We start from the raw sequence: 72,089 nt of genomic DNA, 5'->3' as shown, positions 1-72,089 counted from the left end.
TAGTTATAGATACAAGTGCCCAAAGGAAGAGAATGAGACTAGGCAGCAAGTTTTCTTCAACAGTTAGTCTTAAAGAGGATTGTTTCCTGGCAGCACTTTTTTTCCTGAGGGACATACTATACCACAGGGTTCACCATAAGGGTAGTCACAAGTTTCAGAGTTTTTTTATACCTTCCAGTAAGTAGTTCTCCAAAACTATTGTACAATTGCAATGAGCACTGCTGTATTAATTAACAGCTATAAGTTGCCTTAAAATAATTCACATACATTTCTTAATCTGTTTAGTTTGTCTATGGAATTTCATGTAAGTATTTTAAAATATTACCTTTTTTTATATACTCACTTTTATTTGCATTTTATGAAATTTTTAAATGTACTTTCTTTTTTTTTTAAAGTAGTCAACAAAAATTTATTCAACTAGCCATCAGAATTACAGATTACAACAGCCAACAAGATAGATAATTTTTTGCCAAATTCACAGAAATTGAAGATCATTACCTTCAGTTCTGGCAAAGACGCAGAGAAATCCAGCGCTTTTTGTACATTGCTGAGGACACTGAAAAGTCATTTGGCAGTACCTGCCAAAACTTAGAACATACATAACCAGGAGAAGCCAGTGTACAGAAAGGAAAGTGTGTTATTTAATGAAAAATACTTTTGTCTGTAGGAGCAAAGAGGAAAAGCAATGTGAAGGTCACCAGAAGAATGGTGGAATACACTGCAGTATATCCGTATGATGGAATGTAATGCCCAAATCCAAGCAAGGCCTATCTATGTTAAAATAAATTGTTTTTATAGAGAATGATCCCGTTTCTTAGAAATTCCTATAACAATTTAGATGCATGTCTGTGTTTATAGAAGGCATGAAGGATACATCCCAAACTGTTGGTACTTTCTGATGGATGGGATTGAGCTTGTAGGAGAGGGGGGTAAGGAGTAAATTAACTTTTTAAGATACTTTTGTATGTTTTGAGGATCCACTTTTATTTGATCAATAAAATGAAAAAGTAAAGTAGGATTAGAATATAGAGTTCTTATTTTTCCAAGTGAAAAAATTGATACTAGCTACAATTGATAATTTAAGAAATAGTGGTAGAAGTAAAAACTACCTAAGAGTGATGGCAGCAACTCAGAAGAAACAGAAAACGGGGGTCTAGGGGTTAAGTGGAAGACTTTTAAGCAGAACGAGGCTGCATATTCTCCATGCTTGGGCTTATGAGCAGTATGCCCTACAGAAGGGCTTTAAATACCTTCATGACCATAGTAATCCATATTAAGAAAGCAAAGCCAGATACGTAAAACAGCCACCACACAAATAACAATTATGTATGTGATAAATTGAAAAGCACTTCTTATACTCCCCATCAGACCTTTAACACAACTTTTAGGTTATCCTCAAGTAGAAAAGTAGCCACATTCAAATAAGTTAAGGTATAAGTAGTTAAAAAGGACCACAAGCTTTATTAAAAGTAAGTAAAGGTAACATAATATATACAAATGGCACATGGTGCCAATTTTATTTGCAGATATTACAATACTCCAATGCATGTTTACAAGTTACACCTTTGCCACAGCCTTGGTTAAATCTTGAACTCCTGCAGAATTTAGCTGTGTCAGAGTGCTGATCTTAGCATGCTTAGAGATCGCATACTTGTTCTTGATAGTCATGTGCTTTGTAAGTCCACGATTCGCCATGACTATATTCTTAGCCAGGTGTTGCATAACATTTAGAAGGGATTCTTCAGTGTATGACAGATAATGCTGTAGAGTTGGTGTCCATTCACCGTTATCGAGAATTTTCAGCGCTAAGCAGAAAGCTCCTGCTGCAATCTGAGAAGGAGGAAAGTGCACCATATCGTAGTCCAACATAGATATATGTTCCATCAGGTATTCGGCCAAAGTATGTTGCTCAACATCAACTTCTCCAATCTTAGGTGCTCTCCGAAGGAAATGCAGGGGTAGAGGGCGGCCCAGACCAAAATTTAAAGATCTTAGAATCTTCATTTCCATCTGTCTGATTTGGTGTTTAGTGTGTTTTCAGTCACAAAGGCAAAGTCACCAATTTCTGGAGGGTACATTTCCTCATATTTGCTTGCAATAAACATGGCAGTGACACCAACCAGCTGCAGCATCTTCTTGGGCACACAGTTATTCTGCATGAACCGATCAATAATGGAAAGAGTCATGTACATGGTCTCCTGCAGTAACCTGAATTTCATCTGAACCTGTACTAGCCAGTCAATTAGGATGGCTCTCATGTTTCCAGTGACTTCACGACCCAGTAGGTGTTTTGGTTTGACTGCTTGTTCTTCCTCAAGTTGTCTCAGATAAGCATAAATATCTTTCACATATTCACTACAAAGGTTTGGATCAGCTCCATCTTCTGCACCTACATCGTTCCCTGCAAGAATTACATCAGAGAAAGCCTGACACAGATATTCTTCTGCAGAGGCACATCCAGATGTTTCCATTGGGCTTGGAGAGGGAGTATCAACCAAAATAGGCTCGGGAGAAAGTTTTTCTTCTTTAACCAGCTCAGGTTCTGGCTCTGGTTCCAGCATAGGTACAGGGACAGGCTCAGGTGCCTTCACCAGAGGCTTTGGTATTTTTTTAGCAATGACTTTTCCAGGAACCAAAGTTTTTGCTTCCTTTTTCAGAGGCAGTTTGGCCTGTGGTTGTTCACTGACTTTGTTACCAATATCTCCCAGAGCAGTTCTTGGCCTCAGGCCGGGCTTGGAGGCTGCAGTAGAGGACAGAGGCACCCACTTTGCCCCTGCCATACCGATCTTCGCCTTATTTTCAACATTTACTTTTGTGTTCCTGGTGACCCGGAGCGCCATGGGGAGAGGAGAGCGCGGGAGCCACTGACGAGCCAGAGCTGAGGCCTATGGGTCAACAGCCATTCCTCCGCAAGTACTAAATATGCTTTCTTATCCCAAAATTAGAAAAAAATATCTTACTATATCTTTACTACTTTATAGTTTATTTCCATATATAATCTCACAGAAATTTATTCTTGTATGTAATATAACATAGGAAATATATCTTGTTTCCAAACAGGTAGCCATTTCATGAATAACCAAACCTTTCCATATTGATTTGAAATGTCACCTTTATTACATAGTAAATTCTCATATACACATATTCTCTATGCTTTGCATTGATCTATTTGCCTATTCCTCCATCAGTACCACACTTTCCATTAATAAAGATTTATGGTGCAAGTCTCTCTACATTCTTCTTCTTTTTTTCTCATTATTTTCTCAGCTACTTCACACATTTAATCTTTGAGATGAAATTTAGAATCAGTATGTCAAGTTATAAAACAACCACAAACAAAAAAAGCAAACAAATCAAAAAGAGATTTTGGATGGATTTTCATTCAATTTATGTATTAATTTGGAAAGAATTGGCATCTTTACAGTACTGAGTCTTTTCCTTCAAGGACATGATATCCATTTCATTTACTCAGGTCTTCTTTTATTTTGTCATGGAATTTTTCGGCTGATTTGGTATTCAGCTCATGCATAGATGAGAAATAGAATAACATATCTGTATAAACTGATTCTAGAAAGAGTTTGTGTCAGGATGACCTAGAATGTTGGCAGTCTGTTTCTGTCTAAATGTCCAAACTATAACATCTGTACCTTTAAATGTTTATATAAACTTTAGTCACCCCCAAAGTATAATCCTTCTTCACTTGCTTTGTTTGTTCTTAGATTTAGTATTATTTTGCGTAATAATTTTTGTATACAGCAGTATTTTGGAATCTCTTAATTCAAGAGCATTCACTGATTTAATTAAACTCAAAAAGCATAATAGGTTACTTGAATCCAAGGTTTCTTTTCTATAACAGTGTTCTTGGAGTTTTCTTATTCACAAAGGTAATTTTTAAACTATTATCCCTCAAATCTCTTCTGTTTCAAATTTAGGATAGATATGATTCCCAAAATAAAGTTTAATGTTCAGTTCTGTTTCCTTTTAATAATTTATATTTTATTCTAATATTAAATTATTTACTGTATTTTATGATTACACCATCAATAGGTTTCTTGTGAAAATTTTGGAGAATATAAACAAGCTCTTACCTCAAAATAAATTTGCTAATAATAGCAAACTTGAGAAGCCATTCTTTACAGATTGGAGTATTTCTCTATCATTCTTATATACACATGAATAAGGAGTTATTTTTGTGCCTTTAATAGTTTTTTTCACCTAAAGGTATATTACAAACTTTTCTATGACACTATTTTTAGACATGATCTTTTAAATTGATACATAGTATTCTACCCTATATTGTCATCTTTTATTGAGCTAGTCCACTAGATGTGGCTATTAGGTTGTTTTCAATCTTGTTTCTCATAAACAATGCTGGATATGTTCAGATGTTTATTTCATTAGTATCACTTCCTAACATTGAAATTACCAAAAAGAGAATATGGTCATTTTGTGCTTTGGATGTATATTGCCAAACTGTTCGCTGGGAATTTGGTATCTGTTTACAGTTTCATGTATATATATTTGAACTCTCATTATGTCCCAGACTCTTTTGTAGCAATAGAAACATAACAGTCAATGAAACAAACACATCTAGGACATCTTGGACATCTTGGAGCCTGCATTCTAGGAAGGAGAAGGAAACAATCAGATAAATAAGATTCATATATACCCACATTATATAATTGCTATGGACTGAATTGTCTACTCTCCCCAAATTCAAAGTTTTAATTCTCAATGTCTGTATTTGGAAAAAGGGCTCTTTGGAAATAATTAAGGTTAAATAAAATCATTAGAAAGGGATCATGACAAAACATGAGAGACTCCTAACTCCGGGAAACAAACAAGGGGTAGTGGAAGGGTAGGTGAGCGGGGGGATGGGGTGACTGGGTGACGGACACTATGGGGGGCACTTGATCGGATGAATGCTGGGTGTATACTATATGTTGGCAAATTGAACTCCAATAAAAAATATACAAAAAAATTTTTAAAAAGCAAAAAAAAAAAAAAAAAAAGAAAGAAAAGAAAAGAAAGGGGTCATGATCTGACTGGATTGGTGGCCTGATAGGATGAAGAGAGAGTTATCTCTTTCTCCTTGTGTTCACACTGAGCAAAGTCCATGTGAGTGCACAGTGAGAAGGAAGCAGCTATCTGTCTGCAAGCCAGGAAGAGGAATCTTACCAGAACTTGACCATGTTGACATCCTGATCTCAGACTTCCAGCCTCCAGAACAAATTATCATACATTGGGTGTATTAAACACCTGACATTTTCTCACAATTGTGGAGACTAGAAGTCTGAGATCAAAGTGTCAGCATGGTCAGATTCTGGTGAAAGCCCTCTTATTGGCTTGTAGTCAGCCACCTTCCTCTGTGTTTGCATGTCCTTTCTTTAATGCATTTAATGCATGCACATAGAGTGAGCTCTTCTTTTTATAGAACCCATCATCAGGGCCTTATCCTCATGATGTCATCTAAACCTAATTATCTCTCAAAGGCTCCTCTTCAAACATAATGACATTGGGGTTTTGGAAAGAAAAATAAAAAAACAAATGTTTGTATATGTTATATTTGAGATGCTTATTTGACATTTAAGTAGGAATGTGGGTTGGATATATAAGTCTGGGAATTAGTGAAGAGGTAGAAGCTGGAAGTCTTCAGAATATAGAGCGCAAACTGTGACACTGAATGATCACTAATGGAGAGAATTAGGGTAGAAAGGGTAAAATATCCCAGTGATTGAGCTCTGGTCCACCTTTATATTTCTAGTATGGAGAATTGAGGAGGAACAGGCACGGAGTAGGAAAGAAAGGCCAGCGTGATGGTAGGAGTGAATCCAATGAATGAAAGATCTTGGAAGCAAGTGAAAAAAAAGTGTTCCAAAGAGAAATGGCCAAATGCTGCTTGATAGAGCAAATTCAATGACCATTTCATTTATTATTCATTGGAGGTTATCATTGATAACCCCTATAAGAGCAGTTTCAGTGAAGCAGTGGCAAATCCTATGTGAGGTGGATTCTAGAGAAAATGAGAAAACACATGTATAGACAATGCTTTCAGGAAGTATGGCTGTAAAAAAGCACTTGATAATTGGAGTCAGTATCTAAAGAGAAATATTTTTAAAAAGTGATGTTTTAACTTTTTTTCTCATGTGTTTGCACATTTTTTATTCCTTGAGATGGGAAGAAATATATCTGATAAGAATGATCCAATGGAGAAGGAAAATGGATGATGTAGAAGAAAAAGAAGTATTGTCCTCAAATAAATGAGAGAGATGAAGGGACGATTTATTGGCAAAGAGTATTCATCCATAAAAACAATGAGACAAGAAAGAGTATATGGGTTCTGATGAAATCAGGTGAATGATAATGCTTTTCTTAAATATTTGGCAACGTTGAGAATGATTTCTTTTAAAAAAATAGGTAAAAAACTCAAGTCATCCAGTTGGAGATAGGCCTTGAAGCTATAAAGCCAATGATCTTGAGATTTGCGCCAACATTTGGTCAAATAAAGAAGTAATCAGAAATTTGATGCCTTGCATTAAAAAATGAGAGAATGAAGCAAATTCACAGAAACAGCAAAAAATCCCCAACACTTTAAAAATTGACTGTTCAAACTCAGAAATTAATGACTTTGATACGACATTCTCAGCTCTTCATTGTACATTTAGCAATTAGGTTCCATAAGAGTCCTATGTATCCATCTAAACTTGAGCTAATTTGCCTAGAAGTCTATGCTTGATATCATATGGCCCAAAACTAAGTCATGTGGTATGTATTTGTGTGTGTGTGTGTGTGTGTGTACACATGCATGCCCAAATGTTGGTTGGTCTTTAAATTTTATTATGGAAACTTCTGCTTCTGACTATGACAAAATAGAGCACACCAGACCATCTTAATGACAGCAAATATAAAAACTAGAGTTAAAAAAAAATCTTCAGTTTGTTTGCAGACAGAGAGCAATCAAGACAGCCAGATCTTGATAGGTGCAATTTCTGCAGAGAAGGAAACATATTGAGATGACATCTACATTTCCTCTTGGAGCACTTGCTTATTCTAAATAATGGACATAAATGCCAAAAATAAAGATGTATCCTAGAGCCTGTGGCAATCTCTGAGGGCTATGTAGATAAAAATTAGAGCTCAAGCCTGCCAAAGCAATCATGATATGAAAAGTCAAAATCTTGGGTAAAAGAAAAGTATTAAAAAGTTAGCCTGATATCTTTCCTGCAATTTTACTTTGAGTCATTTGCAGATTTTTAAACTGCATATGCCCAGGGCAAGTTATTTGGAATCTAAACAGAGCATAGTTAATTAAAGGATAAAAAGTTAAGCAATGAGTGCAAGAGATTATTTGTCTGGAGAGACAAAAGTTGAGCTCTCAGGACTAAGTATAGGAGACCTGGTAAGCAATCCAGACTTTCAGTTGAGATTTCTTCTTTGGTATTGCCCTAACAATAAGAGAAATCCCCAAATATGTCAGTTTCCACAAAACAAGATATCTAGCTAGAACTAAGTCATGGTGATCCTCCATATTCTATGCATTTTCCAGAAGTAAATATATCAAAACCAAAGCCAAAGCACAAATTATAAAATCATCCATGGACAAAAGACCCATTACCTTCAAGGAACAATAATAAAATTAAAAGCCAACTTTTCATCTGAAACCATGGAAGCCAGACAGCACAATGACATCTTAAAGTGCTAAAAGAAAAGAACTGGCAAACTAGAATTATATGCTCACTGAAAATATACTTCAAAGATCAAGTGAAATAGACATTTTCAGAAAACAAAAAAAGAGAAAATTTGTAGTAATAGTCTCTCACTAAAAGAAATATTAAAACTATTTTTCAGGAAGAAGGAAGATGATTTTGAATTGTTGTAGATTGTAAAAGTGGCCAAAATGTTGCAGAACCTCCCATCAAGGTCTCAGTCGATTTTACCCCAAAGTGAATCTATTTGCTAGGTTGTTATAAATTGAATTATGTACTCTTCCAAGTTTATATATTAAAGCCTTAACCCCCAGTACCTCAGAATGTGACCTCATTTGGAGACAGTCTTTTTATAGGTTATCAAGCTAAAGTGAGGTCATTAGTATGGTCCCTAATCTAATATACCCTTGAATAAAAGGGAGATTTGGACACAGAGGTATGGAAAGACCATGTAAAGAGACACAGGGAGAAGATATTGACAAGCCAAAGAGATAGCCCTGGATAGTCTTCCCTCACAGCTCTCAGAAGGAACTAACACTGCCAACACCCTAATTTGGGGCTCCTACCCTCCAGGATTGTGAGAGAATAAACTTCCATTGTTTAAGCCATCCAGTCTGTGGTACTTGGTTACAAGCAGCCCTAACAAACTGATATACAGGTGCACTGCTTTTGGTCAATGGAAACTGACAGACACAGAGGCTAGAAAAAGGACATGAATTGCTCTCTTGCCATCTTTGAAACTCTGAAACCAGCATGTGAAAACTGGTGGGCCAGCCTAGTGGAGGATGGAATTCCACATGGAAAAAAGTCTCAGCTACAACTTTCCAACTGAGGCATATCCTGATAATTTCTGGACAGGAAACAGGCCATTCTCAATCACTCTGCAATCAGTTGACCTACCGACCACAGAAGCATAAGAATAACCTAGCTGTTAGCTAAGCCAGGTCACAATCAGACTGATACACAGAAACTTGAGCCTAATGAAATAATTGTTTTAAACCAACCACTAAAATATGAGGTTGTCTGTTTCATACCAAAAATCTAAGAAGTACACAGGAGTAAGAAAATTCAGGAAAAGGTGAAGATCTGTGGAAAAGGTAAATAAGTAAGTAAATAAAATTATTTTGATTGTCTAAAATAAATTAATAATGTCTTGTGGGCTTGAAAATATGTATCAAATAGGATAAAATGCAAAATGCCCTCAAAGTGTCAGGATTATAAATAAATGGTAAAGTGTTATTAGGTTTTGCCTTTATGAATTCTGTATTTGTTTGTGTTTTTAGGAAGATTTTCTCTGCAATGGCATAAATATTTGGCTGTTTTTGGTTTTTTATTTATGTGATTATGGGAAAATATATATATATCTAGATATTTTCTTCTAAGACATCTATTTTGTGTATCTGTTTTTATTTAAATATTCAATAATCTTTTTCAATTAGCTACAGCTTATTTTGAGGAGTGATATAGAATGCAGATGTTTTCAAATAGTTAACTAATTGTCCTAGTACTTTTAAAATATCATTCTTTTTAAATACACTTAAGATATCTATTAAGATATCTATCATATCTATGTATATATTAAATTTTATTTGTAGGGGTGATATCATTTAAAAACATTTCTTTTACTCCCCACAATAAGCCATATGTCCTACTAGTAATACTGCACAATTTCCACTGAATTTTCTAATGAACTTCAATTCTCACTGACATCATTTAGGAACAGACCCTCATCACTTCACATTTTATATTCTCTACCGGATCTTCCTATTAGCAAAAGGCTAAAATAAAATACTCTTCTCCTTCATATGCCATCTCTCAACTTAAAAACTTAACTCATTCTAGATCATTAATTAGGCCTACCCTTGAGGTGCTTGCATAAATTTTGCTTAGCTTACCTGTTGGAAGCAATTCCTCCTGGGTCTGTCATGTTTCTGTATGCCTGAACAGAGGATTGGCAGTTTTTGTTTCCAGACTATTGTTTCAAGGATATTTGTATAGCAAACAAACTTGAAAGATAGAGATGGTATCTCCTGGGGCAGAAATAGGTGTGTTTGTTGTTTGGGATAAAAAGGATAATATTCCCCTCTAGAATGAAATTTAGGCAGGTATTCTAGTAGCCCCCTTTAAAGATTAGAGTTTCCTAGGTTCAGGGTTTCTTAACAGTGACATAAACTCACTGCATCTACCTGGGCTGTTCACATTATATCAATGGGACTGGGAATAAGCAGAACCAAAGCAAACATGAAGTTCAAAATCCTGTTACATGAATAAAAAAAGTCTTTTTTCTCTGACTCAGGAATCTTGTGTCTTGCCAGGAGCCATAAAACTGTAGTAGGCTAACTTGTTAGCTTGCAAGTAGGGTATAATTCCAGGCTACTTCACTCAAGTAATAATACTCTTATCTGTGGAATTAGTTTCATAGTCTACTATTGGACTTCTAAAATGGTATGTTCAAAATCATTAGGTTCCAAGGTTGAAGGACACTACAAACATTTTCTTTTGCCATTTCTTTTTTATTGAGTTATAAGTGCCATATAACTGCAAATTTAAAGTGCACATGTTGATTTGATACATTTAGATATTTCAGTGTGTTTACACTGTAGAGTTAGTGAACCCTCTATTGTGTCACATAATTATCATTTATTTTTTGTTGTGACTACATTTAATGTATTTCCTTTAGCAACTTTGAAGTGCATAAACAGAGACAAATAGGCTCATAGCACCTTCCCTAAGTTCCCAAGCACAGTTTGGTATTTCAAACCAGGATAATTCAAACATGCAACAGCTGGTCTATTAAAATGATGCATTATTAAGATAATTGTTATGGATCTCTCTGGCCTTAGATATTACATTCATTGCTTATTTCAGCATTACCAATCTTCTGATCCTTTTGTTTTTTTTCCTCTCTGTTATTCTTTACATGATATTGTCTCATACATTTGAGATGATTTCTTAATATTCTCAAAGGCATAGCCTGAATTTACCCTCAAGTGCTTTAAAGTCTTGACTATTGATGGCATACATTCACCTTGCTCAGGTCCTGAGACTACACTTTAGCATTGACCACATGTGGTACAGTGTGCTCTATGTTCTTAGGCATTGCTATCTGTGAAAATAGTTTGTGTGCATATATGCATATATGTGTGTACATATATTTAAACCATGTATAGTTATAAATGCAGTTATAGTTATATAAAATCCTTAATATATTTAATGAAGACTTTTTACATGGACTTTGTCACTTAATTAATATACCACCAGTAGAAGATTTTATGCTCCCTTTTACAAAAAGGAAGGATTATAAGGCTTAAAATAATTGTTTTTTCAAAGGTATATAGTTATTCAATGATATAGTCTTGAATATAGGACCTCAAATTCCAAATGTCAGAGTTAAATGTAATCATGATTTATATTAATTACTTTGCACTAAGCATTATACTAATGGCTGAGGATACAAAGAGGAATAAATCAACCTCTTTGCCTTTAGGAGATATTGGAGAGTGTCTTCCTAATCTATATTTATCCATTTATATCAGCGACAAGTTTTCCTTCACAAATTCTCAACAGGCAGCCTTTTTATTAGAAGAAAATATCTGTATTACTTTCTCTGAATCATGTAGCATTTAAGAGTGAATATGAGTGAATAGTAACATATTTGTGAGCTGTGAGTGACCAGTCACCAATCTTGGCTTCGAATGTAGGTGTCTTATCAGCAAATTGTGTGGTCCTGACCAAAATCATAAAATTTCTGAGTATCTTTTATTCTTGGTGATAAATATGAATAACTACTAGAATAGTAGTTGATCCCTGCACAGGCAAAGATGGTCTCTGCCTCAAGGACTTGATTTTAGGTTAAACAGGTTATGTGGATTAAGGAGTGCACTTGTGATGAGCATCGGGTGCTGTATGAAAGTGTTTCATCTATATATTGTACACCCCAAACTAATATTACACTGTATGTTAACTAACTGGAAGTTAAATAAAGACTTGAAAAAAAATAGCACCTCCTGGTACACTTTTTCATTTTAAAGCCCCTTTCCCAGTTAACAGAAACTGCATTGTAAATATTTTACATGTCTATTTTCTGTTTTCTAGAATCTAGGTAGGCATCATGAGGGCTGGGACTTTGTCTAGCTCTATTGTTTTCTCATGCACAGAGAAGTGTTTGACAGATAGTAAACATTCAGTATAAATGTGTTGAATAAACAAATAAGTTGATATATGTAGAAACTAAATGAAGTGTATACAGGATGCTGAAACACTTTCATGGTATTTTATTCTAATTTTATTCTTCTCTCTCCTTCTCCTTTTATTACAGATGAAGAATTATTCACAGGTGGATAACATAGGTAAAAAGATTATAAATAATAATAGAATATTATGGAAGTATATCATTTTTAGTCTTCTGTAATTTCATTTAGTTTTCACAAATATTTCTTTTCTTCTCCTTCCCTTCCTTCTGCAAATTTACATTAAGTACTCACTGTTCTTTTGTGGTGAGCAACTTCTCATTGCTAGGGTTTCAGTATGCTGATGTGGTTTTTAATTAAATGAATTGGGAAGTTAGACAAGTCAATGATGCCAAGTAGGACCAGTAAACAATCCCAAATTTCTCCAGGAAAAGGATTTGATGCAATTTCAATAGCAGCATAATGGAGGTACAAGAAACAGAGGTTTCCCAATGGGAATAAAGAAGTTGGAACAGAGGTGGAAAGTATTTTGTATGTTCTAGAAACTGTAGTAAGAGATGATGGATTAAATGGTGAAGACCCAGGAATGAAAATGAGAATATTTTCCCACTCCACTATTAAGATGAAGGATGTACTATTGGCAACCTACAGTAATGGACCCCAGGATGGCCTGAGAACAAAGCACGTGATTGAGGACCTGGCAGACGTAAGAATCTGGTATTGGTTTTATGGAACTACACTTAGCCAAGGCTTTGGCAATTTGAGAAAGGAAAACGTCTGTACCCTGAACAACATGAGTCACAGAGGTAAACATAATATTTTTTTTAAAAAAAGAAATATTCATTTTCTGTGTGTAATATCTGATGTAATATTTTAAATTATCACCATCTCTTAAAATACTTCTATAATTTTTGATTTGTTTTGTTTGGAATTCTTGCTAGGGAGTATGTTAGTAATATCTCAGCAAAGAGCCTTAGGTATAAATTCTATTCCATTCTTTGTCTGGAACTAAGCAAATGTTAGCTAGTCACTCTCCCTTCATTACCAATTTAAGTTTGGAACTAGGTTTTGATTTAGAGGTCATTAAATTTGTTGGTGGTCACAGAACTTTTAAAGAACTGTTTAAGCAATACCTACTGGTTTTGGTCCAGGAAAATTCATACACACAGGCATAACTTTTGTCATATAATTTCAGAAGGACTAGAGACCTTTTAACACCTATCCATGAACCTAACGAAGACTCTAAAATGTTAGTTTCTTCTGTGGGAAAGGTGAAGTCCATGATGCTTTAGTTGTGATTAAGCAGTTACACCCCTATATGTCTTGTCAAGAGGTGATTTCTCCCTTTTGGTATCATCCTCTAGGTTTCCTGAATTTCCCAGGACATTGTCACTTACACTTTTTGTTTCGATGGTCAGTTACTTGCTCTATTCCTGGATTGTAATTTTTGTTCCTCTGGCAAGATGTCTAGACCCCTTTTAAGAGTTGGCACTAATAAGTATGTACTATTTTATTTTTGGAATCTGGATGGAGCCTCATACGAGGGAAAGCAGGATACCCCAAAATATTTAGGCTTTAGTAGATTATTATGAAATCTAGCAATTGTATACACATGTGTTAACAAGCTGTCTAATATGGTTGTGCAGGATGTTTAAAGTATAGAGTAAATCCCCATGTAGGACTATGTATTCTAGATTACTCTGAAATGTTTTCTGCTAAATCGTGCAACTCTATTTTGTCTGTTCAGCCAGATCTATGCATTTTTAAGCCAGTATTTTAAACCATAGACATAAGAATGAGAGAATGAACATTATATTTAATAAATTCTTTCTCATTGACTAAAACTCAATACTGTACATTTCACATAATATATTTGGTGTCATTAACTTTTACTTATAGTAATAACTTCAATAAACCAAAGACACTTCACTTAATTACAACAAATTTTTCCAGGTGGTTAAAAAAATAAAAATCAAAAACAATTAGCAAAATCCTGATTATTACATTTGTTTTTTATTTTTCCCTTAGCAACTAAGGTTAATCTTTAGCATATCATATATTTCATATTGGATCTGTTCATATTATTAACGTATTCCTTTTGATTTTTATGTCCTTTAAAGTGGCATTAAACATGAACCGTGAAGGTGCCTGGGTGGCTCAGTTGGTTGAGCATTTGACTGTTGATTTCAGCTCAGGTAATAATCTCAGCATTGTGAGAATGAGCCCAATGTCAGGGTTTGCACGCAGGTGGGAATCTGCTTGAGTTTCTCTCTCTCTCTCTCCCTTTCCTTTTGTCCCTCTCTGCTTGCTCATGTGTGTGTGTGTGCTCTCTTTCTCTATAAAAAAAACAAAAACAAAACAAAACATGAACCATGATTTGTATTTATGGTTAAAAAGCATCCCTGACCTTCATCTGTCACATTTACTGAATGAAAACATTTTAACATTTTAACTCAAAATGTTTACCTGCTTTTAATCCAAACTAATAATAGATTTATTTGGTATGTATGAAAGCTGCTTATCATAAGCAGTGGTAGTAAGTGTACAGGGAGATAGTACAGAGAATTGGATTTGAATCCTAATTTTGTCTCTCAAATAATGAGAACTCTTTGGGTGGTCACTTACATAAAACCCAACTGAAACTGACTCAAACAAGAATGTAAAAAATTAAAATGGAGGAGGTATTTATTAGTGTTCATATTTTAGCTACAACTCAATTTAGGAGTTCAAATGCTATATTTATATATATTTTCCTGTGGTAACTTACTTTTCATCATTGGTTCAATTTCTCTGGCTTTGTTTTCATTAGGCAATAGCTAATAGCTCCTGGATTCACTTTTGTGTTCACCGGGATTAGGAAGAACATATTTCTTTGGTAGATCAAATAAAATTTAGACTAATTCTTTTAGTGGTCACAAAGTCCTTTAGTTTTTGTTTGTCTAGGAAACTCTGAATGATAGCCAAAAGAGAGTGACACGATATATTCCATGAGCTGAATAGGAAAAATATGCAACCAAGAATATTTTATACAGGAAGGTTATCATTCAGAAAGGTAGAGATACAGAGTTTCCTAGATGAACAAAAACTAAAGGAGTTTGTAACCACTAAATCAGCTCTGCAAGAAGTATTAAGGGGGACTCCTTTGGTGGGGAAAAAAAGATCAAAAGTAATAAAGACTAGAAAGGAACAGAGAACATCACCAGAAACACCAGCTTTACAGTAAGACAATGGCACTAAATTCATACCTATCAATAATCACTCTGAATGTAAATGGACTAATACTCCAATCAAAGACATAGGGTGTCAGAATGGATGAAATGAACAAACACCCATCTATATGTTGCCTATAAGAGACTCATTTTAGACCTAAAGACACCTGCAAATTGAAAGTGAGCGGATGGAGAACCATCCATTATACTAATGGATGCCAAAAGAAAGCTGTAGTACTAATACTTATATCAGACAAACTAGATTTTAAACCAAAGACGACAATAAGAGATGAAGAACCAAAGACAGTAATAAGAGATGAAGAAGGGGATTATATCATAGTTAAAGGGTCAATCCATCAAGAAGATCTAACAATTGTAAATATTTATGCCCCTAACTTTGGAGTACCTAAATATATAAATCAAGGTAAAGAAACTCATTGATAATACAGTAATAGTAGAGGACTTTAACATTCTACTTACAGCAAGGACAGATTATCAAACCAGAAAATCAACAAGAAAACAGTGACTTTGAATGACACACTGCACCAGATGGACTTAACAGATATATTCAGAACATTTTGTCCTAAATCAACAGAATTTACATTCCTTTCAAGTGCACATGGAACATTCTCTGGAATAGATTGCATACTGGGTCACAAATCACCTCTTGACAAGTACAAAAAGATTGAGATGATACCATGCATCTTTTTAGACAATAACACTACGAAATTTGAAGTCAATCACAAGAAAAACATTGGAAAGACCATGAATACATGGAAATCAAAGAACATCCTACTAAAAAATGAATGGGCTAACCAGGAAATTAAAGAAGAAATAAAAAAATACATGGAAGCAAATGAAAATGAAAAAAAAAAAATCATAGTCCAAAACCTTTGGGATGCAGTAATGGCAGTCCTAAGACTGAAGTATATTGCAATACAAGCCTACCTCAAGAAACAAGAAAAGTCTCAAATACACAACCTAACTTTACACCTAAAGGAGCTACAAAAGGAACAGTAAATAAAGCCTAAAGCCAGCATAAGAAGGGAAATAACAAAGATTAAAGCAGAAATAATATAAAAACAAACAAGAACCAGTACAATAAATCATTGAGTTTTAAAACTGGTTTCCTGAAAGAATTAATGAAAGTGATAAACACCTAGCCAGACTTATCAAAAAGAAAAAAGGACCCAAATAAATAAAATCACAAATGAGAGAGGAGAGATCACAATCAACACCACAGAAATGCAAATAATTATAAGAGAATATTATGAAAAGTTATATGCCATTAAACTGGGCAATCTAGAAGAAATGGACAAATTCCTAGCAACATACAAACTCAATGTGTATAGCAGCATTATCAACAATAGCCAAACTATGGAAAGAGCCCAAGTGTCTAGTGAATGATTAATGGATAAAGAAGTGGCATATATATACAATTCAATATTAGTCAGCCATCAAAAAGAATGAAATCTTGCTATTTGCAACAACATGGTTAGAGCTTGAGTGTATTAGGCTAAGTGAACTAAATCGGTCAAAGAAGGGCCAATAACATATGAAATTCCATATGTGGAATTTAGGAAACAAAACAGATGAACATAGGGGAGAGGGAAAAAACGAAAGAGGGAAAAGACATAGGATACTCTTAACGATGAGAACAAACTGAGGGCTGATGGAGGTAGGCAGATGGGCTGAATGGGTAATGGGTATTAAGGAGTGTACTTATGATGAGCACTGGGTATTATACATAAATAATGAATCACTAAATTCTACTCCTTAAACCAGTATTACACTGTATGTTAACTAAATATAATTTAAATAAAAATTTGTAAGAAAAAAATTGAAATGCTCTAATTGGATATGCCCAATTACCCCCACCCCAAAACTGAGAGAGGTGGGAGTCAGCTCTATTTAAAGTTCATGGAACTGATGAATTGAACCTGGGAAGCCACAATCTCCAGAGGAAAATTGCTTTAATAGTACTCAAAAACAAAGCAAGAATGATGCAGGATTTTTTCTTTCTTTTTTTTTTTTTTTTTTTTTTTGCCAATGTATTCATGCTACAAACCATTTACTGTCTGTGACTTTGGGCAAGTTATTTAATTCTTTGAACTTCAATCTTTCTAACTATCCAATAGAAATAATACTACATATCTTTATGAATTTTTATGACTATTATATGAGATAGGTTTTATACATCCATATATATAGCACAATGATTAATATATAACAAATTCTCAATTAATATTACTTTCTCTTTTTATGTGTACTTTCCTAAACTGTCTGCTCTCTTATTTCAATGTCAAATGTATTGTGTGGTTATATTTTATCCAAAACATAAAAATCTCTTAGAATCTGGATTAAGCCTGTTAGAATATCCCTTTATCTCATCATCCTTTTTTCATTTTCCTTCCTTTCTTCATTCACTTTCTTTCCTTCCTTCCTTCCTTCCTTCCTTCCTTCCTTCCTTCCTTCCTTCCTTCCTTCCTTCCTTCCTTCCTTCCTTCCCTTTCTCCTCCATACTATCTCTGTAATAGCTATAATTATTACATTAATTTTTGAGAGCAAAGAGGATGAATTACAAGTGCTAATCACAAATATTGCATACTTAAAGCAGTCTGAATATCGAGTTTAGTGTTAGTTTTTGTGAGCAAGAACATTTAGAATCATCTCCCTAATTTGAACAACTATAATACCAATGTTTTCTAAATGAATAATTTCCTGTTTTAATATAATATTATTTGTACTTATCCTAGGTCAATTCATGGTAGTTTACATTATACTTAGCTTAAAATGTTCAGAGAAATGACCTAAATTAAATCAGTAATTCTTTCTGTGCCACTGCTATTAGGTTCAATTACTTGAGGACAGAGAATTAACATTATGGCTAACAATAGTTACTTATATAACATTACATCTTAATGAGGTTGAAGTGTTAACATTCGCCAGAGTTATGCCATGAAACTAGTACACATTAATTGAAAACTATGTTATAATCACACCTCAAATCAAATAGTCCAGACTCTGACAAGGGCATAATTCAAAAGTGAAGTCTCATCGCATCAACTGAGAACACTGCAAATGAACCTTGAAAGTTTTCACAGATTCATTAATTCTTTAACACAATTATGTGAAAATTAGTTTGAACTTCAAACAGCGATTTTTAACAAAACATTGTCCATACTATATGAGAGTTACTATGAAGGGAATGATAGATACAAACTATAAAAAGTAAAGATTTTTAAAAAAATATTTTATTTATTTATTCATTCATGAGAGAGAGAGAGAGAGAGAGAGAGAGAGGCAGACACAGGCAGAGGGAGAAGCAGGCTCCATGCAGAGAGCCCAATGTGGGACTTGACCCCAGGACTCCAGGATCAGGCCTGGGCCAAAGGCAGGCGCTAAACCGTTGAGCTACCCCGGCTGACCTAAAAAGTAAAGATTTTAAAAAGATAATCTTTGCTTACAACAGTTAAGCTCACTTAGTTTTAATTGCATAAAATAATGTAACTTGAATTTGAGCAAAATAGCTACCTATTGAGTTTAATTTTTTTCCTGGATATTTTGAATGTATATTTTAGCAACTTGTTTCTTCATATTATGCATATCTTCTAAGAGAATGCTTTAATACATTACAAAAACACAGTTTTTAAATAAAGTGCAATTCATTTGTTAAAGTATTGTAAAACTTGAAAACTCTGACTTTATAAAGTGCAGAAAGACTTGTTTTTATGTAGAAATATATCTTAATTCCAAATCAAATGCCATTTTGTTATACCTCTTTTACTTTATCTGCAGAAGAATGAACTATCACTCTTATTTTTAAAAAGATTTGCAATCTCCTGTATTTAGAACAGCAATTTCATGGCGATTCTGCTGTTATTTATTGATAGCATTAAAGGTGGGAGTGTGTGTTGAGGTATAGTTGGGGCTCCTTAGGACCTCCTTAAAATTTGTCTGTGATTGGCAAGTCTCTGTTTCTTTCTATGTGTTATTTTTCAAGAAACTTCTATATTGGGGAATTTATACCACCTGATTTGATAGCCTATATCTCTTCTTTTTCTCACTTTCTTTGGTCTTCATTTTTAAGTTCTATATTCTAGCATATTCCCTTGCTTTTGTCTCCCGAGCCGTCTACTGATTAAAAATAAAAAGAACTAACAAACTATTCTGGAAATTTTGTTTTAAAACATGTAAGATCAGGGGATCCCTGGGTGGCTCAGCGGTTTAGCGCCTGCCTTTGGCCCAGGCCTGATCCTGGAGTCCTGGGGTCAAGTCCCACATTGGGCTCTCTGCATGGAGCCTGCTTCTCCCTCTGCCTGTGTCTGCCTCTCTCTCTCTCTATGTCTATCATGAATAAATAAATAAAATCTTAAAAAAAAAGTAAGATCGGGGGGGTGGGGTGGTCCAGTTAGTTAAGTCCAGTCTGACTAGGCTTAGGTCGTGATCTTTGGGTCTTGGGATAAAGCCCCACACTATGCTTCTTGATCATCAGATAGTCTGCTTGTCCCTCTCCTTCTGCCCTTCCCCTTTCTCTTCTTGCTCTTTCTTTCATACAGATAAATAAATAAAATCTTAAATATATATATATATATGTATATATAAATGTAAGATCAGAATAGCCAAGTCAATCTTCAAGAATAAACTTGCTATATTGATAGTATCAGATATTAGTACCTAGTATTAAGCTACAGTAGTGAATATAGTGTGATACCAATAGAAGAGAAGACCAATAAATAAGGACTGATATTCTACAAAGAGACCCACACATACATGGTTATTGATTTATGACAAGATAGTATTGGAGTGTCAGGAAATGGGATATGTTTTCATTTACCAATAACTATAAATATTGAATATTTATGTGAAAAAATGTTGATCCTACTTGATACTGCATTGCAGATCAAAATGTGATCAATTAAATTGTAATGTTTCTACAAGAAAACAATGAAAGATATTTTAATACATTAGGATATGTAAAGATTTTTTAAGAAAACATAAAAAATACAGGCAGAAAATTGGTAAATTGGTCAACATTGAACATCAAGAATTTTTGTACTTCCAATGTCATCGTGGAAAGAATGAAAATTCAAGCCACCCATTGGGAGAAGATATTTGTCATCTATTATATGACAAAGAACTCATATCCTGTATATTTAGAGAAAAAACTCCTACAAATTACTAAGAAAAAGAGAAAATTCAAAAGAAAAATAGCAAATAGTATGACTAGATACTTTATAAGTGGCCATCAAAATGACTGATAATCATATTGACTAATGGTAAATTTGTTAGTCCTTAAGGAGATATAAATTAAACTCCCATTATAATACTACCATATACCTATTAGAATTACAAAAAAACAAATAAACACACAACAAAAAAGCTGACAACAAGTGCTGACAAAGATGTGGAGCAAACAGTTGATGAGATTATAGTTATTACAATCATTTTGGGAAGCAACCTCGCAGTATCTCCTAAATTAAACATTTGCATATGCTTCGAAGCAGCAAATCTCCCAAGTATCAATGCAACAGAAATGTGTGTAAATGTGCAAAGACAAGCTTAATTATGTCCACTGTTTATAATGGCTCCAAACTGATAGCAAGTCAAGGGAGTAGAAGTCATAAATTGTGGTATATTCCTACAAGGGATTACTATTCAGCAATGAAAGTGAACAAAATGATAACTGAGCAACATAATATGAAATACAAAAAGTATTAAGCAAAAGAAGCCAATCACAAGAGTTTATATTATATGAATACATGTAAAATGAAAAAAATAGGCATATCTAATTAGCATAGTAATATTTGCTGGGAAGAGAGAGATACTGGAAGGGAGGATGGCAGGAACTTCTGTGGTCCTGATAATATTCTATCTCTTGATGTTCATATCATTATAGGGATGTATTCACTTTGTTAAAATCATTGATTTGCACAGCTTTTGATTAGAGCACTATTTTGCATATATATTATATTTGTTTAAAACATTATATGAATTTCTAAGACATCTCTTTACTTATTTCTTTTTATTTTTCATATGAGCGTGTTCTTGTTTTATAGATGTACTGTCTTTTGGATCTCTTGTGCAGAGTGAAATTTTAAGATGCTAAACCCTCATATATTCTAGGATTTTGTTTCCTTCAGCTTTTTTCTATTTGTTTACCTTTATCATTTTTTTCCTGCAGTCTACATCAGATATGTGTTGATGTACAATTTCTATTCCTATTTAAAATGAAATAGTGGGAAGCATTATAATGCACTTAGTGTACATGGGAAGTCTTATTTATCTGCAAAGATGGGGTTAGGGCAGGTGAGCAATTAACAAACTATTATGTTGGCATTTCCCAAGAATACAATTAGGAAAACTTTCCTTTGAAACACATTCATGTGGACTCCTCTGTTTCTTCTTCCTAAAAAAAAAATAATAATAATAATTTTGAAAATAACTATGTTTTTGCATTTGTCCAAGATTAATGCTTAGACACTGTTTCCTTCCACTCCTGATAGTGAGTGCTGGTTATATATTTAGGTGTAGGACCTGTAGGCAAGAGACTCTTGAATATTGTTGCAATTAATTCCCCAATTGTAGTCCTACATCTTATGTTTGCATGACAGCTTGTCCTAGAAATTTTCCAAAAATTTTATTGGGAGAGCGGTTCTCTACTTTGTTATAATCCCTGTACTCATTCTAATTTACAAAACCTTCGCTTTGATTCTTAGTCACTGCAATTCCATTCATAGGCCCTTTCCAGAAAATATTTGAAATCTTTCATCTTTTGGTAATCTTTCATTATTATAGGTTTATACTTCTTACTAGTAGTATCTTCTTACTATCATCTTTATAGTATTGTTGGAAGGAGAGTATAAATGTATGGACTTTATAACCTTGAGGGCAGCCCTGGTGGCCCAGCAATTTAGTGCGGCCTTCAGCCCAGGGTGTGATCCTGGAGATCCAGGATCGAGTCCCATGTCAGACTCCCTGCATGAGGCTGACTTCTCCCTCTGCCTGTGTCTCTGCCTCTATCTCTCTCTGTGTCTCTCATGAATAAATAAATAAAATCTTAAAAAAAAATTATAACCTTGAATCACAAGGCAGATAAAAATATGTTTAAACACACACACATGTATGTGTATGTGTTATAGTTAAAAGAGAATTGTAATTAGTCAAAAGATAAACCTGGATTTAAGCTTCACTGTAGCCATATATCAAGTAGTCAATCTTGACTAAGTACCTAACAGTTTGGAGCTTAATGTGTTAATCTAAAATATGGAGATCTAAAAAATGTTAATCTAACACATGAAACATAATGCATAAACTTTGAAATGCTGCGTAGTTGTGAATGACTTATTTTGTATTTGTTGAAAATGAGTATCATTAAGCAAAAATATAAAAAAGCACCATATTGTATAATTTTAAAAAATCTTGGTTCGTATTCAATACAGTAGTAATTGGTGAGTCATGCAGATTTTATTCTTCCTAACACTACTAATTATAATAATGAAGTTATTCTATCCATACCATAATATTTTCCTAAACCAATTAAGAAAAAATATTAAATTATAGTCTATTTCTGTTCAGTGTATTCAAATACCTTTATATATTGCAAAGCTCTTAAGATAAAAATTAGTGCACTATGTTTTTAACTCAGGAGATTGTCAGTATAAGAAAAAAAATATGACATATTTAATACATGAATAATGTGGGGGCTTTGTACTATGTTAAATTAGGTAAAGGAGAAGTATGCTTCCTAGAATTCTGTCCCCTGTGTAGCTCTAGATTAGTATTGTTCACAGGAGAAATATCTGTAAAGTTTGAAAGGCAAAAGGGAAACAGCAGCCATGTGCAGCCTTGGCAGGTTAGTGTTGGCACTACAAATTTGAGTTGTCACACCTTTGCTTAAAATACTTTTGTGACTTCCCAGGCTTTTAAAATATTGTACAAAATCTTTTATAAATATTACAATGGATTTCACTATCGATACCTAAAATCTTGTTTTAAATTTCCCTCCCAATCAATCATTGAACTCTAAACAATCTGTCCTTAATTTAGTTCCTTGTATAAGCCAAGCATTTTGTCACCTCGGTTCTACAGTCACACATTTCATGGTCCTTCTGCCTGGAAAGCTTTTATCTTCTGTTTTTGTCAGTCAGTCTTACTCCTGGAAATTCTTCAGGACTCAGCTCTGGACCCCTACTCTAAGCCAGTTTCTATTCCCTTGTTATACAAGGTATAGATCTCATTTATGGCACTTTGTAATGAGAAAAAATTGTACAATATTTTGTTTTATATGTTCTTCCTTCTTAGAAGCACAAATTGAACTGGAACTGTGTTTCATAGCAACATCTTCATAAGATTTGCTATACAGGCAAATAAATGAAGAGTTTCACGTCTACTCAGACTAGTTATAATTGTTAGAAGTAGAAAGATACATATGTTTCCCATAGTCTTATGTTATATAAAAATACTGGGAAATTGTGTCTTTCTATACACACACATGCACAAACATATACACAATACCCTAAAGTTCTGACAGAATTAAAATATAGAAATAGTGTATTTTTCTGTTAAAACAAAATACACAAAAGTCATAATGAGGAAGGGGAGGTTTTAAAAACAAATATGCTAATATTTTCAAAGGAAAATAAACATAATAGTAAAAGATCATGCCATAATGGATTTTAATTTCATGTTTTATATCATTTTATAATAGCTTGCATGAACTCCATAGCACTGACATGCTAATTAACTTCGCATTGTATTAATGTTATGTAGGTAAGGATAGCTCATTAATTAAAATTAAATGAATATAGCCAGTTACCAAGTATCAATTATGAAAAAAATTATGAAAAATACCTATCAAACATACAAACTTTGTTTTCAATAACTACCTTTATCTTTGAATATTTATTTCAATTTTTCAAGTTCAATAAACTGATACTCTTAATATGTATTGGTGGATCTCAAATCAATGTCTTATGAAAAAACACATTGTATTTACATTATAATTAGTTTCTACTACATGACTCAAACTTCATAGAATATGTGAATATAAAGAAGACTTAAATACATTTCCGATGTCCAATACTTTATATTAAAATTAAAAAGCTATGACTCCCATGTTGGAGAAACTAATATATTGTCATTGGTAATGGAATAATTTATAGTTTCCAGTTAATAGGCTCATAGTTCAGGAACTAAGCAAAATGGACTATTTTCAAATGCATTGCTTTATAATAGTGAGAAAATTTTCTTTCTCAATGAAAGTATACCAAAATCCCCTAAAATCAGATAAAATTCTTATAAACATTATATTTGTGTTGCTTACAGAAACAATTTAGAGTCTATAAATTATTCATATAGTACAATCTACTTGATTATTCTTTCTATAATACCTCTTCCTTATATAAAATTAGGACTTCATTATGGTAGTGATTCAATGCAATGAATTTCAGTGCCTGAATGATAGTGTGTCTTTAATTATGACCCACGTGTAGGAAATATTGCATGGAGGTAATTATTTGTCTCACAATGAAGAGGTTTGAGATGATCTAATTGATAGTAATGTATGTGCATTTGAGGGGTTTGATTAACATTTTTATTGATCAGCAAGATTGGAATTTAGTAACTGACTTGACAACATCGATTCCACTATAATTTACTAATCACTGCTGTTATTCTAGAAATGTTATTAGTAAGTTGTGGCACCATATATACACCTGTAATTAAGTCACTCATTCAATAAACAAATTTAGCCTCTACCACTATATTAGATGCTGTTTTAAGTTCTGGAAATACAATATTAAATAAGACTAAGAAGTTCTCTCTCACAATAATGCTGCCAATCTAATAACATATACACATAAAGTTTAAATAATAATGTAAGAAAAATGAAAGAAATAAATATTGATAAAAGGAAATACAATCTTGGGAGATGGTTCTAAAATTTGCCACAATACTTGTTTTCTTTAATTCTGACACATTATATATTTTTTAAAAATTTAAATTCAGTTAGCCAACATATAATACATCATCAGTTTCAGATATAGAGTTCAATAATTTATCAGTTGCGTGTAACACCAAGTGCTCACCACATCACATGCCCTCCTTAATGCCCATCACCCAATTACCCCATGACCCCCTACCTCCCCTTCAGCAATCTGTTTGTTTCCTATAGTTAAGAGTTTCTCATGGTTTTTCTCCCTCTCTGATGACTGTCCATTCAGTTTTCCCTCCCTTCGCTTATGATCAGCTTTGCTATTTCTCACATTCCACATATGAGTGAAACCATATGATAATTGTCCTTCTCTGATTGATTTATTTTGCTCTGCATACCTTGCAGTGCCATCCACATCAATGCAAATGGTAAGTATTCATTCTTTTAGATGACTGAGTAATATTCCATTGTGTGTGTATCTTCTTTGCTCATTCCTCTGTTAATGGACATCTTGGCTGTTTTCACAGTTTGATTTCTGTGGACATTGCTGCTATAAACCTTGGGTGCCTGTACCCCTTTGGCTCAATACATTTGTATTTTTTAGGTAAATACCTAGCAGTGCAATTGCTGGGTTGTAGGGTAGCTCTATTTTTAACTTCTTGAAGAACCTCCATACTGTTTCCCAGAGTGGCAGTACCAGCTTGCAATTCCATGAACAGTGTAAAGAGGGTTCCTTTTTCTCCGCATCCTTACCAACACTTGTTGTTTACTGTCTTGTTAATTTTAGCCATTCTTACTGACATGAGGTAGTATCTCATTGTGGTTTTGATTTGTGTCTTCTTGATGCCAAGTGATGAGGAGCATTTTTTCATGTCTATTGGCCATTTGTATATCTTTTTGGAGAAATGTTTATTCATGTCTTTTGCCCATTTCCTGACTGGATTGTTTGGTTTTTGGGTATTGATTTTGATAAATTCTTTATAGATCTTGGATACAAGCCCTTTATCTGGCCTGTCATCTAAAAATATCTTCTCCTGCTCCATAGATTGCCTTTTAGTTTTGTTGACTGTTCCCTTTGCTGTGTAGAAGATTTTTTTTTTTAATTTATTTTGATGAAGTTCCAAAAGTTCATTTTCACTTTTGTTTCTCTAGCCTTTGGAGATATGTCTAGCAGGAAGTTGCTGTGGCTCAGGCTGAAGAGGTTGCTCTTGTCCTCCTCTAGTATTTTGATGGATTTCTGTCTCACGTTTAGGTCTTTCATCTATTTTGAGTTTATTTTTGTTTCTGATATAAGAGAATGGTCCAGTTTCATTTTTCTACATGTGGCTGTCCAATGTTCCCAAAACCATTTGTTGAAAAGTCTGTCCTTTTTCCACTGGATATTCTTTCCTGCTTTATCAAAGAGTAGTTGACCATAGAGTTGAAGGCCCATTTCTGGGTTCTGTATTTTGTTCTATTGATCTATGGGTCTGTTTTTGTGCCAGTACCATACTGTCTTGATGATTATAGCTTTGTAATATGGCTTGAGGTCTGACATTGTGATGCTACCAGCTTTGGTTTTCTTTTTCTGCATTCCTCTGCTATTCAGGGTCTTTTCTGGTTCCATTCAAATTTTAGCATTATTTGTTCCAGCTCTGTGAAAAATGCCAATGGTATTTTGATTGAGATTGCATTGAATGTGTAGATTGCTCTGGGTAGCAAAGACATTTTAACAATATTTATTCTTCCAATCCATGAGCACAAAATGGTTTTTCATCTCTTTGTATCTTCCTCCATTTTTTTTCATAAGTGTTCTGTGGTTTTTAGAGTACAGATCACTCCTTTGGTTTGGTTTATTCTTAGGTATCATGGTTTTGGGTGCGATTGTAAATGAGATCAGTTCCTTAATTTCTCTTTCTTCAGTCTCATTGTTTTTTTTTTTTTTTTTTTAAAGACTCGATCTTTTTTTTTTTTTAATTTTTATTTATTTATGATAGGCACACAGTGAGAGAGAGAGAGAGGCAGAGACACAGGCAGAGGGAGAAGCAGGCTCCATGCACCGGGAGCCCGACGTGGGATTCGATCCTGGGTCTCCAGGATCGCGCCCCGGGCCAAAGGCAGGCGCCAAACCGCTGCGCCACCCAGGGATCCCAAAGTCTCATTGTTAATGTATAGAAATGCAACTGATTACTGTGCATTGATTTTATATCATGCCTCGTTGCTGGATTCCTGAATGGGTTGTAGCAATTTTGGAGTGGAGTGTTTGGGTTTTCCACATAAAGTATCATGTCATCTACAAAGAGTGAGAGTTTGACTTCTTCTTTGCCAATTTGAATGCCTTTTACTTCTTTGTGTTGTCTGATTGCTGAGGCCAGGACTTCTAGTACTATGTTGAACAAAAGCGGTGAGCATGGACATTCCTGTTGTAATCCTTTTTTAAAATGTATTATTTATCTATCTATTTATTTATTTACATTCAATTTGCCAGTATATAATATAACACCCAGTGCTCATTACATCAAGTGCCCTCTTTAATGCCCTTAGCCCAGTTACCCTATTCTGTTGTGTTCCTGATCACAACAAAAGCTCTGCTTTTTCCAACTGAGAATGATACTTGATGTGGGCTTTTCATATACAGCTTTTATGATATTGAGGTATGTTCTCTCTATCCCTACACTATGGAGAGTTTTAATCAAGAAGGGAAGCTGTATTTTGGCAAATGCTTTTTCTGTATCACTTGAGAGAATCATATGATTCTTGTCCCTTCTTTTCTCAATGCGATGTATCACACCGATTTATTTCATGTATTGAACCATCCTTGCAGCCCAGAAATAAATACCAGTTGGTCATGGTGAATAATCCTTTTAATTACTGCTGGATCCTATTGGCTAGTATCTTGTTAAGAATTTTTGTATCCATGTTCATCAGGATATTGGTCTGTAATTCTCCTTTTTGGTAGGATCTTTGGCTTTGGGATCAAGTTAATTCTGGCCCCATTGAACAAGTTTGCAAGTTTTCTTTCCATTTCTATTTTTTGAAACAGCCTTAGAAGAATAAGTATTACTTCTTTCACTGTTTGGTAGAATTCCCCTGGAAAGCCATCCACCTTTGGATGTTGGGACTTTGTTGAGATATTTTTGATTACTACTTCAATTTCCTTGCTGGTTATGGGTCTGTTCAGGTTTTGTATTTCTTCTTCAGTCTGGTAGTTTATAATTTTCTGGGAATGCATCCATTTCTTCCAGATTACCTAATTTGTTGGTATATAGTTGTACATAATATGTTCCTAAAATTTTGTTTCCTTGGTGTTGGTCATCATGTCTCATCCTTCATTCATGATTTTATTAATTTGGGTTCTTTCTCTCTCTCTCTCTCTCTTTTTTTTTTTTGTGATAAGTCTGGCTAGGGGTTTATTGATTGTATTAATTCTTTCAAAGAACCAAGTTCTAGTTTCATTGATTTATTCTACTGTTCTTTTGGTTTGTATTTCATTGATTTCTGCTCTAATCTTTATTATTTCTCTTCTCCTGCTTGGCTTAGGTTTTATTTGCTGTTCTTTCTCCAGCTCTGTTATGTGTAAAGTTAGCATGTGTATTTGAGGCTTTTCTAATTTTTTGAGTAAGGCTTGTATTCCTATATACTTCCCTCTTAGGATTGCCTTTGCTTCATCCCACATGTTTTGAATAGTTGTGTTTTCATTTGTTTCCATTAATTTTTAAAATTCTTCTTTAATTTAGTGCTTGACCCATTTATTCTTTAGTTGGATGATCTTTAACATCCAAATATTTGAGTTCTTTCCAAATTTCCTCCTGTGATTGAGTGCAAGTTTCAAAGCATTATGATCTACAAATATACAGGAATAATCTCAGTCTTTTGGCACTGTTTGAGAACTGATTTGTGACCTGGTATGTGATCTATTCTGGAGCATGTTCCATGTGCACTCAAGAAGAATGTGTATTCTGTTGCTTTAGGATGGAATGCTCTGTATATATCTTTGAAGTCCATCTGGTCCAGTGTGTCATTCAAAGCCTTTGTTTCCTTGTTAGTTTTCTACTGAAATAATCTGTCCATTGCTGTGAGTGGGCTGTTAAAATAATCTATTATTGTATTATTATCAATGTGTTTCTTTAATTTTGTTATTATCTAGTTTATATAATTGGCTGCTCCCAAGTTAGGAGCATAAATATTTGTACTTGTTAGGTCTTCTTGTTGGATAAACCCTTGCTGTATGATATAGTGTCCCTCTTCCTCCCTTACTACAGTCTTTGGTTTAAAATCTAATATATCTGATATAACAATTGCTACCCCAGCTTTCTTTTGATGTTCATTAGCATGATAAATATATCTTCATCCCCTCACTTTCAATCTGAAGGTGTCTTTGGGTATAAAATAAGTCTCTTATAGACAGCATATGGAGGTTTTTCTTTTTTATCCAGTCTGATACCCTGTGTCTTTTGACTGGATCATTTAGCCCATTTACATTCAGAGTAACTATTGAAGGATATGAATTTAGTGCCATTGTATTACCTGTAAAGTCTCCATTTCTATATATTGTTTCTGTTTTTCTCTGGTCTATATTTATTTTGGCCTCTCTCTTCACTTATAGGATCTCCTTTAATATTGGTTGCAGGGATAGTTTAGTGATCACAAATTCTTTACGTTTGTGTTTGCCCTGGAATCTCTTTATCTCTCCTTTCATTCTGAATGACAACCTTGCTGGATAAAGTATTCTTGGATACACATTTTTCTCATTTAGTACCCTGAATATATCATACCAGTCCTTTTTGGCCTATCAGGTCTCTGTGGATAGGTTTTCTGCCAATCTAATGTTCCTGCCCTTGTACATTAAGAACCTCTTGTCTCCAGCTGCTTTCAAGATTTTCTTTTTATCTCTGAAATGTGCAAGCTTCATATCATATGTCAGGGTATTGATCTATTTTAATTGATTTTGAGGGGTGTTCTCTTACCTTCTGGACTTGAATGCCTGTTTCTGTACCTAGATTAGGGAAATTTTCAGCTTGACTTGCTCAAATATACCTTCTGTCCCTCTCTTTTTCTTTCTTCTTCCTCTGGGACCCCAAGAATTCTAATATTATTTCACTTTAATGTATTGCTGATTTTTCAAAGCCTCCCCTTATGTTTGTTTGTTTAATTGTTTCTCTCTTTTCCTCAGCTTCCTTTCTTTCCATCATTTTGTCTTCTATGTCACTGAATCTCTCCTGTCTCACTTACCCTAGAGGTTAGAGAAACCATTGTAGACTGCATCTCAGTTAAAGTGTTTTTTTTTTATTTTGGCCTGGTTATATTTAATTTCTACACTAAGAGATTCTCTAGTGTCTTTTATGCTTTTTTCCAAGCCCAGCTAGTAGCTTTATAATAATTATTCTGAATTCTATTTCTGACATTTTACTTATATCCATATTGGTTAGGTCTATGGCAGAAAGTATTTACCTCTGATTCTTCTTTCTTTTTTTAAGATTTATTTATTTATTTATTTATTTATTTATTTATTTATGATAGACAGAGAGAGAGAGAGAGAGAGATTGAGGCAGAGACACAGGAGGAGGGAGAAGCAGGCTCCACGCCAGGAGCCCAAGGCGGGACTCGATCCCGGGACTCCAGGATTGTGCCCTGGGCCAAAGGCAGGCACTAAACTGCTGAGCCACCCAGGGATCCCTTCTGATTCTTCTTTTGCTGTGAATTTCTCCTTAGTCAGTTTGTCCAGAAAGGATTAGGTGAACAAGAGACAAAATAAAAAAATATCAATCGTGAGCTCAGCAAAATACACAGTAGACATATCTGAAGAAGTCAGAAACCAAAAAAGCAAAGAAAAAAGATAGGGAAAAGAGAGAATAGAATTACATAGGTGGATAAAATAGTGTGGTCCAGTTGGTCCTGGGTGTATTTTGGTCTGTTTGTTAGAGGACCACTAATTCCAAAATTGTGTGTGTACACACACACACACACACACACACACACACACACACACACAAAATAACATTGAATACAGTGAAAGGAAGCCAAAAATGGAGAATAGTTATAAAATTTATTTATAAAATTTAAATGTAAAAATGAAAATTTAAAAAAGACTTAAAAAAAATGTTCCTGCTGGTCTTCTAGGGAAAGAGCCTGGTGCACTGATTCTCAGGTGTATTTGTGTGGGGGGAGTTGCACCATCCTGTGCTAGGGGGCAAGGTATAAGCTGCTTCATGTTGCTTTACATAGCTTTTGTTCCCTGGAGGTTTTCCATGCTGCTTTTGAGAATGAAAAAAAAAAAAAAGTAAAATGGTGGTGCCCCAATCTCCAGCCCCATAGACCAACCAAGATCTCAGCTCCCATTCTTCAGTGCACTCTCAGGGAAAAGCAGTTAAGCACCTTTGTGTGTGCTAAACTCTGCAGATTCCTGCAGTGTGCACCTCTGCTGATTCTCCAAGAAGAGGGAGAGAGGTCTCCCCATGGCCCTGGGGCTCACTGGGCCCTTGCTCAGGGAGCAGTTACCTGTTTGTGTGTGTACCCACACTGCTCCTCCCTGGGAAGGAGCAGCATCTCCCAGGGATTGTTGCTTGCTGGGCCCCTGCTTGCAGAGCAGTTGCCAATCCTGCTGCAGTTCATGGTTTATGGCAACACCTAAATGAGAGGCCACTCTGGGGCTTACTAACTCTAGACAGCTTCCCCCACTCCAATACTTGGGAACTCTGCTGAACTTACACACTCCCATTCTTTCTGTGTCTCTGGGGATCCTGGGAACACACTGTCCCACCTAGAAGATACTGCCCTGTTTTGCCACCTGAGCACATTTCAGGCAGTGATGTCCCTCACAGGAGCAGACTTCTAAAAGTTCTGATTCTGTGCTCCACTGTTATATCACTTTTCAGTAGCAGGTTTATGGAGGCTCCCCCACCCGTGGTTTATCTTCCCATATAACCCTTCAGATTCATGTCTCCACACCACCTACCTTACAAAAAAGTAGTTGTTTTTCTACTTGTACAATTCCAGCAATTCTTTTCTTAGATCTCAGGTTGAATTCACAGGTGTTCAGAATGATTTGATAGATGACTAGTTGAATTCAAGGGACCAGATGAAACACATGTCCTCTACTCTTCTGCCATCTTCCCCCTGTCCAGCACATTATATAATTTTAAATGAAATTTCATTATGCTCACATTTTGTATATACAGTTGACTCTTGAACAGCATGAGTTTGAACTATGTGGGTTCACTTATACATCTTTCATATAGTTCAGTTATGTAGATGTATTTTCTCTTCCTTATGATTTTATTAATAGCATTTTCTTTCCTCTATCTTACTTCATGGTAGGAATACAGTAAGTAATACATAGAACATACAAAATATGTGTTAATCAAAATTTTATGTTATTGGTGAGGCATTGGGTCAACAGTAGGTTATTAGTAGTTAAGTTGTTGTAGAGACCAAAGTTATATGCAACATCTAACCTCCACATTAATCAAGCATCAACTGTATATATATATATATATATATATATATATATATATTTGTATATTTCCATCTATATTGAATACAATCTCAGATGGATCATATCATTTACATTGTCTATCCCTGGTACTCTCTTGAATGCAGAAAGTACTTAATAAAATCTAATTCAGATTTAAATGCTTAGAATCCTTGGGCAAATGTGTGAAAACCAGAAATATGCTTACAAAATTACTTATGTAGCTAAGTACTACTATATTAGTACATCAGCTATGTGAACCTACAGCCATAGGTTGATGATGCATTATCAGTATTATCCTTCTTTTTTAAGGAGGGTAAAGAGCAGGCATAGAGTGATTAAAAGATAAAATTTGGCTGAAGTTAGGTTGTAGAGAATTGGAATATGAAAGACCCACATAAAACAAGGGGAGATACTGAGCTTAAACAATAGGGCTGATCAAGAAATGATAATGAGGAAGCCAGAACAGAAAACAGTGTGGTATCTAGCAGGGGCATCAGGGGTGTTGAAGCTAGGTTTAAAAACCAGCCAAAAATGTCTAGTTATTCTGGGTGATACTTTTTCTAGATTTTTAGGGCTTAAATTTTTGTGATGGAGTCCTAAATATTTTCTTTTGAAATACCTTATGTATTATCCTCCCTTAAAGAGAGGAAGTGTAGAATAGTAGATCCCTTGTGGTCTTTGGAGTCTATAGACTTGGGTTTGCAGCCTTGTTTAGCTCTAGGGATCCTTGGCAACTCTAACTCCAGTTTCCTTACTCATATTATTATGTCTAAAATTATGTTTTGGGGAATATTATTGGATTTAAGTATTCACATAGTGACTTGCATAAAGCTGCTATGTGAAATTCTATTTTTAAACCAGTTAAAGAATAATTTATTAAATACTTTCTGTATTGAAGGACTTATCTTAGATATTGGCAGTTGCTCAATAAATTTTTATTGAGCTATTTTATTTTTTGTATTCATTTTATGTGCAGCTTCCCTGAATAATATTCATTGTGAGTTCACATATACTTTGTTTTGTTTACTTCATTTTTTACTTTGTTTTTATTATCATTTATTTATTTTTTAAAATTTGAGTATAGTTGATACAATGTTACATTAGTTTCAAGTGTACAACATAATGATTTGACAAGTTATACATTTGCTGTGTTTACCACAGATATAGCTACCCCAAGGGTAGCTACCATTATATCACTATTACAAAATCATTGACCATGTTCCTTATGCTCTCCTTTTTATTCCCATGATTAGAAGCCTGTATCTACTACTCCCTCCACCCATTTTGTTGAATGACAAACCATCAGTTTGTTTTCTGTATTTATAGTTCTGATTTTGCCTTTTGTTTTTTTATTCATATTTTTAGATTCCATTTATGAGTAGAATCATGTGGTATTTGTCTTTCTCAGTCTGACTTGTTTCACTTAGCATAATACCCTCTATGTCCATCCATGTTGTCTCAGATGGCATAATCTCATCCTTTTTATGGGTATGTAATATTCCACACAGTTTTAACCCTGAAGTATTCATAATACATCTAGTTTACCATCCATATTCTCCATCCTTTTAAGACAAAAGAATATACAAAAGAACTTTAAATATAACTGGGATATATTTCAAAAAGATATGTAGGAGTTTAGAACTTAATTTCTTCTAAATGTAGGGGATCCCTGGGTGGCGCAGCGGTTTGGCGCCTGCCTTTGGCTCAGGGCGCGATCCTGGGGACCCGGGATCGAGTCCCACATCGGGCTCCCGGTGCATGGAGCCTGCTTCTCTCTCTGCCTGTGTCTCTGCCTCTCTCTCTCTCTGTGTGTGTGTGTGTGTGATTGTCATAAATAATAAAAAAAAAAAAAACTTAAAAAAAAAAAATAATTTCTTCTAAATGTTTGTACATCATGATAAAACACATAGGGAAGAATATGAACAAATGATGAGAAGCAGGATAATTTATTAAGAACATTACCTAATCAGAACAGGAAATATTATTTTATTTTATTTTATTATTTTATTTTATTTTATTTTATTTTATTTTATTTTATTTTATTTATTTTATTTTTTTAAGATTTTATTTATTCATGAAAGACAGAGAGAGAGAGAGAGAGAGGCAGAGACACAGGCAGAGGGAGAAGCAGGCTCCATGCAGGGAGCCTGACCTGGGACTAGATCCCAGGACTCCAGGATCATGCCCTGGGCCTAAGGCAGACACTAAACCACTGAGCCACCCAGGGATTCCCAGGAAACATTATTTTAATTGTTCATTAAATCAATTTCCAAGTAAGGAAAAAATACGTGTGCTGAATTAATCATTTTAAAAATACACTTCAGTTTTTTTCTAATTTTTTTTTTGTAGACCATTACAGAAATTAGTGTGTAGTATTCGAACTTATGGTTAATTTAGTTATTAAGGACAGGATTCTCAGTGATTCTCTGTGAAGTCTTTATCTCTCAAAAACTTGAGTTTTTGCTCCTTAAAGACCTCATCTGAGCTTTAATTAGACTGCCAATGATCATCCATCTACATTTTTAAAATAAAATCATTAACACTGATGTTAACTGGGGTCTTGTTTGTCAGAAATATTCTTTCTTTTCTTCTCCTCAGTACTTTGTTGATTTGTGTTGGACACCAATTTTATCCCAATGCTACTGAAATATTTCATTAGAAAATTTTGATATCTTAAGTGTACTATAATACAAATAAATAAATGCTTTCATTTTTACCTTTCCATGAACTTGGAAAGGGAAGATTAGTAAGAAATCACATGAAATTAGGTATTTAAAAATATTTCATCAAGTTAAATTACAGAGAAACCTTAGAAGGTCTGGATTTGGGTAATTCAAATACCCTCGTACACACATCCTGCTCTATGAAGGAATTATGGTAAATTCAAGAGAATGAAAAGTTTCAATGAACATATGTAGATTCAGAAATACTTTGATCCTATCTGCACTTTACAGTGCCTTTGTATTGATAACAATGAAACTGACATCTTTAAAACACTTTGCACCAAAAAATATGGATACTTCATTTGGAATGAAAGAAGAATGAAAGAATAAAACATAGTACCAGAAGGTGGGACATAAAAATTTTATTCCTAGCTTTGCCACTAACAGATTTTATAAGATCTAATTTATCAGGCCTGAAGACTGGGAATCTTCATTTTTAACAGACACTTGGGTGATATTGAAAGAGATGTATATTTATTTATACATAATTATATTTACTTCTCCTTTGCTGAAGGAAATTGCCTTACCTGTCTTGCTAGCTAATTCTTTTCTTTTCCTTTTTCTTCACCTCTTTCCATTCTTTTCTTTGCTTTTCTCTCATTTTTAAGTAATCTCTATACCCAATATGGGATTTAAACTCATGGCTCCAAGATCAAGAGTTCCACACTCTTCTAAATGAACCAGGCAGGCACCCTGCTGGTTAATTCTTTTTAATTTTTGAAATTACAAATTAGGAAAAGGAGAATTGAGTTATATGCATAATTCAATCAAAAATGCCTTGAAATACAATTCTCAAAGAAGAGAGTCGAATGTGCAATCTTTCAGTAATCCTAACTTCCAGCAGACTTTTAGCAGGATCACACTTATTAGATGAAAAATGGGTGACTCAAGTCTGGAAATATATTATCAATATATATGAGGTGAAATTAGTTATACTTTAAAGAAACTCTTCCGTTTAATTTTTATGAAGGAATAAAAGTCAAACAAATAAAAATGTGTTAAATATTTGCACTTATTACTATTAGTAAGTGGACATATTTCTGGTTAAAATTTTCTGTGTCAAAATTTCAGTTAGGGAGGAGCTTAGAAGTCATTTAAAAAAATTCTTTCAACAGTACATTTGGTAAACATCTCAATTCACTTGCATTTTTGATGAATCAGTAGAATATAAAGTCCATGAAAACAAGGTTTTCTTTTAAGAAGCTAACAGTTGAGAATTAATCCCACAGGCTATATTAGATCACCTAAGGCAGGTGGTGAGAAAATAATCTGAAATTTAAGAAATTGAATCAAATTTTCAGTGTGTCTTCTCTGTAGTTATATGAAAAGAGTAGATTGTCATGCTCTTCATTGGTCTTCAAAAAAAATAGAGATAGCTCTTAGATTTATTTCAGAAATAAAAGAGGTCTAAAGTACACAAATTAACCTATTAAGTGTAGATGCTGAGTATGTTAGTATGGTCAGAGATATCAAATTTAGCATATTCATTTTGGATTTTATGATTACCTAAATCATAAAAGTTCCATGAAGATTTGTATATATGGTTCTCAGCATTTATTACGGCTATTGTTAAATACATATTTGATAAGTAGATGAATGAATGAATGATAAGTAGATGAATGAATGTATGTATGTTATATACATACGTACACACATAATCTGCAATTTGGGAGTGTCTGAATCAAAGTTACTATTAACAATATGTCTTATGATTTGTCTTATTGATTTTAACCATATAAGAAATATTAATTTTATTCCAGGGAATACCTTAATAGTAAATGAGATTATAGGGATGTTTGTTGTTTAGTTATTCTGCTGCGATAATTACACATGTTATTTTCTATAGTTTACTAATGAAAATGGAAGGTAGACTCAATAAAACTCTTTTAAACCCAAGAAGTAAAAATTGTGTTTTATTTCTATTGTATTAACATAATATTTGCAGGATATTTCCAGGTAGACACATGTTTTAAAATCATTCATGAATAACAATAATCAAAAAGAAGGAACAAAATATTTTGTCTTCGGGGGATGTTATTTGCGTTATTTTAGGTTGTTTATTTAAATTATATAGACTGCAGATCACATGTTTGTTCTGTTTTATTTTCTACCGAGTCTTATATTTTTTCTCCTCTCTGTGTAAATTAGCAGCTTTCAAATAGTGTAAATAATATTTTTTGAATGAGTTAGTAGATCAGTAGTGGGTATATTAACACCACTGGGTGACTTAATAGTTAATATATTGTGGCATCTCATAGACCTCTTATCAAGCTATAAAGAACTAAGTTTAGACTCTCAAAAATAAAGTTGATATGCAGTTTACACAACAATAAACTTTAAATAAGCTTAAACATAAATAAATTCTATGAATAAAAAGAAAGTTATAACATTTTACTTGTCTAACTTAACTCCATCACAGAAAGACTGTTTTTTTTTTCTTTTCTTTTCTCTTTTGAATTTAGTTATCACACAATGCAACATTAGTTTCAGGTACACAACATAGGGATTCAACAACTCTATATGTTATGCCATACTCATCACAAGTGTAACTACCATCCATCGCCATACAATTCTATTACAATAACTCTGCCCATATTCCCTATATTGTACCATTTATTCCCATGACTTCTTCCATAACTGGCAGCCTGAATCTCTCACTTCCCTTCACCCATTTTGCCATCCCTCTACTCCCCTCCCCCGTGGCAACCATCAGTTTGTTATCTATATTTGTAGGTCTGATTTTGCTTTTTGTTTGTTTGTTTATTTGTTTTGTTTTTTCGATTCTATATTTAAGTGAAGTGGTATGGTATTTGTCTTTTTCTGTCTGACTTATTTTGCTTAAAATAATACCCTCTAGGTCCATCCATGTTGTCACAAATGTCAAGACCTTATCCCTTTTTTATGGGCAAGTAATATGTATCACATTGTCTTTATTTATCTATTGATGGACACTTAATTTATTACTTACATAAAAACAGAATTATAATATTTAACCTCTTGTTATCTTATTTTCCCACACATAAAATAATTAATTCACTGTATATTTACTTTTGTGTATACATGAGGTAAAAGGAAAATAAATACTGGATTTTTTTCTTCCTATTTTTCATTTTGGTGAGTTGTTTTCACTGGCAGAAAGGTCCTGTAAATTATTTGTACAATATAGTATAAAGAAGTATGTCTGGAAAAATAGATGATTATTTCACATGAAAAAGTGTTCAATTTATTTCAGTTTATTAGTCATCAAGGACGTGAGAATTAATCCATAATATGTTTTCATTATCCACTCATCTGAATAGCTAAAATTTAAAAAGTTGAAAACAACAAATGTTAACAAGAATGTGGAAAATATGAAACCAGCACACATTTTTGGTAGAAAAGTAAATGGTACAGTAATTGTTACTACATTTTACTTTCATTTAGCTGTTTAGTGGTTTTTTTTTTTTTTTTTTTTTTTTTGATTGTATAATGTTGACATTTTACCTTGCATTTCCCTGAGAACTGAATTTGGAGCAATTTTTTAAAGTTTTTTTTTTAACCTATTTTCTCTTTATGCTTTCTCTTCCTGTTTTCTGTACTTTTTAAAATTAGGTTTTCTTTCTCAGAGATCTTTATTTATTTTGAATAGAATTTTTTGTCAGATGTATGTACTGCAAATATCTTCTAGTTTGTGGTTTGTAATTTTACTCTATATGTTAAATACATTGTATTTCAATATATTATAGTTTAATGTATCAATATTTTCTTTATAGTTCATATATTTTGCGTCCTATTTAAGAATTATTTGCTTATCTTACTAAGAAAAAGAAGGAATCTTTTTATGTTATCTACAAAAAAGCTTCTGGTTTTATTTTTCAGTTTTAAATCTACAATGGAGTTAATGCAGTTGGCATTGACATTTGTATATGGTGTGGTAAGGGGCTGACATAATGTTTCACATATGGCTATCCCATTTACCCAGCACCATTGTTGGATCAAAGAACATCCTTTTCCCATGACTTTGTAATGCATCCTTCATCATAAATCAAGTGCTCATATGCATGTTCTGGATACTTTATTTTGACCCATTAATTTATTTGACTTTCTTTGTGTCAAAACCCACAGTGTTTTACATATTAGATATTGTAATAAAGCATAATTTCTGATAATAAGAGATCTTTGACTTTGTTTTCTTCAAGATTGTCTTGATAATTCTTGGCCTTTTGGCATTTTAATATAATTTAGAATATTTTGTCAATTACCAAGACTTGTTTGGCTTTTTATTGTAGTTACATTGATTATAGCTAATGTGGAAAGGACAACTTATTTCCAATATTCCCACCACACGTGTTTATTTAGTCTCAGTATTTAAAAGTTTTACATGAATTTTGTTAAGATGATGATGATGATGATTATGTTATATTGTTATTCTTTTAGATGGAATCTTTTAAGAATTTTTTTAAAAATCTTTTAAGAATTTTACTGTAGCTTATTTTGATCTCATAGAAAGAATTGGAAATCATTAATATTTTTTCTAGAAAGAATTGGTGCATGATTGGTGCTATCACTTTCTTAGCCATTTGCAAGGATTTCTCACAGAAGCCATTCAGACCTGGAAGATTTCTGGGAAGATTTTTCTTCCTCTCTTTTGAGAAATAAAGATTCAGTTTCCTTAATAAATTTAACAGTATTCAAAGTTAGTGATTTTTCTGAAAATTTTCTATTTTTATTCTAATTTTCAAATTTTTTATATAAAGTTATTTAAATTATATAATATATATTTAATACCTGTGGGGCCACCTTTCATTCTTTTTACTCCTAATTTTTAGTTTTTTCTCTGTCTTTTTTCCTCCCTCCTCCACTCAGTTTCTGTGTCTTTTTCTCCTTCACTATCTTCTTTCATTCCTCCTCCACTTCCTCCTTCTTCCCTCCCTCCACTTCTCTTCCTTTTCCTCTTCCTTGCTATAGGAATTTTCTGTTAATTTTTGAAAGATTAATTTTGTCATTGTGAGTTTTTCCATATTGTACATTTCTTTTATATTTCATGGATTATTATTGTTCGTAAGTTTAATTGATCACTTACTTTCTTTTGATTTCTGTTGATTTTGATGCACTTTGATTGAATGCCAACTGTTATATATTTAAAAAAAAACTTATTGAGATAATTTGAGGCTCTGCTGATGTTATCTTTCAATAGGAATTTACTTTAGGCTAGGGAAAGAATTTCAGCACAAGCTGAGAATGAATTGATCAGATACAGGGTTTCTGGCTAAGTTTGCCTGTCTTTTTTTCCCTTAATACTATATGATTAGTCAAGAGTATCAACTGAAAATATAATCTACATAAATGGGATTTTTATCATAGTGTGACTTAAACTCCAATGGTTATACCCTCAGCTCTTTGAGACTGATGGAAACTGCTATGCTCCTCAACTTGTAGGCTGCTTCTTGCAAATTGGCAAATGCTTCAGAGAGAAAAGTAATTCTAATTCTTGGGCTTAAATCTCCTCATTTAACTTCCCTCAAATTTCTTGTTCCCCAACTCTTAGTTGCCTTTATGGATTTCTAGGTATTTGAATTAATTAAAAAAAAACAGATATTGGAACTTCTGGTTTCTGGTTCTGCATGTAAGGAGATTAGGGTTGTCATTCTGACTTGAAAACATGTAAAAAGCCAAACAAATTGAAAAAATCAACAATTATTCTTAGATTCATAAGAAAAGTGAGGTCACAGTGCAAACTCTTAGACCTAAATTTGGAGAAATTGACAGGCAAATACAGAAAACTACAGCTTACCAGAGCAGAAACTCACCAGCTGAAACCTCCATGGGAACCAGAGTCAGGTAGGCAAGAGTAGGAAAACCAGATCTGTAATTGACAAAGCACTAGATCCTCAGAATAGACAAATTTGAGAGTTAAAAACTACAAAAGAAACCAGTCATGGGGAAGCATTCACTTTTTTTTTTTTTTTCTATCTCCAGGAGGTAGAGCAGGTTCTCAACAGCAAGTACCAGGTAAAAAGCCTTCATTCCTTGCAGGGGGAAGGAAAAAGCAACGATTTGAAATACCCAGGTATTCTGTTTTTCTTAACAAGATCTATCCCCAGAGGAATCTGTTAATTAAAGTCTAACTTGCTAGGACTTTATCAGAGCCTAACTGACCTGGGGGAAGGGAAGTAACCAACATAGCTCTAGCCTTCCAAAAGAGAAAAGAGAAATACAAAGCAACAGCCTATTTTCAACCATCTGTTTCACATCATGTGAGGGGGAAAAATCCTGAGAAGTACTTGTGAGTTTAGAGGCATAGGCTTACTAAGAAATTGAATCCTCATTATAACACTATAAAGCACTTAGCTCCCCTCCACACACTTATCACCACATTACTAAAGACTTATTTACAGAGGTTCCTTTTACCCAGTATATCATGCCTGGCTGTCAGAAAGTTACAAGGTATACCAAAAGACAGAACCCACAATTTGAAGAGATAGAGCAAGCATCAAAACCAGACATAGTGGGGATGAGATTAATAATTTAAAACAACTACAATAAATATTCTAAGAACTTTAATGTTTAAAGTAGACAGCATGTGAGAACAGATGGGTGTTATAAGTAGAGAGGTGGAAATCCTAAGAAAAAACAAAAGGAAATGTTATAAAAAAAATACAAACAAGTAAAGGATACTTTTGATGATCTGACCAGTAGATAGAACACAGCTGAGGCATGATTCTAAGCTTTAGGATAGATCAACAGAAACCTCCAAAACTGAAAAGCAAAGAAAGACTGAAAACAGACAAACAAACCAACAAACCACCAACAACCCACAACAGAATATACAAGGACCACAGGACAACCACAAAGGAATCACATGTATAATGGGAAAACTAGAAGGAGAAACAAGAGATAAAGGAAGAGACTATTAATATAGTAATGACAGAGTTTCTGCGAGTTAATGTCTGATACCAAACCACAGATGTAGGAAGCTCAGAGAACACCAAGCAAGATAAATGCTAAAACCTAGACATATTATTTTTAAACTATAAAAAAAAGATAAAAATTTCCTAAAGAAGCTAGAGACTAAAAACACCTTGCATATAGAGAAAGATAATAAATACAGATGACTTCTCCTAAGAAGCCATCCAGGGGTGCCTGGGTGGCTCAGTCAGTTGAGTGTCTGCCTTCGGCTCAGGTCATGATCCCAGAGTCCTGGGATTGAGTCCTGCATTGGGTTCCCTGCTCAGTAGGGAGTCTGCTTCTCCCTCTCCCTTTGCCCTTCTTATATCTACCCTCCCACTGGTGCTCTCTCTCTCTCAAATAAAGAAATAAATAAAAAATCTTAAAAACAAAAACAAAAAATAACCATTCAAACAAGACAGTGAAATATTAAGGTGTTGAGAGAAAATTAAAAAAAAAAACCCACTAAGCTAGAATTCTGTACTCTGTGAAATTATCTTTTAAAAGTGAAGGAGAAATATATTCTCAGGCAAACAAAAATTGAGGGAATTTGTTGCCAGTAGTTGTGACTTGCAAGAAGTGTTAGAAATTCTTTAGAGAGATGGGAAAAAGAATAGGCCATCAACTTGGCTGTACATAAAGAAGGGAAAACATCAGAGGACTAAGTGAAAGCAAAATACAAACTATTTTATTTTATTTATAGTTTTAGAAAATTTTCTTACTACTAATTGATCTAACAGAGAATTCCTAAGCATCTTGAAGGAGAAGAATAAAGTTGGAGGACTGACACTACCTGACTTCAAGACTTACTATAAAGGAACAGTAAACAGGAAAGTGTTTGGTATTGGTGAAAGAACAGAAAATAAATCAGTGGAACAGAACAGAGTGCTCAGAAATAGACTGCTGTAAATATAGTCACATGATTTTTGACAAAACTGCAAAGTCAACACAATCGAGAAATGATAATCTTTTCACAAATAGTGCCAGAATAGGATAGCCATATGCAAACAATGAATGTAGGCACAGATTTCATATCCTTCATAAAAATTAGCTCAAAATAGGTTACAGACCTAATTGTAAAATGCAAAACCATAATACTCCTAGAAGACAAAATATTAGAAAATCGAGATGACCTTGGGTTTGAAGATCCCTTGTTAGATACAACACCAAAGGCACAATCCACAAACTATGTATTTGATTAGCTGGATTTGATTAAAATCGAAAACTTATGCTCTGTGAAAGATAATCCCACAGAAAACTCTGTGGAGATTCCTCAAAGAGTTAAAAATAGACCTGCCCTATGACCCAGCAATTGCACTGCTGGGGATTTACCCCAAAGATACTGATGCAGTGAAATGCCGGAACACCTGCACCCCAATGTTTATGGCAGCAATGTCCACAATAGCCAAACTGTGGAAGGAGCCTTGGTGTCCATCGAAAGATGAATGGATAAAGAAGATGTGGTCTATGTATACAATGGAATATTACTCAGCCATTGGAAACGACAAATACCCACCATTTGCTTTGACATGGATGGAACTGGAGGGTATTATGCTGAGTAAAATAAGTCAATTGGAGAAGGACAAAGATTATATGGTCTCAACATTTGGGGAATATAAAAATTAGTGAAAGGGGGGGCAGCCCTGGTGGCTCGGCGGTTTAGCGCCGCCTTCAGTCCAGGGCATGATTCTGGAGACCTGGAATCGAGTCCCACATCGGGCTCCCTGCATGGAGCCTGCTTCTCCCTCTGCCTGTGTCTCTGCCTCTCTCTCTCTCTGTCTCTCAGGAATAAATAAATAAAATATTAAAAAAAAATTAGTGAAAGGGAATAAAGTGAAAGGAGTGAAAATATCAGTGAGGGTGACAAAACCTGAGAGACACCTAACTCTGAGAAACGAACAAGGGGTAGTGGAAAGGGAGGTGGGTGGGGGGTTGGGGTGACTGGGTGATGGGCACTGAGGGGGGCACTTGGTGGGATGAGCAATGGGTGTTATGCTAAATGTTGGCAAATTGAACTCCAATAATAATAATTTTTTAAAAAGAATGGTTACAAAAAAAAAAAAAGAGAGAGAGAGAGAATCCCACAGAGAGGGATGAAATATTTACAAGACATACTTCAATGAAGAACGGCTATCCAAAGTATATAAAAAACTAAACTCAACAATAAGAACAGAAACTTATCATAAAATGGACCAATTATCTTTTTTTTTCTTTAACATTTTATTTATTCATGAGAGACACACAGAGAGAGAAAGGAAGAGACACAGGCAGAGGGAGAAGCAGACTCCATGCAGGAGCCTGACGTAGGACTCAATCCCGGGTCTCCAGGATGACGCCCTGGGCTGAAGGTGGTGCTAAACTGCTGAACCACCTGGGCTGCCCAAAATGCACCAATTATCTTAACAGACATCTCACCAAAGTGATGTATAGATGGCAAATAAGCCTATGAAAAGTTGTTCCTTATTATGGATCATTAGAGAAACGCATATTAAAACGAGAATGAAATACCACTACATACATATTTGAATGGCCAAATTCTGGAACACTGATAATATCAAGTGCTGACAAAGAGGTGGAGCAAGAGGAGCTCTCATATAAAGCTGGTGGAAATGCAAAATGGTCTATCCACTTTGTAAGACAGAGTGGCAGTTTCTTACAAGACTACACATACTCTAACCATATGATACAACAATTATAATCCCTGGTATTTACTCAAAGAAGTTGAAAACTTACAAAGACTTACATTACACATGGATGTTTATAGTATCTTTGTTCATAATTCCTAACACTTGGAAGCAACCCAGGTGTCCTTCAGGAGATGAATTGATAAATAAATATGGTACATCCAGAGAGCAGAGTATTATTCAGTGCTAAAAAGAAATGGGCTATCAAGCCATGAAGAGATAGAGAGGGGTCTTAAATACACATTATTAAGTGAAAGAAGTCAATCTTTTTTTAAAAAAAAATTATTTATTCATTTGGGAGAGAAACAGAGATAGTGAGAACATGAGCTGGAGGAGAGGGAGAAGCAGGCTCCCCGCTGAGCAGGGAGCCTTATGAGGAGATTGATTCCAGAACCCTGGGATCATGACCTGAGCCAAAGGCAGAAACTTGACTGAGCCAGCCACACAGGTGCCCTGAAATAAGTCAATATAAAAAGGCTAAATACCATATAATTCCAACTATACGACATTCTGGAAAATGCAAAACTATGTAGACAGTAAAAAAAGTCAGTGACTGTTAGGACTTAAGGACAAAGGAGGATGAACAGGAAGAATACAGAGGACTTTTAGGGCAGTGAGTATACTCCATATGACGCTATAATGATGGATACATGTAATTTCTTAGTTGTCTAAAATCATGGAATGTACAGCACCAAGATTGAACCTTAATGTAATTATGGACCTTGGATGGGTATGATGTGTCAATGTAAGTTCGTCATTGGTAAAAAAAAATGTACCAGTCTGGGCAACCCAGGTGGCTCAGCCGTTTAGCACAGCCTTCGGCCCAGGGCATGATCCTGGAGACCTGGATCGAGTACCACATCGGGCTCCCTGCGTGGAGCCTGCTTCTACCTCTGCCTGTGTCTCTGCCTCTCTCTCTCTCTCTCTGTGTCTCTCATGAATAAATAAATAAAATATTAAAAAAAAAAAGGTCAGTGGAATAGAGTTAAACATTACTCCTACACGAGCTTCTGCTTTACTCATCAAGTTCTAAGCTGAATGGAAAAATATGATACATGTGAAGTTCTTGTCCATTTTTAACTAGAATAAGAATTTTAAGGAGTGACCTCTCCCTTTTCAGCCTGACCCAGGACTGAAGGAGAACTGCAGAGGGTGAATTCATGTGGCTTTACATGGAGTCTTTTATCAAAGTTAAGTACATGGTCTGGATCTCAATCAATACAAATATTGAGAGTTTCCATTTATATAGTAATTAAATTTTTGTGAGCATTGGATCTATAACTTAGTTCACTAAAATGGGAAAATATAATTTATTTTTATTTTACTGAGAAGAATCTAAGAGGTAATCATTGTTTTGTCCAATATGTTAAGACTGATGAATACAGAATAAAGATTAGAACTGAACACTACTGACATGATCTAATCTTTCCCTACTGTCATGCACTGCATATTGTGCCCTCCCCCCCCCCACAATTTTACCAGTATGTAGAATATTGCACACACAGAGATCTCCTAGAGCTTTATACTGACAGAAAGGAGCTCTGTCTTATTCTCTGTACTCAAACTCCAGATTTTGTTTACAAAAAGCAAATCCAATCAGTGCTTTTGGAGTTTATGGGTCTTTATAGGATCCTTTCATCCTATAAAGTATTTCAAGTGGTTTTATTTCTGTCTTATCATTTCAAGTTTACACTACAATTCAAACAGCTCAGATCTTAGATAAAAACAAAGGATTAAAAGATGATTGCCCACACTGCAGTTTAAACAGACACTAGAATTTGCCCTGTTCTCTGCCACAACACTGTCAAATGTCTCAAAAAGCGGTGTACTAAGTCTGTCTTTGAATCTAATGCTTGAGTTAAAATTCTTTGGTTTAATGAAGATGAATACCTATTTTAAAAATATATATAAATTTGGAAGAATTACTGAATCAGTATATCTTCATTTTATGAACTATTGATTAGGATAGATAAAATAAAAATCACACCCTTCTTACACATCAGGGATCATTCTTCTATGAGGGAGGATTAGCAGGTCTCTACAGAACAATGGACTACACGTACCAGCTAGCTGTGACTTTCCATGTGGGCATAGTAAGTGGTGGTGATTTTGTCATCGTGGAAGCATCACTACCATATGAGGCTGTTCAGGAGGTGGTAACACAGGCCTGTGGAGACAAGTGTATCCAAGCATGCTCTCATTATTTTACACTCTGTATTGATTGCCTACATGGTCTGAATTGAAATGGAGTGGGAGAACAAACATGGGCGTATTTGCCTGGCTGCTTGAATGATTCAGATTAGGTTCTTCTGCCGGAATGCTCTGGCGGGTAGGAGCTATAGGTCAATAACCTTAAATTCAGACACAAAAACTTTCTCTGAGTTGGAAGGCCTCAAGGAGAAAAAAGGGAAGGGATAAAATTTTCAGAGAAACTTCCAATCATTAGTTTTTATATAGGGATTGTGGCTTCAAATGAGCAGCAGTTTTAAATATGTTTGATCTATAAAAAAGCTATTCATTTAACTATTTTGTAGCCCTTTGCTTCTACTTTCCTCCCTCCCTGCCCTCCCCTTCTCTCTCTCTCTCCACTCTCCCTCTCAATCCTCTTTTTTTATCTTTTTCCAGAGCCAGGCTGAATTCTAAAGGATCTCTGCCCATTTCCTTGAAGGCCCTGATGCATTCACATCACGTCTCACTTCTAGAGCTAGGTATACCCATGAGTGTAGATAGTGTTTTCATTGTCAGTGTACACCAATGACCACATCGGTTAGTGAAGTCAGATCCTCTCTGACTGCAAGTATAGAAATCCCTTCAAATATAATATTCCCTGTAGTGTGTTTCCGTGGCAATTTACTTTCTCTGAAGAAAAACTCAATGTCTGAATCCTTATCAACTGGCCTTTTTTTTTTCCCCTTTCCTTCTCTAACACGCATAGTATTGTTCTCGAATAATAACTGATTTAAGAGTAATTGCAAACACCTCCAGGGTACTTATTTGGGGGAAAAAAACTTCAATGACATTTTCATAAATTTGTTGTTTCACCATGCATACTTCTGTAAATGGAATGACTCTATGGGGATAAAATATCGTGAGGATTGACAGGACAAACACTCTAATATACTTGTGGGTGGAATGCTGTTTGGGAAGTAGGCTGGCAGTGTGTTCACGCTTTGATGAGGCTACTGTAAGGCTATGTTTTTATTTATTTATTTATTTAATTTATTTGAGAGAGCAAGCAAGAGAGATAGCACAAGTGGGAGGGGCAGAAGGAAAGACAGGGAGAGTCTCAAGCAGGCTTCATGCTCCGTGCAGAACCCAGAACCCAACACGGGCCTCCATCAAATGACCCTGAAATCACGACCTAAGCCAAAACCAAGAGTCGGATGCTTAACTGGCTATACTACCCAGGCACAGGAGTAAGGCTATGTTTTTATGTGCATGATGGACTTACTGATTTGGTAGGTCTGATTCACTTTATCACAGGGCTCCACACTGTAGTGTTGGTATTTAGATCATTGCTCCTCACCTGGCTGTGATATCGGTGGTAAATTTTTAGTCAAATTCAATCCTACTGTGCCAGCTTGGCTTCAAATCCAAATTCATGAATATGGGTCTGATTTAGGATGGATTTTATGTCATTACTTCCGTTGTTTGTATGTATATAGGAAATTTCCTCGTTGCTATGGAATAAAAAATATGTACTAATGTTTATTAATTATGTACTGATGCAACCAATGTTTTAAGCATTTTACGTTATCTTATTTAACCTTTAAAACAACACTATGATACAAATATTATTATACCCCTATATTATTCATAAGGAAACTAAACTCTGGCAGATGAAGAAGAACATTTTTGGGGGGGATGGTCTTCCTTTATTTACATTTACAATATGAAATAGAAGCTCCACATGAATGCATGCACAATCCCGTGGGCCTGGGGAAAGGGAGCTAGGAAAAAGTCACTTGGCAGCTCGGCTGGACCCAAGGTCTTTTTATTTAGTTATTTCTTTTTAATTGATTCAAAGTTTACTAGGTCATACAACATGGGTCACAAAAGCAATGGGAAATTCCAATGAGGGCATTATTTGTTGTTGGTTTCTTTTATCCAAATGGAGACAAGACACTTTCCCCATAGGCTGCACACTAAAGTCACAAGTTAGCAGAGGTAAGATTGGGATCTTTATCTCTCTGCCTCCATAGTCCAATGTCTTGCCATTTTATCAAACTATCACATCCTATGAATAAATACACAAGTATGTCCCAGCAAGCTAGATAATTGAATTAAGACTTTTGTTTGGAAGTGGTAACTGACTTGAGGTCTCGACTCTTCAAGATGCAAGGTGCAGTATAGGTGGATTGTGGACTGTTGTGTGCTGTTTTATGTAACTGACACATCAAGACCTGCTGGGTAGTGTTTGCTGATTTCCATGGTATAAATACTCTCACTGTGGCTGATTTAAGCTACCAAACATACATGACTGAATAAAAAGTTGGGATGGTATTTATGTAGCAAATTATATTATATAGCGTTTCTAGCATATGGTTATAATTGACATATAACCTCAAAATAATAAGAGATAATAGTAAATAGTGAATAATAGATACCAGTAAAATAAACAGGAAATTATGAGTTTTGGGTATTTATTCTCTATGATTTTAATGTAATTTATTGCATTGTAAGTTTATACAATTTAATTTTTAATAATGCCTGGATTTAATAACTAGCTCATGAAATTCCTGAAAACTTAACAATTGACTATCAATTCGAGCATACCACTGAATAAAGGAAGTTTTTATATTAATGCAAAAAAGATAATGTAGGCCTATCCTCAGCAAAGGTATAAACACATTACAATGAGGGAATTAATTGAATGGAATTGCAAATGGCCCTTTAGAAAATGGAATTAGCTTATAGCTTCCTGTGATCATTTCTTAGGCTCTCATATGTGCATATTTAGGTAGACTTATCATCGGTAGAACACTAAGTAAAAAAATAAGCTCTCATTAAAACATCACAGGACATCAACATCCTTAAAATAGCATTTTTTTTTCCTACTGCTCCATCCCTTCCTCAGATCATCCCTCCATATGTTAACCGCTGGAATCAAAAATTGCTAACTGGAAAGTACAGTGGTTTAGAGGCAAGAAGTATGAAGTTTCAGCTTGGCTTTTCCAATAACTCATAGTGAGATTTGAGTAAAATGCAATCTCTCTGAGACTGGGTTTACTAAATTATTAAGTACGGGCATTTACCAGGTGATTCCTCAGGTCCCTTCCCGCCCTAACATTGTGTGATTAATATCTCTCAGGATATTTATTTGGCGGGTCAGATTGACCTTTGCTCACCATTATAGAAGTTAAAAACAGGCCATCAATCAGATGTACCACTTAGGTCTGCTTCCCCACCCCCACTATTGTCTTCACAAGTAGATCAGATTGAACATTTAGGAATCCAGTTTGATTTGCACTTCCCTGGGCACAGACAAGCATCATGACACTGCCTGGGTTGGTTACTATACTTAGTGTTTGAAGTAACTCCCTTTCTTGTTAGTGATAACATTCCTCTGATGGGCTCCGAAGAATCTGGATGAAATAAAGGTTGAAAAAATACATCTGAATGACATTCAAGTTAAAAGCTACAGGTGGTCACTAACATTAATGAAATATAATATGCCACACCTGCTCAGATAATCTTAGCAAATATTATAGTAAATCCTTAGTAAATTCTAGCAGCATTTAAGCAAACAAAGAGAAAATTTGTTCCTTAAATCATGTGATTGGATATTGCCTTGAAATATCTCATTAGTTTTGAAAATATCCTTTCAAAATATGTAATTCCTTAGTTTCTATGATTTGATTAATCAACTAATACAAATTATCTTTTCAACAATGAATTGAAGCTATTCCTAATAAATTAACACAAGCATAGTAGTCAAACAACACATGTTAGGGCAAAACAAAAATGTCCTCTTTTAAACGAATGTGCTATAGTTTTGTTCTTTATTTAAAGTGCTTTGGAAAGAAAATGAATTGGCTATATACTGCAGCTTAATTGATAGAGTTGCTCATTTGTAAAGCAGGATAATGTTTAAACTCCAGGATAGCTGTTTTAACATTGACACTAAAGGCCAACCTAAACATAAGACCGGTTCTAATACCTCCCTATAAACTTTGTACCATACTGTATTTACAGACTGAAGTTACCTCATTGTTCATTTTCTTTATGATTTCATTCAATTCAGTTAACCTATTTGCTTACTTGCTTTATCTGCGACACTGGACTAGGTTTCAAGAGATTAAAAAAAAAAGAGAAATTGTGACAAAGCAAATCAGAGTAACAGGAAAAGTAGCTACTTGTTAGCTACGTAATTTCAGGAAAATTAATTAAACACTCTAAACCTTGATTATCCATAAGATGAGGATAATAATTGTACTTAAATCACATATTTGATATGAGAGTTATATGATAAATACATAAAAATATATTTGAACTGTCCTTAGAACATTCATGTAAATACATGTCATAAGAAGTTGTTGGTTTAAATGAGGGGGGGGGGGGAGTAAATGAGTTTAAATTTATATATATGTAGATATTGGGGAAGTAAATGAGTTTAAATTTATATGTGGGGAAGTAAATGAGTTTAAATTTATATATATGTAGATATTCACCTATATCTATCTATCTATCTATCTATCTATCTATCTATCTATCTATCTATCATCTACCTATCATCTATCATTTGTATATCTACCTCTAGTTTCCTGAATTTTCTTTCCACCCTCATGCATATTTCTCACTGAGTTTTCTGTGTTAGCTACTAGAATTCCAGTTGAGAAAATAGAGACTTATTTCATCTTGCTTTTTGGCCACATTTGAAATAGACACTTTAACCAGGCTTGATTAACTCAATTCCTCCTTTCAGAAATTTGAAATTATATTAAAGAATTCCCAGTAAATATTGGCACTTTTTCCTGGAATGCATAGAGGACTGGTTCTAGAGAGAACCAGAAAAAAAGCAATCTGCAGAAAGAGATATGGGAAACCAGAATATTACAGAAAAAGGGAGAGTAATCTTAGTTTCTGAACTCATAACTCTTAATCCCAGACCCTAGCAAGGGCCTACTTCTATTCCTGCTGTCTGTATTCTTTCATAAATGTTTTCTTTAAGTTTGTGAAGATAATTTTGCATACTTACAAAAAAAAAATTCCCTGCAGTCTCTGCAATAAATAATAGTACCACGGTTTGGATTTTAAAAGACTTTAAATTACTGTATAATACTTTAGAGTGGCCACAGTAGCTCCACTGATGGTGCAATGGACAATTCTAGGACATATATTCCCAAGATCACAGTCCAAAAACCTCTTGAGATGTACAAGGATGCAGCCATCTAAATGGTCTTGCTTGGTACGACTGAAAATCTTTGTCCCACTGAAACTTCTATGACTTTTTGTTTGTTTCTAGAAATAGGGGATTCAAACTGCAAAAAGGGCTCTTATATTTTTTATTCAAGTATAACATACAGTGTTAGTTTCAGGTGTACAATATAGTGATTCAACAGTCCTATACATTACTCAGTGCTCATCAAGATAAGTGTACTCTTAACTCCTTTCATCTATTTCACCCATTTCCCACCCACTTCTGGTAACCCTCTTCTCTATATTTAATAGTTTCTATATTTTTTATTGATTGTTTCTTAAATTCCACATAGAATAAAATCATGATATTTGTCTCCCTCTGACTGACTTATATCACTTAGCATTAAATCCTCTAGGTCCATCTATGTTATCACAAATAACAAGATTTTTATTCTTTTTTATAGCTGAGTGGTATTCCAGTATGTGTATATGTATGTATGGGTGTGTACACATACATACATATATGTATACCACATTTTATATATATCACATCTTTATCCATTCATCTATGGACAAACATTTGAATTGCTTCAATATATTGGCTATCGTAAATAATGCTGCAATAAACATAGGGATCCACATATCTTTTTGAACTAGTGTTTTCATTATCTTTGGGTAAATACCCAGTGGCAGAATTACTAGACTATACGGTAATTTTATTTTTATTTTTTTGAGGAACCTCCATACTGTTTTCCACAATGGGTGCACTAGCTTGCATTCCTACCAAGAATGCAAGAGGGTTCCTTTTTTGTTTACATCCTCACCAACATTTCTTATTTCTTGTCTTTTTGATTTTAGCCATTCTGGCAGGTGTGATGATATCTCATTGTGGTTTTGATTTACATTTCTTTGATGATTAGTGATGTTGAACATCTTTTCATGTATCTGTTGGCTATCTTCTTTGGTATATGTGCGGCCGAAGCAAGTACTATTGGCTATTTTCTTTGGAAAAATGTCTATTCATATCCTTTGCCAGTTTTTAAATTGAATTATTTGGGGTTTTTTGGTGTTGAGTTGATTAAGTTCTTTATATATTTTAGATATTAACCCCTATAAGATATATCCTTTTTGAATACCATTTCCCATTCAGCAGTTTGTTTTCTTTTGATGATGGTTTCCTTCGCTGTGCAAAAGCTTTTTAATTTGCTTTTGTTTCTCTTGCTGATGGAGACATGTCTAGAAAAAATGTTATGGCCAATGTGGGAGAAATTTTGCCTGTGCTTTATTTTTATAGGTTTAGGTCTCACAATTAGGTCTTTAATCCATTTTGAGGTTTTTTGCATATGATGTTAGGAAGTGATTCAGTTTCATTCTTTTGCATATAGCTATCCAGTTTTCCCAGCACCATTTGTTGAAGAGATTGTCTTTTTCCCACTGTATACTCTTGCTTCTTTGTGAAAGATTAGTAAACCATAAAAATGTGGGTTTATCCAAAGGATACAAACATAGTGATTCAAAGGGGCACATGCACCCCAATGTTTATAGCAGCAATGTTCACAATAGCCAAAATATGGAGAGAGCCCAGATATCAAGTGACAGATGAATGGATAAAGAAAATGTGGTATATTTATATACACAGTGAATATACTCAGCTATCAAAAAGAATAAAATCTTGCCATTTGCAAAGACATGTATGGAACTAGAGAGTATTATGCTAAGGAAAATGAATTAGGCAGAGAAAGATAAACACCATATAATTTCAAACATATGTGGAATTTAAGAAACAAAACAGATGAACATAGGGGAAGAGAGGGAAAAATAAAATGAGATAAAAATAGAGAGGGAGCCAAACCTCAAGAGATGCTGAACTCAAGGAAATACATCGAGGATTGCTGGAGGGGAGGTAGATTGGGGGGAAAGGGTAATTGGATGATGGGCATTAAGAAGGGCACTTGATGTAATGAACGGTGGATACTATAGGCAACTAATGAGTCATTAATTCTACCCCTGAAACTAATAATACAGTATATATTAACTACATTGAATTTAAATATTGAATTTTTAAAAACCCATGGGTTTATTTCTAGGCTCTCTACTCTGTTCTCTTGATCTATGTTCTATTATTATCCAGTACCACACTATTTTGATTACTATAGCTTTGTAGTATATCTCAAAACCTGGGATTGTGATATCCTCAGCTCTGTTATTTTTTTCAAGATATATGGGGCTATCTGAGGTCTTTTGTGGTTCCATATGTATTTTAGGGTTATTTGTTCCAGTTCTGTGAAAGATGGTGTTGATATTTTGATGGATGACAATTGTGTTAAATTTGTAAATTGCATTGGGTAGTATAAGCATTTTAACAATTTTCCCCCAATCTATGGGCATGGAATATCTTTCCATTTGTTTGTGTCATCTTCAATTTCTTTCATCGATATTTTATAGTTTTAAAATACAAGTCTTTCACCTTCATTAAGTTTATTCCAAGGTATTTTATTATTTTTGGTGCAATTGTAAATGGGATTGTTTTCTTAATTTCTGTTACTTCATTAATAGTGTATAGAAATGCAACAGATTTCTGTATATTGATTTTTGTATTCTGTAACTCTACTGAATTAATGATAAATTCTAGCAGTTTTGGTGGAGTCTTTAGGATTCTATATATTGTATCATGTCATCTACAAATAGTGACAGTTTTGCTGCTTTCTTACCAATATGATGCCATTTATTTGTTTTGCTTGTCTGATTGCTCTGGCTAGGACTTCCAGTACTATGTTGAATAAAAGTGGTGAGAGTGGACATCCTTGTCTTGTTCATGATCTTAGAAGAAAAGCTCTCAGTTTTTTACCATTGGGTATGATGTTTTTCATACATGGCCTTTATTAGGTTGAGATAAATTCCCTCCAACCATATTTGGTTGAGGATATTTATCATGAATGTATGTTGTATTTCATTAAATGCTTTTTCTGCATCTGTTGAAATGGTGATATGTTTTTTATCCTTTCTCTTATTGATGTTGATTGCTTTGTGAATATTGAATCACTCTTGCATCCTGAAATAAATCCCACTTGATATTGGTGAATGACTTTTTAAATGTATTATTAGATTTGGTTTGCTAATATTTTATTGAGGATTTTTGCATCTATATTCATCTGAGATATTGAACTGTAGGTTTCTTTTTTTGCAGTGTCTTTATCTGGTTGTAGTATCAGAGTAATATTGGCCTCATGTAATGAACTTGGAAGCTCTTCTTCCTCTACTATTTTTGGGAATAATTTGTAGAGAAAAGCAATAACTCTTCATTAAGCATTTGGTAGATTTCACCTGTGAAGCTGTCTGGTCCTGGATTTCTACTTGATGAGAGTTTTTTGATTACTGATTCAATTTTATTGCTACTAATTGTTTTGGTTTATTTAAATTTCTATTCCTTCCTGCTTCAGTTTTGGTAGGTTGTGCTTTTCTAGAAATTTATCCTTATCTTCCAGGTTGTCCAATTTATTGGCATAAAAATTTTCATAATACACTCTTAGGATCCTTTGTATTTCTGTGCTGCTGGTTGTTAGTTCTTTCATTTTTTTATTTTATTTTATTTTTTAGTCCTCTTTCTTTCTCTCTTTTCTTTGATAAGTCTGGCTAGAGGTTTATTAATTTTATTGATGTTTTTCATAGAATGAGCTTCTCGATTCATTGATCTGTTTTTATTTTAGTTTTTATTCCATTTATTTCTGCTCTAATCTTTATCATTTCCTTTCTTTTAATGGCTTTGGGTTTTGATTGCTCTTCTCTTTCCAGCTCTGTTAAATATAAGTTATGTTGTTGATTTGAGATTTTTCTTGTTTATTTAGTCTTGTACTGCTATAATTTTTTCTCTTATGACAGGTTTTGCTGCATCCCAAAGATTTTGGACCATCATGTTTTCATTTTCATTTGTCTCTGTGTATAGTTTTATTATCTCTTTGATTTCTTGGTTGACCCATTCATTGTTAAGTAACATTTATTTAATCTCCATGTATTTTTGTTCTTTCCAGGTTTTCCCTGTGGTTGATTTTTAGTCTCATACTCTTGTGGACAGAAAAGATGTATCATAGGATTTTAACCTTTGTGAATTTGCTGAGACTTGTTTTGTGGCCTAACAAGTGATGTATTCTGGAAAATATTCCATGTACATTTGAAAAGAATGTATATTCCACTGTTTTGATGGAATGTTCTGAACATATCTGTTAGATCCAACTGGTCCAATGTGTCATTCAAAGCCACTGTTTCCTTATTGATTTTCTGTCTGGATAACCAATCCATTGACTTAAGTGAGGTGTTAAAGTCCCCTACTATCATTGCATTACTAGTGGTTTCTTTTATGTTTGTGAATAGTTGCTTTATGTGTTTGTTCCCTTGTTCCCTTGGTGCATAAATATTTATAATTGTTATATTTTCTTGTTGGATTGTTTCATTTATGATCATACAGTGCTCTTCTCTTTGTCTCTTGTTATAGTCTTTGTTTTAAAGTCTATTTTCTAGCATAAGTATTACTATCTCAACTTTATTTTCACTTTGCTTTGCATGATAAGTATATTTTCATCCCTCTGCTTTCAATCTGCATGTCTTTAGCCTGAAATCCATCTTTCATAGGCTATATATATCTTGATTTTTTCATCTATTCATTCACCTTATGTCTTTTGATTGAAGTGTTTAGCTTATTTACAAAGGAATTATTTATAGGTATGTACTTAGTGATATTTTGTTACTTGTTTTATGGTTTTTGTAGTTCTTCTTTGTTCCTTACTTGCTTTCTTCTCTTGTGGTTTGATGACTTTTCTTTAGTGATATGATTGGGTTCTTTTCTCTTCATTTTTTGCATATCTATTACTAGTACTTGATTTGTGGTTACCATTAGGTTTATATATAATATCTTCTGCATATAAAAGGTTTTTAAAAAGATTTTATTTATTTATTTATTTAGTATTTATTTATTTATTTATTTATTTGAGACAGAGAGAGAGAGAAAGAGAGCATAAGTAGAGGGATCAGGAGATGGAGAGGAAGAAGCAGGCTCCCAATGAACAGGGATCCCCTTGCAAGGCTTGATCCCAGGACCCTGGGATCATGACCTGAGCTAAAGGGAAATGCTTAACCACTGAGCCAACCAGCACCCCAGCATATAGCAGTTTATATTAAATTTATAGTTACTTTAGTTTTAACTCATTCTAAAGGCACTAAATATTTACTCCTCCCCCCATACATTTTCTGTAAATGGTATTATACTTTACATCCATTTATTTTGTGAATTCCTTGACTGATTTTTTTTTTCCTTGACTGATTTTTATAGAAATAATTGATTCTACTACTTTTGTGCTTTAACCTATGTACTGGTTTTATAAATGATCAATCTACTACATTTACAACTCAAGAAACCAGTCATGTGAGCCCCTAGTTAATGCTCCTCTGAGATTGGTGCAGAAAGTCATGTATGTAGTTCCCAGCTGCTCCTCAGATGATTGGTTTCTTGAGTTATTTTCCTTCCTTGTTTCCAGATACTTTACATTCTATGATAATAAAACCAAGAGCCAACCAACTCCTACACTTCTTCATGGTGCCTGATGGTGTAGCCCCTTTGGGCCTCTCTTTGTTCCCAGATATTGGACTCTGAGTAATCATTTTGTCTCTCATTGGAATGGACCATACAGCATTTATTGAGTGTGGAGCTCAATGTGGGGCTTGATTCCAGGACTCCAACATCATGACCTGAGCTGAAATCAAGAGTTAACCACTCAACAAGTTGAGTGACTTAGATGCCCCTTTTAGTATATTTTTAATGTCAGTTATTGAGTTCTTAATTTCTGATTGATTCTTTTTTATATATATTTTTCTATCTCTTTATTGAAGGTATACAGAGATCCTCCACTCCTTTCTCAAGTCCAATAAGTATCTTTATGATCATTACTTTGAATTCTCAATCAGGCATATTGCTTATCTCTGTTTTATTTAGCTCTTTTGCTGTGATTTGTTCTGTTCTTTCATCTGGGACATATATCTCTGTCTCCTTATTTTGTCTAACTTTCTGTGTGTTTCTGTTTATTAAGAAAGTCAGGTACATCTCATTTTGACAGTGTTGCCTTATGAAGAAGAGGTCTTATTGCGCTCTGTGGTGAAGTGTCCCCTGTTCACCAGGAACTGGTACTTCATGTGTGTCTCGTATGTGTGTTGCATTTGCTTTACTATTGTGGTTGAATCCTGTTTCCCTTTAGTCCAGTCAGCTGCAATGGCCCTCTTTTCCTCTTGTGGGCAAAGTTTGGTCTCTGTGCTGTTAGGGGGTTACAACTGGATCAGACCAGATGCCTTCCCTCAGTGCATTTTCTAAAATTGCCAACACACAGACAGGCAGGGCCTTCTTCCTGCATTATCCCCTGAAAGGCTTTCATTGGTGGGCAGGTTCTGCAGTCAGACCACATGTTTTCCCCTAGTCTCTCTGTTGCAGTTACAGTGAACTCCAACTACAGTGCTCTCTCCTTTTGTGGCACCCTGTGAAGTTTTGTTGGTGGGCAAAGGGATCAGATGTCTGCCCCCAGACTGTTGTGGGTGGCTATCTTCCCCTTCCTCCACAGAGAGAGAGAGAGACAGCGAGAGAGAGAGGCAGAGACATGAGCAGAGGGAAAAACAGGCTCCATGCAGGAAGCTCAATGTGGACTCGATCCTGGGTCTCCAGGATCACGCCCTGAGCCAAAGGCAGATGTTCAACCGCTGAGCCACCCAGGCGTCCCTCCTCTCCCTTCTTTATGTCTGTAGTGTCCCTTCTGTAAGTGGTTAGTCTCACAGGTTAGTTTTGTTTCTAAATGGAATTTTGCCTCTCCTATTCTTTTAGGTGTGGTCTCCTTTCTATGAATAACTATAGAATTTGTTCTGCCAGTCTTCGGTTCATTTTCTAAGTTAGTTACACCAATGTGGGTGTTATCTAGGTGTGTCTGTGGGATGAAGTGAGCTAAGGATCCTCCTAATCTGCCATCTTCCTAGGTTACCCAGGATGATATCATTATTAATAAGAATTTATTAATGGCGTGTTATATGCTGGGCATGGTGTTGGACTCTGGACAAAAAGTTGTGAATACCATAAATATTAATAAAAGCATTTTGCCTCAAATCTTTTGTGCACATTAAAAACACCACCACCAACAACAATGATCTGGAAAGAAATGGGAATGGGTGGGAAGAGTGTGATATGGAAATGACTTTTAATATTTATAATGAAATAAATTGAAGAAATATAGGATTCAATGAATCATCACACTAAAGAGCTCAGAGCATCTTGGTGATATTCTGATTCTCTGAACTTGAAAAGAATACCCAATGAGATTGGGAGAAAAGACAGAGAGGCAGCACATTTAGAATGTGTTTATTTATAAAAATGCCTGCTTATCATTTTTGTTATCAATATCTTCCTTCTCCATCCTATAGGAATGTTCATTTCAAAATGTTCTATGCCAAAACATTTAAGTTAATTTTTGCTTTTTAGCCCAATATTCAGGATAGATCATGAATTCTCATGAGCCTAAAGATAGAACAAGAATACATAAACACTTGCATTCCAGAGAAATGTAGTTAGGGAAATAAGGATACATGTGTACAATCCTAATCTCTTTTTATTGAATTATATAAGAAATTAAAATTCCTACAGTGTATTTAATCCATCAAATTAAAAGCCTATGCTATGATATTGGGCAGCCCAGGTGTCTCAGTGGTTCAGCACCACCTTCAGCTCAGGGCCTGATCCTGGAGACCCTGGATGGAGTCCCATGTCGGGCTCCCAGCATGGAGCCTGCTTCTCCCTCTGCCTGTGTCTCTGCCTCTCTTTTTCTCTGTGTCTCTCATGAATAAATAAATAAAATCTTTAAAAAAAAAAAAAAGCCTATGCTACCACATGAACAAGAGCTTTGTTTAAAGAAACTATATGTAAATGGTGACTTGGGGAACAGAAGGAAAGCATGAGAATGGAATGTAAGATATGGAAAGGGAATAGTACTAAGTACTCATATTAGTGCCTCCATTTGAGTAGCTACAACCATAGAGGAGAAAAGTCAAAATCTATGGGAAACAGGGATTCCTTGTTTTGCTTCTAATTTTAAGTGACCTAGATCCTAACATGCCTTTGTAGGACTTCAAAGAGGAATCTGTTTGGATTTTTGTATAGAAGAGAACATGTCCAAGGAGTATGAGTTTATTTTTTGTGTGGTAGAGAATGGTAAAAAATGATTTTAAAAAAGGTAAAAAATATTCCCAGTTTATTCTCTTTATTAAATATGTTTTCTTTAATAGCCCTTTTATTTGGTTTCACTATCTACTTTGGAAGACTGAGTAGATGAGGAGGATGTACTCAATCTCTGGGTATGTCTTATACAGAAAAGGGCAAATTGTGGGCAGGAGACAGAGCAGTGGAAGGAGAGTTAGTACACGTGTATGTCATAGGTGCAATGCCTTTAGTTATTACAGTCTAAAGTAACTCATAATTATTCCTAAAAATTGTCTCTTTCTAAAATCTGTGAAGAGGAATATATTTTTAACATTTTAAATTATTTGTATATATACTGATAAAGTATGACTAATTTGTAAGATGGAAATTATTTTTAGAGGAGAAAAGAGAAATGTGGCTTGCTTCAAAATTTTTCAAACTTAGGGAATCCTGGCCCCTGAGAACTGACATAAGGCTGAAATGATTCATTAACAGCACAGGACTTACCACCACACCTCATCCCACTCTTTACATCCTGAATCTCTGAACTGCTTGAGGGAAGGGACATTTGTTTTTATACCCTAGGATTTAACACCATTTCTGGCACAGAACTCATACTCTTTATTTTATTTTTCTTAAATTGGAATTGAAGTGAATTAAATTTCTTGGCAGTTTTTCTTATTATTGATATAGTTACTACCTAAGAATCTCAACTTCTATTTTTATTTTTTTCACAATATACTTAACTCTTATGTCAGATAGTTGCTACTCAGACATTTCCCCCTCCTTTGTCCTAGTATTAGTCAATTTTTTTCTGTGTTAAAACTGCCACAAAACTTAGTAATTTATAATAGTGAACATTTTATTTCTCATAATTCGGTATACTAAGTGGTTCTTCTTGGCTGGACTTGCTCAAGTAGAGGTGGGTAGGTTCTTGGGGGTCTTTAGTGGGTCTCTTTCTTCTAAGTGGTTTCTTCTCTTTCAGTAGCCTAGCTGAACTTCTCCATATACTGATTTCAAATTTCCAAAGCATCAAGAGAAAGTAAGCCCCAATATGCAAGAAATTTTGAAGTCTTTGCTTGCATCACATTTGTTTGGTCAATGCAAACTGCATGGCCAAGATCAGGTTCATTGTCATAGGAAAATGTTCAAGAGCATAGATACAAGAGGTTATGAATGAAATGGTTGCAAATACTTAATCTCATAGTGGGACATACTCATACTTTAAAAAGCTCATACTTGCACCTTGGAAACCAGGCATCTGATTCACCCACAATTCTTGAATCCTAATCCTATTTTTATTATAATTAATGACCCCTCATGAAGAAATTAAGAGTTAGCCTTCAAATTTCATAGTGCTTTATACTTTAAACTATAATTCCCTAAGCTTTCTGCTGTTGATAGCCTTCCTTATTCTCCCAGCTCTTACCCATTTCTTTCACTCCAGGATCTTCACTATATCATATTTTCATATTAGTTGCTAAGTGTTTAGAGACATATGAATATATTTGGTGATTTCATTTAAAAATCACATAGTCTGTTTGCCAGTTACATCACCTAGAATATTCTTCCTCATTCTTTTCCAGTGCTCTTTCTTTATCATACAGATTTCAATTCAAAAGTCACAAACTCGGAGCCAGAGCCTCAAATCTAAAATAGCTCTTTATTAGTCTCTCTTATGTATTTCTATGTTTTGTTTTTCTTTTTGCCCAAACAGTAGGTTATCTGATTCATTTATTATGTATTATTTATTTTCTTACTCCAAATGATACACAACATTAAGACCACACCAGTTGGTAAAATATGAAATAATTTCATACAGTTTGTTAAGTCTATTGCTCTGAAATCCCCTATATTGCCAAGCACTCAATCAACCAGTCCTCTCTGTGGACTCTCATTGGGTATCTCCATTATCTAGAAACAAAAGGTTAATTTTGACGTAGTAGGGACTGTAAAACTGCTACTGTAGTATGGCTCATGTCTATTCTGAATAACTAGCATCTGTGCTATAACAGTTATTGATATTTGTAATGATCGCAGCTTATATCATATTTCTTTACCCACCTCTACCATTGAGAAGTAGGTTTCTCTAATTTGTTTTTAGAGGCAAATGAGTTATTTTTCTGGAAGAACTCTATAACCCAGATCCTCTAAGTTTGAACTTTGACAAATTCAAGAAAAATAGAGAGTTTGGCATTCCTTTTTCAAGATAATATTCTATTTTCCTACTTTGAAGTCCTGCCTTTGTATGCCAGAAGTGGAATATTACCTCAACTTTTTCTGTTTTAGTTCTGCAGCAACTTTTTTCCCCTAAGATTTATTTACTTTTCTTGGGGGCGGGGGGAGAGCAGGGACAGGGGCAGAAGAAGAGGGACAGATCTCAAGAAGAATTTCTCTCTTTTTTAAAATTTATTTATTCGTGAGAGACACAGAGAGAGAGAGAGAGGCACAGAGACACAGGCAGAGGAAGAAGCAGGCTCCATGCAGGGAGCCTGACATGGGACTCGATCCCAGCTCTCCAGGACCACACCCTGGGCTGAAGGCGGCGCTAAACCACTGAGCCACCCGGGCTGCCCTCAAGAAGAATCTCAATGGGGAGCCGCACTCAGAGTTCCATCTCATGAGATCATGACCTGAGCTGAAATCAAGAGTCAGACACTTAACTGATTGAGCCGCCCAGATGCCCCAGTTGTGTGATAACTTTTAATCTCTCCCCTGACAGATGAATATCTTAGAGGACTTACATAAATGTCAAATGCTTGGTTAAATAGAAAAAGATAGGGAGAAAGAGGGAAAGGGTGAGGGAGAGGAGAAGAGATAATGTTAGATAAAGGGAGAGGGAGAGAGAGACAAAGAAAGAGACAGAGAGAAAGAAAAAGAAAGAATATCATAGAAGATTCTTTCCAAAATATTGCTGCTTTTAAAATTTTGAATAAATTGAGATCTGAATGTTAATATGACGGCAAAAGAAATACTTTTAGATGCAGAATTCAACCAAGTTGAGAACAAGACATCTAAATTAACAACATGAAAAACTTTTTTGTATGCTACTACTGTATTATGGCTTGATAAAATTTATAATTATGTTCATCAATAAAATAGATTTATAGAATTTGATGTTTGAATAAATGGAAATGATATCCACATTGCTGGATATCTGTAAGCATTAAATGGGATTCCACACTTAAAAATGCTTTGCATCACCAAGATAGCAACATAGGATGGAGAAAAGATAATCCCTTCATTAATGGTGTTAGGATAATTGGCTATTTATATGTAAAAGAATAAAGCTGGACTCATATCTTTTACCACTCATGAAAATTAAGTTGAAATAAAGACTTAAATGTGTAAGACCTAAAAGCATGAAAGTCCCAGAATAAAACAGGAATAAATCTTCCTGACATGAATCTTGGTAAAGCATTTTTGGATATGACACATAAAGCAACAAGCAACACAAACCAAAATAAACAAGTGGGACTGCATCAAACTAAAAAATGTTTTGCACAGCAACAGAAACCATCAATAAAGTGAAAAGAGAACCTGAGAAAAAATATTTGCAAACCATGTATCTGATAAAGGGTTAATATGCAAAATATATGAAGATTTCATACAAGTCAAGATATAATAAGGCAACCCAAAACAAAACAAACGCACTGGAAAATGAATAAAAGACCTGAATAAACATTTCTCCAAAGAAGATACATGAAAACCCCATAGGTACTGGAAAAGATGATCAACATCAATAGTCAACCAGGAAAATGCAAATTAAAACCATAATGAGATATCATCTCATTCCTGTTAGAATGGCCATCATCAAAAAGTGAAATGCTGGTGTGGATGTGGAAAAATGAAACCCCTGTGCAATGTTGGTGCAATTGCATATTGGTATAGCCACTATGGAAAACAGCATGAAGGATCCTCAAAATATTAAAAATAGAACTACCATATGATCCAGCAATTCTAATTCTGGAGCTATATCCAAAGGAAATGTATACACTAATTTGAAAAGGTATCTGCACCCTCATGTTTATAGCAGCATTATTTACAAAGCAAAGACATGGAAACAACCTAATTTTTCATCAGCAGATGAATGGATAAAGAAGTTGTGGCATATACTCAGCCATAAGAAACAAGTAAATCCTACCATTTGTAATTACATGGAGGACTTTGAAGACATTATCCTAAATGAAATAAGTCAGACAGTGCAACATGAATACTGTGTAATTTCACTTACATGTGAAATCTTAAAAACAAAACAGACAAATAAAAATCACAGATACTCAATCAAACTCATAGAAAAAGAGATCAGACTTGTGGTTATCAGAGGGAGAAATTAAGGAAAAGGAGAATTTGGAGGAAAGTGTTCAAAAGGTTAAACTTCCTGTTATAAGAAAAATAAGTACTAGGGATGTAATGTACAACATGATGACTCTAGCTGACACTGCTGTATGATATATAGGAAAGTTATTGAGGGCAAATCCTAAGAGTTCTCTTTATAAGGAGAAAATTTTATTCCTTTTTAATCTTCTTCTTTCTTTTCATCTGTGCAGGGTTCTTCTTATTACTAAACTTATAACAAAAATGGTACTTATTATACCATGCCTGGGAAGTTCCTTATCCATTTTGGTATTCTTATTGCTTGGTGGTTCTAGGTACATAGTGTATTGTTATTTTTTGAATCAAAGAGATGAAGACTGCAATTATTTTAAGCTTCTCATGGACTTGGTCCCCTTTCTCCATTCTAGACGATCTAAATTTCCCCAAATACTGCATCCATTTAAATTTTCAATTCTTCAGAAGTAAGTTCACCTTTGACAATAGCCAAAAGAATGAACATCTAATTGGATGATATTTGCTTAGTTTAAAAAATTATGGACATAAACTAACAGGTATTGAGTAAATGTACTTTTATTAAAAATAAACACCAGGGGATCTCTGGGTGGCTCAGTGGTTTGGCGCCTGCCTTCGGCCCAGGGTGTGATCCTGGAGTCCCGCGTCGGGCTCCCTGCATGGAGCCTGCTTCTCCCTCTGCCTGTGTCTCTGCCTCTGTGTGTGTGTGTGTGATGAATAAATTAAAATCTTAAAAAATAAAAAAATAAATAAAAATAAACACCAACCTTAAATATTAGTTCAAATACTCAAAAATAACATTTTAAACAAAAAAGTAACTGTCTTCCCAAGACATTATGGGAAGGTTTCTGGTTATGCTACTTGTGAATGGTCCAGGTGGACAGTCCTTGATCAGCCTAGACAAGACAATCTGTCTTTGGATTTCAGTTTCTTACCATTAGCTTAGATTTTCTTGAACTCCTTAGTTAAGTAGTTACCTTCACCACATTTTAAGAGAAGAATTCCAAGTGTTAAAGTCTCCAAGTACTCAGATTAACAGACCATAGGGCAGCTAATGAAGGAAAAGTCTGGCAGTCAGGCTGGTACACATTGAAGCTCCCACATATTGTTAAAATTTTTCAAAAGGAGGCTGATTTTGGTCTGTATTGTTTTAAACATTAGAGAGATGACTATTTTACCTTTTTTTACTTAAAAAATTTTTTTTGACTTTTTACTTTTAATAATTCCATACTTTGTTCTGTTTACCTCCCAAACTCAAGGGTGTTACCTGACCTAGACATAGCATATTCCTTTGCAAATATAAGCCTCTTAAAATTAATGACATTGTACTTTACTTTTGCAACAATTTTGGAGCAAGAAATCAATGTGTGAGAATGAAGTTTATTAAAAACTAGTATTGAGGAAATGAATGACATAAGAAAAAGTTTATCTTTTGGCGCTTAATTTAGGAGGAAAAATGTAAGCAGCACACGTGAGGGGGTCCCCAGATTGCTATAGATTGGCATTAAGTCAGCTGTGGAGGGAAGACTAGAAAGAGGATACTCAAACTATCTTTGCCTGGTACGTATTTTTCGGATTTTCCAAAACATCAAGAATTATATTTTCAAGGAGCATTGCAGAATTCACTTCAGTTATATGTATCGGCTTACCGTTTTCCTATGGTACATCATAACAATTCAGAAAAGCCTAACTGACACTCAAAAGTGGTTGAATATTACAACAGCAAGAAAACGAACCACTTTACACTCAAAAGACCTATTTGGCATTGCTGTGTTTTTGACCACTTTTCCCTTTCACTTTTGTGTTCTTCAGCTTATCCCCCCAAACTAACAGCTGTGGCCAAACACTTGGCAGCTGCCAGGCTAATCCTCAGATGCCAAGCTTTTGAACAGATTTTCTAGGAGCAGACTTGGGCTCTGTGATGGCTGCCTGCACACTCCCTTCCCATTAGCTGGTTCCTTGGCAAGTTCTTTGATTCATTTGATTTTTGGCAGAGCAACTTGCCTGCTGACTATGAAGTCTCTGACTCTGTCAAATACTTTAGTTGGGCTGAATGTTTATTTGACTGCCCTTCCTATCATGCCTAAAGATTAAAGTTTTCAAGATCTATGTTTAATGCCATACAGAGCTAAAAAAGAAGGGTTTTGCACAGTTGAGTTGTATGAATATGAAGGATGAGAGTAATCCTTAGCCTCAGGACCAATCTCTCATTGATTCTAGCTCTTTCCAGTGAGAGGTTTGTAACATAATGCTTTGACCATTTCTTGGCAGAGATTACTTTTCCCACCTTATGGAGTGGCAAGTTACCAACAGTCTCAAAGTAAAAGCTTGGCCCAGATACAAGGCACTCTCTTTCTCTCTTTCAATGGTGAAAATCTGGTCCATTATTTCCCTTTTACTACTCTCCTTTATGGATAAGTCAGCTGAAAAAAATCAGGAAAAGTCTGCTTTAGATACTAATTGGAATTGGCCTTCTATCACTCATAGACCTGAGTTCTGAAGTAGCCAAATGATTCAGAAACATTTCATCTAATTCATTCCCTGTCATTCTGCATGCATTTGAAAAATAGCACAGGTGGACAGTGCTCATTTTACAGTTATGTAATAGGAATTTTACATAGGTGAAATTGGGAAGATTTTTGAGAAACGCTTCTTAAAATAATTAATCAGTGCTTGTCTTCATGCTATACAGTAGTTCACCAAGACCAAAAAGTAGATAATATATATAATGTATATTTGGGACAATAGCTAGTAAATAATGGATCTGACTCAGGCCAAAAGGATATGGTCTTACTTCCCGTTTTGAGAAAATGAATTGGAGCAGAAATCTGTGATCCCATTTCCTGTATGAAACATGTATACCAATGGTATAAACACTACCCAAAACCTCTTGTTCAAAGAGTGTTTGCTTTTATGGCATATTCAGCTAATTGTTCTAACCTTTCTATGTAGTTTTATTATTTCATAGTCTATTATGAGGAAAAAACACATAATTTTCTCCTAAATGTAATCTGTTCCGGAATATGTATTAGTGCTTATTATGTATAATACACCATCATCATCATAAATAGTTTAGGAATGGAAGACATTCCAAAGATATTGAAGGCACTTTCCTTGTCATTCAAGAATTAAGGTAAAATTAAAGATTACCTTAATTTGATTTGAATTATTCACTCTTTATATAATTTTACCTGTCAGGATAGACTACACTTGTTTCACATATTATGGTTTTGTAAGTTGAAGTTCTACAAGATAGTTTGCAGTAAAACAGTATATAAAAATATGTCCCTTTATATTTCAACAGGTAGATTTTAAATATAACTATTAAATATCTAGATAATAATAGGTTTGCACCTGGGTAATTTTTCAGTGAGTCAGGCACACACACACACATAGACACACAGACACAGACACACACACATGCACACACACACACTACCTTACAGTAAACAGCATTAATTTTACTATGCCCAGTACATTTTCTCTTAAAATTTATAGGTGTTCAAAAAAGATCTTGGTTCCATCTCCTCACAAAGTATACTTTTAAAGAAAAGAACAGTGTTTTTCTCTTTTTATAGGACACATTTTCTTAAATAGTTTATTATTTAATAAAGTATAAAATCTAGTATTATCATCTCTTATTGATACATATAGGTGAAGTATTACTGGCTTCTATTAGTAGACGGATTAGAATAAAAAAATGTAAATAAAGTTAACTATCAGTGTGTTTTCTACTCTCAAATACACAGAGTTGTCATGTATAAGATCTAACTAACTAAAATTATACCTGTACATTATCAGTACTTTAGTGCCTAAAATGTATGCATATGCATAATTTGAGTACTAGGAAATCCAGGGACCATCTATTGAATATAACATATGGTATCATGAGGTGTTCACAAATTGCTTCAGGGCAAATGATTCATTTTTAGAGGGTGGTGGTAGAAATGTATAACTCATCAGCAGAAAAAGGAAAGGTTATGTAATAGGTGGCAGAAATGTATTGACTAACTCAGCAGAAAAAGGGAAGGTTATGAATTTTAGATGTTTTGGAGAAAATTAACATAATAGAAATAGAAAATACTATCAATTATTTGTATAATTAATAAATTTTTGAAGCCTTTCATCTCAAGAGATCTGACTGCCAAATCAAATGTTGTTTAGAATTGGATAAGAGAAACATAGTTTATCTTTCTAGTGTTTCAAATTTAAAAGAGACAGAGGGAATGATAGTCTGATAATTCCATTTGTGCAGTTTAAAGGATACAGTGCCATAGTTCCTGAGTAACTATAATCTGATAAAGCAGATCTATATTATAATCAGTTCGTTTGAATCTAAATTGGAGTATATATATTCCAAGCAAACACACCTAAGCCAAATGATATCACTACTTATGACTAGTACATTAATTTGTCTTCATGAAGAACAACTGACTGCTTAAGGTCAGAAACTGAGAATCATTACACACCTGTGCCAGTACTTTCATAGAAAGATGAATTGAAAGCTTTCAGCACAAAGTTAACCTAAGTAGGAAAACATCAAACTATAATTATGATATGGAGGTATTTATTATTAGATATTTAATAGAAAACTTTTCATTTTTGAGAAGACAATCTCTGCCATCATTGTCATTATAGAACTGTAAATTACAGAAATGTAAATTTGGTGCAGGGGGGTTCTTTCTTGGTTAAGAGAGCAGAAGCAGGGATCCCTGGGTGGCGCAGCGGTTTAGCACCTGCCTTTGGCCGGGGGCGCGATCCTGGAGACCCGGGATCGAATCCCACGTCGGGCTCCCTGCATGGAGCCTGCTTCTCCCTCTGCCTGTGTCTCTGCCTCTCTCTCTCTCTCTCTCTCTCTCTGTGACTATCATAAATAAAAAAAAAAAATTAAAAAAAAAGAGAGCAGAAGCAGAGTATGCATGGCATCTCTGGATCTCTTACCCAGCATTAGGTATTATTGCTTCCAATTTAGCAGCCAAGTCACTTAACAGCCAGAGAAAATGATTCCACCATTCACAGCCCATAGCCATAAGAAGCAGCGACCTTTGGGGAAATCTTCCATACACTGCTTGCTTTTCTATGCCCATCCATCAAGCAAATGAGCAATCTATTTCTGCCATGGTACACTGCCACTTCATTGAATTTCTGAAAGACACCTACCACTACCGATTTGAATATCAGCAAACAAAACCACAAATAGCTCCAATTTGTTCAATTTTGTAGGGTATTTTCAGGTAGTGTACAATATACGTGTTCAGTTGATTGTAGGGAAGGGATTTAGTTCTAAAAGAACTTTAGAATAAGTAATTGAGTGCCCCCAAAAGATTTATATGATATGTTAGGACAACTCAAGTGGGTCTGTGTAATCTCAGTCATATGTTATAATTCATTTAGCAGAAAAGAATAAAGTTACAAGTAGTTAGCAATAATTATACTTAGTCTGAAACTTACCTACGCAGTAGCACATCCAGAAAAATCTGTATTGCAGAAAGAAAAATGAGGTCCACATCTTTATGTAATATATGTCATATACATATTTTTTCCATTCTATTCTACTGAATAATTTGACAGATGAGCCAATAAAAACAATTCCATCGAAAAAACTAGAAATAAGTAACTTAAAAAATCACTATATATATATTTTTATCTTGAAATTTTAGTGATATATCTAATAAAGTTATTCAATTAATTTTTAAACTTTAATAGCATTTATACAGGTTTCAATATTATGCCTGGATTAAGCTTTGGTTATAAATATAAAATCATTTCTAAAAGGCAGAATTTCTAGAGCACCTGAATGGTTCAGTCAATGAAGCATGTGACTTTGGCTTAAGTCATGATTTCAGGGTCCAAAATCTAGCCCTGTGTCCAGCTCTCACTCAGTGGGGAGTCTGCTTTCCTCTCCTGCTGCCCCTCACTCTGCTCATGCTCTCTCTCTCTCTCAAATAAATAAATAAAGTCTTAAAAAAATAAAAGGCAGGGGATCCCTGGGTGGCTCAGGGGTTTAGCGCCTGCCTTCAGCCTGGGGCGTGATCCTGGAGTCCCAGAATCGAGTCTCACATCCGGCTCCCTACAAGGAGCCTGCTTCTCCCTCTGCCTGTGTCTCTGCCTCTCTCTCTTTGTCTTTCATGAATAAATAAATAAAATCTTTTTTAAAAAATAAAATAAAAGGCAGAATTTCTGGGTGTAAAAATAGCATTACAATAAAGATATACTCTTAACAGTATATAAGAAAATGATTCAAAAGTTCTGTAATTTTAATATTTTATTATGATGTCTGAAGTGACCACTGCAGTTACAGTGACAAAATAAAATGGAAGTATATGTATTAAAATATTTTAATTTATCTAAAGTATTATCTAATGGAGAATTATCTTACTTAAATTTAGGCAAAATCTATCTTTAGACCTAAAAGATTTTTATTTTCATTCTGTCAACTACATCAAAAAATCTGCTCTATCATGATGTGATATACAGGAAATTTGTAGTGCATTTGAGGGAAAAAAAAGATAAGGGAGAATAAAAAGAAATATTTTCCACATAATAATGGAAGCTCACCTTGTACTTTGTTACTTGTGTAACAATGTCTACAGGCAATATCTCTAGCATTAAAATTATTACAGCGTCTCCTGAGCCTAACTGTAAACAATTTTTACAAGGAAAGATACTTTTCACTGATACAGGAAAAGAAGAGAAACAAACCTGGAATCATAAAATTCTTGAAACAGGGAAGCAATTTTATCACAAATTGAAGCCTTTTATAAAGAAATTTTGTATGCTGTGCTTCTTTTCAGCAGTTACCTATGTCAAGCTGGAAATTATACATATAATGGAAAAGAATTTGATGGCTACAATGGTGAAACTATGTGTTTTTTTATGAACAGCACAGGAGAAACAGTTGGAAGAATTCTGAAGAGCACAAAAATTCTTTGCTAATATTTAGTCAAGATTGAATGAATTCTCATCAAAATAGGCTTAGGGGATCCCTGGGTGGCTCAGCGGTTTAGTGCCTGCCTTAGGCCCAGGGCATGGTCCTGGAGTCCCAGGATGGAGTCCTACATCAGGCATGGAGCCTGCTTCTCCCTCTGCCTATGTCTCTGCCTCTCTCTCTCTCTCTCTCTCTCTCTCTCTGTGTGTCTCTCATGAATACATAAGTAAATAAAATCTTTTAAAAATAGGCTTAAAATACAAAAAGGGGGTGTAAGAAAATGAATATTAGTGCCTTATCCATTGATAGAGGTGAGGGCTAGACTTAGAGTTGCAGAAAACCAGACCAGTGTTTTGCAGAAATTGCCATCTATTGATATCTCCTGTTTTGAATTCCTTTTGTAAAGAG

At 34.5% G+C, this 72,089-nt stretch overlaps 1 long non-coding RNA gene and 1 pseudogene across 1 annotated transcript; both read right to left on the bottom strand.

The window, feature by feature from the left end:
- Positions 1-1,513: 1,513 nt before the first annotated feature.
- LOC144304141 (G2/mitotic-specific cyclin-B1 pseudogene) lies at positions 1,514-2,840 on the bottom strand (annotated as a pseudogene).
- Positions 2,841-31,127: 28,287 nt separating this feature from the next.
- On the bottom strand, positions 31,128-46,996 carry LOC144304354 (uncharacterized). The gene is made up of 4 exons (XR_013371254.1): positions 46,890-46,996; positions 41,005-41,060; positions 31,974-32,134; positions 31,128-31,269 (listed from the first exon to the last, which is right to left on the bottom strand). It is a non-coding gene; the product is annotated as an uncharacterized LOC144304354 (long non-coding RNA).
- Positions 46,997-72,089: the final 25,093 nt, after the last annotated feature.

Source organism: Canis aureus, chromosome 33 (genome assembly GCF_053574225.1).
Source record: "Canis aureus isolate CA01 chromosome 33, VMU_Caureus_v.1.0, whole genome shotgun sequence".
In the NCBI taxonomy this organism is placed as follows: Eukaryota; Metazoa; Chordata; class Mammalia; order Carnivora; family Canidae; genus Canis; species Canis aureus.
The sequence above is the reverse complement of the archived record's forward strand: the minus strand, read 5'-3'. Positions and strand labels throughout refer to the sequence as shown.